Below are 60,948 nucleotides of genomic sequence, written 5' to 3'. Positions count from 1 at the left end.
TTGGCTATTGAAATGACCAATGAGAAACATTATTGTAACATAATTTTTATTAGCCAACACAGCAAAAATTGAATCCAAGGTCAGAATCCCTAACCCAGAAATCCTTCCAACCACATCCAGATGTCCCGGGCCACCAGCCAGCCATGACTCCGTGGGTGTTTTGTGAAGCCTCACACAATTAGAAACAAGAGTCTGCTAGAACAATAACAAGATCAGTGATGAATGTCAAAACTAAAGAGAAATTATTTTTAGGTTTGCTATCTTAAATGATCTGCATTGCTATTCACATCCACTGTCCTCAAGAGAAATGTCAGTGAAGGTAAATCTGAGGACAGAAATATGTGACAGTCTGGGAGTCATTTCTAGTATGCAGGAAACCATAGAAAGGGGATAACTGCCTCTTGTGCAGAGGCAGTCTGAGAGGACGTTTAAATGAGGAGGGCCACATAGAGTTATGATGTGCATTACATATGTAAAGTGTGTTATTTCAGTTCACTGAGAAGCTGGCTCTTGGAGCAGAACTGCCCCTATCCTATTACAGACCCACAAGCTTATTTGTCTCAGTGTGTCCTCTAAGGTCCCTTGTCTGGGGATGGGCTGTGTCTCCTAACTCTGTGAGAAAGAGGGAAAATAGTTAGAAGATGAACCTTCTGCAACAGAGGTTGCCATTGTTTATCACATGATATAAAAGTGCCTATAGGGGTAGAAGAGAAGCCAGAAATCCAGCCGTGGGAAACTCATCATTCAGGAATGCCAGCTGACTGGCACAGCTTCCCCAGTTGGTTTCTGCTGGGTGTTTTGAGTGCCTGATTTGTTGATCTTGTCTGTATCTGGGGCTGGTTTTCCTTTGACTTGGAAGGCTCTGCAGACAGGGCCCTCTGCTCTACCTGGGATTGCCTCTGGCTGCCTCAAAGGGACTACTGCAGTCAGTTTTTGCTCTCTGTGCCCAAGCCCCTGATTTGATTGTTATATCTCTGCTGTTATTAGTTATTTTATGTGTAAGACTCACTCAAAGAGATGCTGCACTACCCAAATCTCTATTCAGAACACAGGCTAACTGCCTCAAAAGAACTACTTCAGTCCATTTCTTCTGACTGTTTTTTTTTATTATTATTGACCCTGTTTCTTTTATGAAAATTTTAAAGATATGTTTACTTTTATTTCATGCATATGAGGTTTTTCCTTAATGTATGTATGCATACCACATGCATGCCTAATGCCTGCAGAGGACTGAAGAGGACATTAGATCTCTTGGAACTGGAGTTTCAGATAGTTTTGAATCACCATATGCATACTGGGAGCCAAACCCTGTGGCCTTTGCAAAGACAGATGGTATTCTTAACAATTGAATCTTCTCCCCAGCTTCTTCTGCTGGATGGTTTGAGCATCTAATTTGGTGGTGTTTTGTTGGCTATTTTGTTACTTATTCTTTTACTTTGCCTTGCTATATATTTAATCAAGTAATTTAAAACTGAAAGTATAACCATCACAAACCATTGTCTAGACCATGCAGAACAAATGTGTAAAACCAAAGGTTACTGGGTGCTAAGATTCTTGCCTGCAAATTGGCTCTAGCATTAGCTAGTTATCTAGAAGTTGAATTCCTCACCTCTAAAATGAGTGTGAGAAGAATCCATTTACTTCACTGGGTTGTTGTTAGGTTAAACGGGTTATGTTTCAAGTCCTCCTGATCACTTCCCTAGAACTCTCTTAAGTGTTCATTATTTTTGTTGGTGCTATTAATCTGCCAGAAGAGTGAAAATTTCCACCCTCATCTTTATGAGAGAGGAGTGTGATCCAGGCCTCTCTCTCTCTCTCTCTCTCTCTCTCTCTCTCTCTCTCTCTCTCTCTCTCTCTCTCTGCAGGTTTGAATCACTGATGCTTTGGAAGAGTATGCAGCTACCTGCCTCTGGCTCTCGGTGCTGGGATTAAAGCTGAGTACCACCATGGCCAGCTGATACTTCCATTTTCTTAGCCTACTACAGCTAGCTTACATTCCTGGAGTTTATATCAATCCCTCCTGAAAAGCTAAGCAAAGCAGAAATAGCCCCTTGGTCATGTTCAATTAGTTGACCCATCTGGTTTGTTTTAGGCAGCCTTACTTTGAAACATGATTCTCCTTGAGCAACTTGATGCAGGTGCTTGATCCACCACCCAATGTTTCTTGCCATCTGCCTGGTTTACATCATGGAAAGGGAAGAAATTAAAACAGATTGTGTCTGTCTCTCCTTCTAGAGCCCACTCCACTAGCTTCTGTACAGAGATGAAAAGGAAGTGGTAAGGAGGCCAGCAGAGGCAGCTCAAGAGCTGTCTCTGTCTTGGGCACTCCAGAAGGTTGATCTGCCTGCAACCTCAAGACACCAATTCTGTCTCTCTGAACTTCATTCCTAATGCTGCAGCATCTGGCTGAGAATGGGCACAGGACTCAAGTTGGCTGAATGTGTTCGATAGATGGGAAAATCCACCTCTTCTCAAAAGGTGGGAAGGGTTTAAACCCCATTGGAAGTGAGTCTACCCCTCTCAAGCCTATTCCTGTCCCACCCGCCTCTTTCTCCATTAGAATAGAATGTGTTAGTAAATGCTCCCTTCAAATACTACAAGAAAGAGAATAAGATGGTGTCTATAAATCAAAACTCTCTAAAAGGTGCATTCAATGGAAAAAGCCATTCTCCTTGCAGCTCTTTCATTCAACTATGTGTGGCCGTTTTCACCTGACTTCACCACTCTTGCACCCTGGCATGAGGACTATGAACAAATTACACAGTCCATGTTGATTAGAACATTGAATGTCTGAGTCTAGGATTAAGTGTTTAAAAGCCATAATGAATTTTTAAAAATAGGGTTTTTTTTTTCAACATCTGTTAAAAGGTCAAACATCCTCCTGCAGGTCCCACAGCCTTTGTTACATCCCACATCTGTTACATTCAGAAGACTCTGAGCAGCAGAGTAGACCTTCAGAGTGACAATGTTTCCCAACTGTTACTTACAGATGAGTCACAGAGAGAGAGAATCTGGGATCTGATGACAACTGAGGAAGGTACTCACTTTGAGAGTTGAGCCAGGATAGACAGACACACACCACTTTTTCTAGTGTATCAGTCACAATGTCTGATGAATTTGGATCCTGACAACTCCAACAGGATCTCCCACAGAGCATCCTGGCTGCCTGAGTGTCTGTCCCAGTATGTACCATAACGCTAGGTCTCTAGTGAAGGTTAAAGTAATATATATTGTCAGCTTGACTCCAGTGACCTGATTCTAGAACATTATATGGGCTGTGGAGACTTCCGGATTCAGTCTTGGGAAATTACTTTCTTTTTTCTCTTTCTTTCTTTCTCTTTATTAATTTCTTTGAGAATTTAAAGCCTGTATTTCCAGCCCCAATCCCAGCTCAGTTATATCTTCCTCTTTAAAACTAAGAAGTTGAGTGAGGTTGTCTAGAAGACCCGTATATATGTTGTACTCTATGAGTCCATGACACAACTCAGAAGGCAGTTCACAGTGGCAAAGCTAGCTAAGGAAGAGGATGGAGAAGAAGTAGAGAGGCCGGGACACATCCTGCTTTGGGGGACCTTGAAGTCTAAGACCTATGGTAATACAGAACCCTAGTGTGGCCAGTGCTTGACTCTTTATATGGAGGTCAGGAATGATGTGATATAAGACCAAAGGCTCCTCTGGGAATCAGGACTTCTCTGGAAACTGAAATTTGAAAAAGCAGCTACTTAGATCTAGTATGGAAGACAGGAAAAGCTACACTACTTGGTAAGATATCCCTTTGGAGATGTGGTAGGGAAGAGGGACCTGTAGTGAATCGTGGACCATTTTTGCAGCCACCCCTCCCTATTCTGTTCTAAGTCCCAAGTAATCCTTTCTCAGCCGTCAGAAAGGCCACTGCCACAGGCTCACTCTTCCTCTGCTTCTCTCCCACAGGTGCCGCCTGACTCCAGTGCATGGACATCCCTAGCAATAACACCATACCCCGTGGCTTTCTCCTTCAAGGTTTTTTTGAGTTTCCACATCTGAAGCCCCTTCTCTTCCTGGTGCTGCTGGCCGTGCACCTGGCCACTCTGAGTGGTAACCTGCTCATCCTGGTGGCTGTGATCTCCGTGCCAAGCAGGCCACCCATGCTGCTCTTCCTTTGCCAGTTGTCAGCCATTGAACTCTGCTACACGCTAGTGGTGGTGCCCCGTTCTCTAGCTGACCTGAGCATGCCTGGCCATGGCAGGGGCAGTCCCATCTCATTCTTGGGCTGTGCTGTCCAAATGCAGATGTTTGTGGCACTGGGTGGGGCTGAGTGCTTTTTGCTGGCAGCCATGGCCTATGACCGCTACGTGGCCATCTGCCACCCCCTGCGATATGCATCTATAGTGACCCCAGGTCTATGTGCACGCCTGGCCCTGGCCTGCTGCCTTGGAGGACTAGCTGTATCCGTGGGGCTAACGGTGGCAGTGTTCCACCTGCCTTTCTGTGGCTCCCGCCTGCTGGTGCATTTCTTCTGCGACATCACCGCACTGCTGCACTTGGCCTGTACACGGAGCTATGTGGATGAACTGCCCTTGCTAGGAGCCTGCCTGGTGCTGCTGTTGCTGCCCTCAATGCTCATTTTGACCTCCTATGGGGCCATTGCCTCTGCCCTGCGCCGCCTGCATGGTGGTGGAGGCAGACGCAAGGCTGCCTCCACCTGCGCCTCACACCTGGCTGTCACCTTCCTGCATTATGGTTGTGCCACCTTCATGTATGTGCGGCCAAAATCCAGTTACTCCCCTCGACTGGATCGCACACTAGCGCTGGTTTATACCAACGTCACACCACTTCTATATCCTCTTATCTACAGCCTGCGCAACCGGGAGATCACTTCTGCCATTCACAGGGTCCTGGGGTTCCGTGGATCAGGGTCTGTGTGAGCCCTGATAACTGGCAGAGACCAAGATAGAGTAGGGAACTCTCATTTGCTGAAGTGTCCCCTAGTGTTTAGTGTTTGCATCTGGAGCAGCTCCTGGGAATTCAAGGGTGAGATTTAGGAAAGAGAACTTGGCAACTGCAAGAGAAGAGAGGCACAAGTGGTGGCTGTGTCCTTCATCCCTTCCTGGAGGAATATCAAGAAGTGGAGAGACCTTGATCTACATTGAGAGCTTCCTTTGATTCCTGCCAAGTTTTCCCCATAATTCCCAGGTCTATGCAAGCCAGTGACTGTTTTGTATGATGCCTGTGGTTTGAAGGACAGATGTGAAGAGCAATAGCACATGGAAAGAGTAGCTTGGAGACCCCTTAATCACGCTAGATTTGTCAAAGCCGAGTGGAGTTGTTACAGACGGTTTCTGGCTACTTGGAATACTAGAAGCTTAGTCGGCATTAGCCAGAAGAGAAGGATGGAGAAGGAACCAAACAAAACTGGTTAGCAAAGGCTGAAGCATACTGAAAAGGATCTCAGCTATGGCTGAAGGATCTGTACTGTGAGCTACTGTGCTCCCTTGGCCTTTGTCTGATAGCTTGGATGCAGTGAGACAGACATAATTGGGCATCAGTTTCCACCTCCCATGTGGGAGGCAAATGGAAACTGGTTCAGGGTTCCTGCACAGAAAATTAGATGTTGCTAGAAGAGTCAGTGATGAAGAAGTAGAACAAACATACATAACCTTGACTGGACATTGAACCAGGCAGAAATAGCTCTGGGGATCATTTTTAACCCAGGTCATTTGGTAAATGGTGGTGCGATTGCTGAAATAGAGAGCCCAGGAACAGAAGCCATGGAGGAAAGGGCCTGTCACTCTGTTTTGATATGTGGCTGGGACAATGAAGACCATGTTAGAGCAGAAAAGACACAAACCCAAGGTTCACAGTGCAGGCTCAAGAGGATGAATCAATTGGGGTTATAGGTGGCTATTGAGGCCATGGATGTGGCAGGTACTAGCCAGGGAACAAAGACAAATGTAAAAGAAGAGGTTGAGCCAGTACTCAGAGGCTCACACATGGAAACAGAGGTAAGGAGTAGCCAGCAGGCTTGAGGGTTGCTCCCTGGGCCGGTTTCTTCCCTCCATCTTTCCAGACTCAGTCGTCTCAGTTGCCATCAGGGCAAAATCTAAGTGATTCATATGATCAGACACAGATAGCATGCATGGGGAGGCTGCCTGATGAAGATTAAGTTCTCTAAAATGGCTTTTGGAGAAGTGGTTGAATCATCTGGAAGTCCACTGTCAAATGCCCATGCCCTATTCATTAACCTGATTCTCCTTAATTTCACTGTGAATGCTCATGGGAGCAGGAGGAGGTAGTAGAAGAAAAAACCATGTTGTTACAGACCCTCTCTTCCATAATATCTTAGGATATTATAGATGGTTTCTAAAAAGACTTGTCAGAATGACTGATTGCTATCTCAGGGTGGTTGTTATGGTAACCCTCATCCAAGGTTTTTGAAGGAAACTAGCATGGGTTCTCAATGACACATTTAGCTTGCACTTCTAAGTCTGTGGAGATATGTATATGGTACAAACACATGTGCACATTGAGGAGGTGGCTTAGCAATAGTACAAGATAAGAGAGGTAACAAGTGGGAGCTGTAGCAATAATCCACAGAAGACATAAGGGTCTGAACTGGAGAGGTGGGGCTATGGAAAGACAGGCAGGGATGAGGTAAAATATGGTGAAGACAACATACACCACTTGGGAAGGTAAAAATAGCTAGGATCAATAAGCAGCTTTAGGTTTACAAATCAAGCACACACTAAGAGAAGAAAGATTAAAGATTTAAATCAGAAATACACAACCATAAAAATACCAGCTATTCAGGTTGATGAGGCAAAAGGTTTAAAAAAAAAATCCAGTGTCTTTGTTAAGTCCTAAGTAAACTCAGAGCCAGCCTGAGCAACTTAGTGAGATCAATGCCCCCTAAAATTTAATAAGGAAAAAGAGGGTTGAAGACATAACTCAGTAGAAGAAAACTTCTCTGGCATGTGTGAAGCTCTGGGCTCAGCCAATAGATGAGAAAACAAAGCTTGTCCAACAAAAAGAAAAGGACGAATAGAGTTCATGGTAGATATATAACATATGTATTTATTTTAAAATAATTTGATATAATGTGTGTATATATATGTATACGTATGTATATGTAAATGTAAAGCAAATTATGAAAATATGGAATTTCAACAAATAAATAGTTAACAATAATTCTTACAATGTTGATTCCTACCTCACAAATAAGAAGTAAAGACTAATATCCAATTCAGAAGGTTAGTTTATGAAAATATTTTTTCTTAAGCTTCAACTCCACTAGCAACTAAAACTTTTTAACAATAAAAGATCACTTGACGACTCTCAAATGTTTTCTTCAGCAATTCTTTCTCAGTGTAGTTTTACCTCCTACATCCTGGTTTCTGGCAATATTTCCCTCCTTTGACACACTAATTTTACTTCTTTTTAAAAAGAAATATTGAAAATACATCTATCTTTCATACAATACATCCCAACTAGCATGTCTCCTCCCTCCACTTCCCTTCTGCTTCGTCTTCAGAAAAGAGCAGACCTCTAAGGAACTACAGAAAAACAGGACAGAACAAGTTATAATTAAGACAAGGGAAAAGCCATTTTGCCATCGAGGCTAGACAAGGCAACCAAATAGGAAGAAAAGAGCAGGCAAACACACACACATACAGACACACACACACAAACACACAGACACACAGGGAGAGACACACACAAAGCTAGCTATAAGCCATAACATACATAGAGGACATGGTGCAGATCCATTCAGGCCCCCTGCCTGCCTCTTTTGTCTCTATGAGACCATATGCACCATGCTAATTGATTCAGTGAACCATGTTTTATATCCTCTCTGATTTTTTTAATTAGATATTTTGTTTAATACATTTCAAATGTTATCCCCTTTCCTAGAAATGTTATCCACTTTCCTAGTTTCCCCTCTGAAAATCCCCTATCCTCTCTCCACTCCCTCTGCTTCCCAACCCACCCACTCCTGTTTCCTAGCCCAAGCATTCCCCTATACTAGGGCACATAAGCTTCACAGGACCAAGGGCCTCTCCTCCCACTGATGACCAACTAGGCCGTACTCTGCTACATATGCAGCTGGTGCCACGAGTCCCTCTGTGTGTATTCTTTGATTGGTGGTTTAGTCGCAGGGAGCTCTGGTTAGTTCATATTGTTGTTCCTCCTAGGGTGCTGCAAACCCCTTCAGATTCTTAGATACTTTCTCTAGCTCCTTCATTGGGGACCTTATGCTCCATCTAATGGATGACTGTGAGCATCCACTTCTGTATTAGTCAGACACTGGCAGAGTCTCTCAGGAAACAGCTATATCAGGCTCCTGTCAGCAAGCTCTTGTTGGCACATGCCATGGTGTCTGGGTTTGGTGGTTGTTTATGGAATGGATCCCCAGGTGGGGCAGTTCCTGGATGGTCATTCATTCAGTCTCAGCTTCAAACTTTGTCTCTATATCTCCTTCCATGGGAATTTTGTTCCCTCTTTTAAGAAGGATGGAAGTATCCACACATTGGCCTTCCTTCTTCTTGAGTTTCATGTGATTTGCAAATTGTATCTTGGGAATTCTGAGCTTCTAGGCTAATATCCACATATCAGTGAGTGCATATCATGTGTGTTCTTTTGTGATTGGGTTACCACACTCAGGATGATATCTTCCAGACATACCCATTTGTCTAAGAATTTCATGAATTCATTATTTTTAATAGCTGAGTAGTACTCCATTGTGTAAATGTACTACATTTTCTGTATCCATTCATCTGTTGAGGGACATCTGGGTTCTTTCCAGCTTCTTGCTATTATAAATAAGGCTGCAATGAACATAGTGGAGCATGTATCCTTATTACAAGTTGGAACATGTTCTGGGTATATGTCCAGGAGAGGAATTGTTGGATCTTTCAGTAGTACTAGGTCCAATTTTCTGGGGAAACACCAGGCTGATTTTCAGAGTTCTTGTACCAGCTTGCAATCCCACCAGCAATGGAGGAGTGTTCCTCTTTCTCCACATCCTCGCCAGCATTTGCTGTCACCTGAGTTTTTGATCTTAGCCATTCTGACTGGTGTGAGGTGGAATATCCAGGTTGTTTTGATTTGCATTTCACTGATGATTAAGGATGTTGAACATTTTTTCAGGTGCTTCTCAGCCATTTGGTATTCTTCAGTTGAGAGTACTTTGTTTAGCTCTGTACCCCATTTTGAATAGGGGTATTTGGTTTTCTGGAGTTCAACTTCTAGAGTTCTTTATATATATATATTATATATTAGCCCCCTATAGGATTTAGGATATGTAAAGATATTTTCCCAATCTGTTGGTTTCCATTTTGTCTTATTGACAGTGTCCTTTGCCTTACAGAAGCTTTGAAGTTTTATAAGGCCTCGTTTGTTGATTCTTGATCTTACAGCACAGGCCATTGGTGTTCTGTTCAGGAATTTTTCTCCTGTACCCATATGTTTATGACTCTTCCCCCACTTTCTCCTTTATAAGTTTGAGTGTCTCTGGTTTTATGTGGCGTTCCTTGATCCACTTAGACTTGAGCTTTGTACAAGGAGTTTTGAAATGTATATAAAGAAAATATCTAATAAAAAAAGTTACAGAAAAAAAATAAAAAGAAAAAAAAAAAGAATGGATCAGTTTGTATTCTTCTACATGCTAATCGCCAGTTGAGTCAGCACCATTTGTTGAAAATGCTGCCTTCTTTCCATTGGATGGTTTTAGCTCCTTTGTCAAAGATCAAGTGACCATAGGTGTGTGGGTTCATTTCTGGGTCTTCAATTCTATTCCATTGACCTACCTGCCTGCCATTGTACCAGTACCATGCAGTTTTATCACAATTGCTATGTGTTATAGCTTGAGGTCAGTGATGGTGATTCCACCAGAGCTTCTTTTATTGTTGAGAATAGTTTTTGCTATCCTAGCTTTTTTGTTATTCTAGATGATTTGCAAATTGCCCTTTTTAACTCTGTGAAGAATTTAGTTGGAATTTTAATGGGGATTGCATTGAATCTGTAGATTGCTTTCGGTAAGAAAGCCATTTTTACTATATTAATTCTGCCAATCCATGAGCATGGGAGATCTTTCCAGCTTCTGAGATCTTCCATTTCTTTCTTCAGAGACTTGAAGTTCTTATCATAGAGATCTTTCACTTCCTTAGCTAGAGTCACACCAAGGTATTTTATATTATTTGTGACTATTTTGAAGGGTGTTGTTTCCCTAATTTCTTTCTCAGCCTGTTTATCCTTTCTATAGAGAGAGGGCACTGATTTGTTTGAGTAAATTTTATATCCAGCTACTTTGCTGAAGTTGTTTATCAGGTTTAGGAGTTCTCTGGTGGAATTTTTGAGGTCACTTATATATACTATCACATCATCTGCAAACAGTGATATTTTGACTTCTTCTTTTCCAATTTGTATTCTATGATCTCCTTTTGTTGTCTAATTGCTCTGGCTAGGAATTCAAGTACGATATTGAATAGGTAGGGAGAGAGTGGGCAGCCTTGTCTAGTCCCTGATTTTAGTGGAAGTGCTTCAAGTTTCTCTCCATTTAGTTTGATGTTGGCTACTGGTTTGCTGTATATTGATTTTATTATGTTTAGGTATGGGCCTTGAATTCCTGATTTTCCAAGTGTTTATCATGAATGGGTGTTGGATTTTGTCAAATGCTTTCTCCGCATCTAATGAGATGATCATGTGGTTTTTGTCTTTGAGTTTATTTCTATAGTGGATTACATTGATGCATTTCTGTATATTGAACCATCCCTGCATCCCTGGAATGAAGACTACTTGATCATAATGGGTGATCATTTTGACGTGTTCTTGGATTCGGTTTGTGAGGATTTTATTGAGTATTTTTGCATCAATATTCATAAGGGAAATTGGTCTGAAATTCTCTTTCTTTCTTTCTTGGATCTTTGTACAGTTTAGGTATTAGAGTACTTTTGGCTTCATAATATGAATTGGGTAGAGTACCTTCTGTTTGTATTTTCTGGAATAGTTTGAGGTAAATTGGAATTAGGTCTTCTTTGAAGGTCTGATAGAACTCTTCACTAAACTCATCTGGTCCTGGGCTTTTTTTGGTTGAGAGACTATTACTTACTGTTTCTATTTCTTTAGGGGATATGGGACTGTTTAGATCATTAATCTGATCCTGATTTAACTTGTAAAGTATTGGTATCTGTCTAGAAAATTGTACATTTCATCCAGGTTTTCCAGTTTTCTTGAGTATAGGATTTTGTAGTAGGATCTGATGATGTTTTGGATTTCCTCAGGTTCTGTTTTTATGTCTCCTTTTTCATTTCTGATTTTGTTAATTAGGATACTATCTCTGGCCACTCTAGTTAGTCTGGCTAAGGGTTTATCTATCTTCTTGGTTTTCTCAAAAAAACAGCTCCTGTTTGGTTGATTCTCTGTATAGTTCTTTTTGTTTCAATTTGGTTGATTTCAGCCCTGAGTTTGATTATTTCCTTCTGTCTACTCTTATTGGGTGAGTTTTCTTCCTTTTGTTCTAGAGCTTTCAGGTGTGCTGTCAAGTTCCTAGTGTATGTTCTCTCCAGCTTCTTTTTAGAGGCACTCAGAGCTATGAGTTTTCCTCTTAGGTTGCTTTCACTGTGTCCCATTAATTTGGATATGTTGTGGCTTCATTTTCATTAAACTCTAAAAAGACTTTAATTTCTTTATTTCTTCCTTGACCAAGTTATCATTGAGTAGAATGTTGTTCAGCCTCCATGTGTATGTGGGCTTTCTATTATTGATGTTGTTATTGAAGATCAGCCTTAGTCCGTGATGATCTGATAGGATGCATGGTGTTATTTCAATATTTTGTATCTGCTGAGGCCTGTTTTGTGACTGATTTGGTCAGTTTTGGAGAAGGTACCATGAGGTGGTGAGAAAATGGTATATCTTTTTGTTTTAGGATAAAATGTTCTATAGGTATCTGTTAAATCCATTTGTTTCATAACTTCTCTTAGTTTTACTGTGTCTCTATTTAGTTTCTGTTTCCATGATCTGTCCATTGATGAGAGTGGGGTGTTGAAGTCTCCCACTATTATTGTGTGAGGTGCAATGTGTGCTTTGAACTTTACTATAGTTTCTTTAATGAATGTGGGTGCCCTTGCATTTGGGGTATATATGTTCAAAATTGAGAGTTCATTTTGGTAGGTTTTTACCTTTGATGTGTATGAAGTGTCCCTCCTCATCTTTTTTGATAACTTTAGGTTGAAAGTTGATTTTACACAATATTAGAATGGCTACTCCAGCTTGTTACTTGAGACCATTTGCTTAGAAAATTGTTTTCCAGCCTTTTACTCTGAGGTAGTGTCTGTCTTTGTCACTGAGGTGGGTTTTCTATATGCAGCAAAATATTGGGTCCTGTTTACATAACCAGTCTGTTAGTCTATCTCATTTTATTAGAGAATTGAGTCCATTGATATTAAGAGATATTAAGGAAAAGTCATTGTTGCTTCCTGTTATTTTAGTTGTTAGAATTGGAATTTTGTTCATGTGGCTATCTTCTTTGGAGTTTTTCCTTTATTATCCTTTGAAGCGCTGGATTTGTTGAAAGATATTGTTTAAATGTGGTTTTATCATGGAATACCTTGGTTTCTCTATCCATGGTAATTGAGAGTTTTGCTGGGTATAGTAATCTGGGCTGGCAATTGTGTTCTCTTAGTGTCTGTATAACATCTGCCCAGGATGTTCTGGCTTTCATAGTCTCTGGAGAGATATCAGGTGTAATTCTGATAGGTCTGTCTTTATATGTTACTTGACCTTTTTCCCTTCATGCTTTTAGTATTTTTTCTTTGTTTTGTGCGTTTGGTGTTTTGATTATTATGTGACTGAAGGGATTTATTTCTGGTCCAATGTATTTGGAGTTCTGTAGACTTCTTGTATGTTCATGGGCATCTCTTTCTTTAGGTTGGGGAAGTTTTCTTCTATAATTTTGTTGAAGATATTTACTGGCCCTTTAAGTTGGAAATCTTCCTTCTCCTCTATACCTATTAACCTTAGGTTTGGTCTTCTCATTGTGTCCTGAATTTCCTGTATGTTTTTGGGTTGGGATCTTTTTGCATTTTGCATTTTCTTTGATTGTTGTGTCAATGTGTTCTATGGTGTCTTCTGCACCTGAGATTCTCTCTTCTATCTCTTGTATTCTGTTGGTGATGCTTGCATTTATGACTCCTGATGTCTTTCCTAGGTTTTCTGTCTCCAGAGTTGTCTCCCTTTGTGATTTCTCTACTGTTTCTACTTCCATTTTTAGATCCTGGGTGGTTTTCTTCAATTATTTCACCTGTTTGTATGTGTTTTCCTGTTCTTCTTTAAGGGATTTTTCTGTTTCCTCTTTAAGGGTTTCTACTTGTTTACCTGTGTTGTCCTCTATTTCCTTAAGGGAGTTATTTATGTCCTTCTTCTAATCCTTTATTATCACCATGAGAATTGACTTTAGATCCATATCTTGCTTTTCTGGCGTGATGCTGTATCCAAGACTTGCTATTGTGGGAGAGTTGGGTTCTGATGATGCCAAGTAACCTTGGTTTCTGTTGCTTCTGCTTTTACATTTGCTTCCTGCCATCTGATTATCTCAAGTGCTCCCTGCCCTCACTATATCTGATTGGAGCCTGTCCTTCTTGTAATCCCAGTTGAGTCAGAACTTCTCAGAGTCCAGCTTTCTTTGTGATCCTGTGATTTGGGGATCCTGTGATGCTGAGATTATGGGTGTGTCAGAGTTCTTGGCACTCAAGCTTCCTCTGAGAACCTGAGATGGTAGTGTGACCAAGCTCCTGGAGTCTTGGGATCCTAAGATCCTGGGAGTGTTAAAGCGCCTGGAGTTGTACGTCCTCTGGAGACTATGGGTCTGCCCTCTGAGTTTGAAACCAAGGTAGAACAGTACCAATTGGAAGGATCCCGAGCCACTGATCAGGCGAGGTTCCAGTGTCTGTGCTCCAGCTGGCCCCAGGGACCTATGGTTCTGTTGAAACAGATGTTGTGTTCTACTCACTAGTTATCCTAAGACCCTGCAAGGGCACCTGGCAGGTAGAGAGTCCACTGGGGACCATGGGACTGTCCACCAAATTCAGGCCTAAGGTGGCCTGCTGCTGGTGCAGACTGGAAGGCTACTATCTGATTTCTACAATCTTTTCATGCCTTCTTCCACTAGATTTTCCAATCTCCTAGGTGAAGGACAATGTGATAGCCTCCAATTCAGAGTCTCTCTCTGAATAAAGTCCAAATGTAGATCTCTACACTCACACCCAACTGCTGCTAGAGGAATCCTCTATAAGACTGGACAAGGCACCAATCTATGAGACTAGCAGAATATCATTAGGAATCATTTCATTGACTTTTTTCCAGTTGAGTTTGGTTCTACCCTAGGTCTTCACATTTCAAAATATTTCTTTACACAAAGACTGAAATGAAGTAATCCATTTTAAGGAAAGCAGAATAGATAAAGCAGATGTTTACCTCTTACATGTAACTTGAAGAACGAGAAATATTACAGATGTTTGCCATTATGATAAAATGATTCAGTGTTTGTGATAGACTTAGAAGAGTGTTTGCTGTTATTATCAAAGAATTACTGACAAACAGAAAAAGGAATCAACTCCTCACAAAATGTTGCACAAGTGTACTCCATGAGCAGATGACCCGCAAAATCATTCTCATTATGGAATAACAAACTGACTTTGTGGAAGTTTAAAACTTTGTTTAGAGACTAATAAAGACATTACCTATATCTTTTCTATTCTTCTAGAGAATAAGAATACAGTTTAGACTTCTAGCCATGAGATCTGTCACCCTCCGTGACTAAGGAAAGCTGCTGAGACCAGGCATATTTCAGTGGTGTCCCTGAATGGAGACCTAGAGAGGCCATTACGTGAAGCCCAGATGGCCTCGGAGACTGCATGATGTTAGAAATGCCAGAGTCATGGTATACCTGCTGAGGAATGCTGCTAGCAACTCGAAAGAAAGAAATGTGTTACAGTCAACAAAGCTGAAAGGAGCTAGAGATTTGAAGAACATTTTGACATCAGACATGGAGACTCTGAGTTTGCAGTTTGCCCAGCTGATTTTTGATCTTGCTTTCGTCCAGTATTTTCTCATTATGCACTCTTGGAATGGTAAGGTATATCCTGTGCTATGATATGTGGGACATATGTGATCTGCATTGTTATTTAATTTTATAGGAGATTACAGTAAAGAGATTGCATAAATCTCAGAAGATACTTTTAACTTCGGACTGTTAAACATTGTTGAGACTGTGATAGACTAAGGAACGTTTTGACATCAGACTAAATGCATTTTGCATTGTGTTATGGCTACAAGCCTATAGGGACCAGGGAGTGGAATGTGGTGGTATACATAGGTTTGGCCCCATAGTCTCAATTGTTTGAATGCTTGGCCTATAGGGAGTGGCACGATTAGGAGGTATGGCCTTGTTGGAGTAGGTGTGACCTTATTGGAGGAAGTGTGTCACTGTGGGATGGGCTCTGAAGTTTCTTATGCTAAAGCTCTACCCAGTGTGAAATTCAGTCTCCTTTGCTGCCTACAGATCAAGTTGTAGAACTCTCAGCTCCTTCTCCAGCACCACGTCTGTTGCAGGCTGCCATGCTTCTCGCCATGATGAAAATGGACTAAACTTCTGAAGCTGTAAGCCAGCTCAATTAAATGTTTTTCTTTATAAGACTTCCCATTGTCATAGTATCACTTCCCTGGAATAAAACCCTAAAACAGAAGAGAATGACAAAAAGGGAGAGATGGAGAGAATGACATCAAAAATTCTCTGGAATGTTTGGATGCCAGTATTTTTTTTATTATTATTATTTTAATTTTTTTATTAGATATTTTTTCTATTTACATTTCAAATGTTATCCCTCCAAAAATGCCCTATCCCCTCCCTACTCCCCCTGCTTACCAACCCACCCACTTCTGCTTCCTGGCCCTGGCATTCCCTTATACTCGGGCATATAACCTTCACAGGACCAAGGGCCTCTCCTCCCATTGATGACCGAGTAGGCCATCCTCTGCTACATATGCAGCTAGAGCCATGAGTTCCACCATGTGTTTTCTTTGGTTGGTGGTTTAGTCCTAGGGAGCTCTGGAGGTACTGGTTATTTCATATTGTTGTTCCTCCTATGGGGCTGCAAACTGCTTCAGCTCCTTGGGTACTTTCTCTGGCTCCTTCATTGGGGACCCTGTGCTCAGTCCAATGGACAGCTGTGAGCATCCACTTCTATATTTGTCAGGCAGTGACAGAGCCTCTCAGGAGACAGTTATATCAGGTTCCTGTCAGCAAGCTCTTGTTGCGTGCCAGTATTTTTTTTTTATCCCCAGATCATCAAGAAAAGCTAAAATATTGTTCCTTCCTAATACTTGTGAGCTAATAAAATAGGTTTTGTTGACTTTAATTCTTTGAAAATTATCCATTCATCTATCATTAATATAATTTCCCATGTACAACACTTTACTAGGCCATGTGTGAGACTTATTAGTAGCAAGTTAGGTTGAAGTAGCACGTTAATTTATTATTGATGTTGCTATCTCTGAATTATTTATATATTTAAGACAATTTTTATTTATTGAAAAAAAATATATTTTTTGATCTTCCCCAGATTCTTCCCAACTCCCTACTTACTAACTTTTATAGTTTCTCTCTATCCCTCCCTTCTCTCTATCCCTCCCTTCCCCTTTCTCTCCCTCTCTCCCCCCCCCCCCTCTCTCTTTCTCTCTCTCTCTCTAAAAAGAAAAAAAAGACACAAATAGAAAAATCAAAGATTTGCACAAGTTCAAAGCAGACAAAATCACCAAATCCCAGCACTGAGAAGGGGAAGTGGATACAAAGTACCCTCTTACCCATGAAGATTTTTACAATTGATACCTGCTGGGTCTCCAATAAGGTATCATTGGCTATGTCAACCACACTCCAGGATAGGCCCCACACCACATGGGGGAGTGGTTGGCCAACACAAAAGGAACTCAATGGGGTTTGTTTGTTTGCTTGTTTGTTTATTTGTGGGCTTTTTGTTTCATTTGCTTTTGTTTCTTGATGAGTCTCTTAAACAGCAAGCTAATAACTGTTTTCCTATGGGCTATTTTTATTCTTTATTGTCTATCAAATTTCCCATAATAATTATGCATACTTAATTATGCATGCACCAACACAAATACACATGTGAGTGTGTACACATGCATGCACAGTCTTCACCAACAATCCTGTAATAAGTAGAAAAAAAAACCTGGTTCCAGCTCTAACAGGAAGGGTATAGGAGTCCAGAAGCAGATGAAAAGTTGTTTTCACGTGGTATGAGTATTTGTATCAGCTAGCAATTCAAAGGATATATTACTGTCATTAATAAAGACAAAGATATGAGATATGTCATAAAGCAAAGATATGCTTTATGACAGATGACTATCAAAAATAAAGTCCCTTGATATGACTGTCTATATGTTGCTTTCAATGTGTCCTAATATATTAAAGAACATAAATGGGCACAAACTTAAGAATATGCAGCCTATGGCTGGAGAGATAGCTCAGCCATTAAAGGCTAGGCTCACGACCAAAAATATAAGAATATGCAGCCTAGAAAATACTAGAATTTTTTATCTACCCAAATATGCAACCTATAACTGTTTATGGTGTCCCATGCTAAGAACTGTATAACTGTGGATTCAACAGTAATCAAAATATTAATGTATCCCTAGCACCTTTACAGATAATTACAGAAATAAAATTTGAGCTTATATGGAATTTGAAATCTACTATTTGGCAAATAAAAAAGCCATTGGAAACTGCACATATATTACAGTGGGTGAAAAATACAAGATTCTGTAGGAACAGTTAGGCTTTGAGTAGTACAAGCCATGGATTATGATAACTTAAGACCTAAAAACAAAGAGGAGAGCCAGAAACAAGCAGATGAGAAATGAGAGTCCAGGTAGAGGGAACAGCATGTATAAGTTCCAGGGCCAAATATACCATGGTGTCTTAGTCAGGGTTTGTATTCCTACACAAAACATCATGACCAAGAAGCAAGTTTGGGGAGGAAAGGGTTTATTCGGCTTACACTTCCACATTGCTGTTCATCACCAAAAGAAGTCAGAACAAGAACTCACACAGGGCAGACACTTGGAAACAGGAGATAATGCTGAGGCCATGGAGGGGTGCTGCTTACTGGATTGCTTTCCCTGGCTTGCTCAGCTTGATTTCTTTTAGAACCCAGGACTACCAGCCCATGGATGGCACCACCCACAATGGGCCCTCCCTCCCTTGATCACTAAAAATGCCTTACGGCTGGATCTCATGGAGAAATTTCCTCAAGGGAGGCTCCTTTCTCTGTAATAACTACAGCTTGTGTCAAGTTGACACACAAAAACAGCCAGTACAGATGGGAAACTCTAGAAATTAGTCAACATAACTTTTTCTTGTTGACAGTGATTGGACAAAGGGATGCTATGTAGGTTGTGTTAAGAGACTATACTAAAGAGACTCATTTCACTAATATATAAATAACCCTTTGAATAAAAAAGTGATTGATAGTCTTGAAGAAAAATGGGCAAAAGACAGATTATTCATAGAAAAGGAAATGCAAATAGATTTTTAGACCTATAAAACATGTCAGTAACATTCAGAAGAGAATTTCAAAGGAAAATTACACATCATATTTGAAGCTGTGAAACATATAATACTTTAAGATAACTAGTATAAGTCAAGAAATATGAAATACCATTCTCATGCATGTTGATGAGAGTATGTATTTACACAGCTTCCAAGAGTGCTACTGGGAAAGAATAATTAATAATATTACGTATACTTTGTTTCAACAATTTTATTTCAGTGGTTGGTTATACTTTAAATATTTATTTGCCTTGGGACAAAAAACATTTATGCTAGAATATATTTGTATCAGTATAATTTGATTTAATAGGAAACTGGAAGTATATATCTACTTTGTATTTCAGGAGGCACTGTGACTTAAACCCATGGCCTCCGGTATACTAGCCCAGTGCTTTCTTCCACTAAGCTACATCCCCAAATGGAAATTTATTTTTTCTTGAAAAGGCATGGACTATAATGTAAGGAATTCATATATGTATACATGTATATACACACATGAAATTTTGATACATGTTTATACAGTGATTAAACCAGAGCAATATCTATGTCCATCAGTTCATATCTTACCACTTCTTTGTAGTAAGCCATCAAACATTTTCTACCTATTTTGAAATATGTACTATATTATTATTGGCACTGTTCAACTCAATATGCCAAATAGAATATAAGGACTCTATCAATGCATGCTTTACCAATACATTCTGGCTCATCCTTGTTTTGTAAGCTCATGCAACAGACAAATAGAATGCAGCAATTTTATCTTAAGAAGCATGAAACGAGGCCTTATGCAAGGTGCATGACAGCACTCCAGAGTAGTAGTCATCCTTAACTCCATTCTTTCCTTAATGCCCCTGACTGAAGCTCTGGACTGCTCATCCTATCCAGCTTCCCTGGCTGCCTTCCAGTTGTTCCCTGGCTGTGTCAACATGACTACTGAGTCCTGGAAGAGCCCTTCACTACCCAAGCGACACTGTGTCACTTCTCCCTCCTCTCTCACATGATCAGCAATCCGTTGATACCCATCTTTCTTTATCAGAAATCATCTTGACTTTTCTGTTTTACTTTGAAATTGTTCTCCACAACACAATACAAACAAAATGGAACTCAGTGAAATGTGTTCTGCATTATCTCCATTTTATTTCCAGTTCCTTAAGAGTGTCTGGCCTTGAGTACCTTTCTGGTAAGTTGCTAAAGGAAGAAATGAACCAATATGTGTTAATAGGACTCTATTGTTTATAAATAAAATGCATTGTGTATGTTCATGTAAATGCCTATTCATGTTTTTTGTGCTTTATATGTGTACATGCACACATTTTGCCGAAGTAAAAGCCTAGGACTGAGGTCCAAGTGAGGTAAAGACACTTACTTCCAAGCCTGATAACCTCAGTTGGATCCCAGAGACCCACAGTTGAAAAAAAAAAACCAACTCCCTAAGGTACTCCTCTGGTCTCCTCATGACTAACGTGGCACATAAAAACATGTGGATGGACACAGAAAAACAGAAAGACAGACAGACAGACAGGCATAAATGTAATAAAACTCTGGGACTGGGTAATAGCTGTATGCAGTTATACTTTTGTTGAATAGCCTCCATATGTGTGTTTGTCCCTGTGTGCATGTGTGTGTTGTGCTTGTTCAATAAATCCTTTTGAAAGTGAAAATACAGGAAATGTGATATATAAAGCAGGTATTTTAAAAGAGCAGTCATAAATGGAGGAGAAAATCCAAGAAATTGTGGTGTCATGGAAACTAAAAGAATTTTGAGAAGTTAACAGCCATTCCAAATAGCACTGTTATTTGTAGGAAGCTGTGATTCTGAAGCTACAGAAGGCTTTAGAGCCCCACCACCACCACCACCAAAGCACCAAATTTGCCTGTGCAAACCTCAGCATCCCATACACAGATGCCACTATGCAGGTAACAAAGCTCACATCCAGAAAAGCTGTCCTTCCACAGATGAAGCAATGAATCTAGTCCCAGCTAATGCTGATAAAACTGGAAGAGCCAGCTCAATCCCTGTTTAATCAGCTGCCAGGGTAAGATGCGGCATTGTCTTTCATTGCCAATGCTGAACTATTTAACAGTTTAACATGTGTACCTGAGATTTGTCTTAACCAGAGACTGAAGGTGATAGACACAGAAACAGCAGCCCAAGTCATGTAGGGCTAAGGGATGAACAACCTGGATGAGTCAGGAAGAAGCAAGTGAAACAGGGCCTGGAGGCTCAGCCATGGTGTTCGTGTGGAGAAATGCAGAGAGAAGCAGGAAGCTTGAACAAGTGCACTCTGGGTAGTTTTTATCACTTTAATAGGCTCTAGGCTATACACAGCTGCTAAGCACTTCAGTCAGGGGTTGTTTAGGACAGAAGAAATGCTGGCTTGATATGTGAACATTAAAGAAAGGAAGCCCGTGATTGATGGGACTCTGGGTTGAGTGGTTTGTATGTTAACATGAAACTCACAGGACAACAGTTCTCTCTCTCTCTCTCTCTCTCTCTCTCTCTCTCTCTCTCTCTCTCTCTCTCTCTCTCTCTCTCTCTCTCTCTGGAAAATATTGCATTCTCCAGATCAGCAAAACCTCCAAGAGGAAGGAACATCAGTAGTACAGAAAATTCAGGCTCTCCATACAGTGGTTTAGACAATGTGTGTAATATCAAACACTTCTTTGGTTTTTCAACAGGACAATGTCTGCTGCCAGGTGTCTATGTAACAAAGCCCATCCTAGAGGCACACATGCTGAAGTGAGTCCTCTCTCTACCCCAGCCTCCTACTTCCCAGCTATCCTTTCCTTGTTTGGAGAACATCTCCATTTGCACTTACATCTCCAGTGGCTCAGCCCTGTATCTTTTCTCCACTGTGAGCCCCTGTCTCCTTTTACAACCAAGATCTCTGGGATTGACTTGTTTTACGTGTGTGTGTGTGTGTGTGTGTGTGTGTGTGTGTGTGTGTGTGTATACAGGAACTCTAGCCACTGTATATATGTACTGGTCAGAGGACAACTTTGGGGAATCAGGGTTTTTTTTTCCTACCATGTGGACCTCAGGGATCAAACTCAGGTTGTCAAGCTCAGCAGAAAACATCATTTGACCATTGGGCCATCTCACCAGCTCCAGGACTGACTTTTAATTTGTATAAACCAACACTCTCCATTGTCTCTGTGTTTTACATAGCCAATATACAAACATTCTTCCTGTTCTCTAACTCCTCAAATAAGACTCTGATATCCAGAACTGCTGAGGTCCATTTCCTGACTTTTGGCACTCAAGTCACTGTTATTCATAGAACTCAAACTGAGCTGAACTTGATCTTCTGGTCTGAAACAGCAGTGTCACCTACACACACTAGAATTGCCAAATACTTTGAAAGATAATGGTACCTGTGTTCACAGAAGACCCTGATTTAGTTGATCTTCGTGTAATTTAAGCATTGCTTTTTTTTTTTTTTTTTTTTCTGTAACTTCGAACTGAATCCAAGCTTGGGAACCTCTGTAGCAGCTGCTCCTGCCCACCATTGTGAATGAAGATGCCTCCTCCCAGCTTAAATGGAAGCCCTCTGCTCAGATTCCAGACCCATCTTCTCCAGCTCTGCAGAGAGTTCTCTCCCATACTATGAACCAGGTACACGAAGTTTCCTCTGAGAAAACAAAAGGCTCCAATTATTCTGGTTGCATGGGTCTTTTCCCTTGAAATGCTAATTCCTTGCTGAGGGGACTTGGTTGCAGTATCAGAAGCCTTTTCATTCCCAGACCGCGAATGTGTCTGTCTGGGCTACAAGGGGAATAGGATACACAGATTAAAAGAAAAGGCAGCACCAGGGAACTGGATTGCAGCCATCCAAAAGGAAAAATGAAAGGGGACGTAAACACAGAAAAGACTTATTAAATCCCCAATGAAGTCTGTCTACAGAAAGCATTTTCCACATGTAAGCTCTGACCTACTTACAGAAGCAATATTTTCATAGACCTTTTGGAGGCAACATTTCTCCAAGATATTAACAAGAATTTAGACAGGAACTCAGTCTACTAATAAAACCCTAATTAGGCTCTCTCCACCATCTGAGCAAGATGCCCAAAGGAAAGAAGGCCAAGGGGAAGATGGTAGCCCCGGCCCCCCGCCATTGTCAAGAAACAGAAGGCCAAAAAGGTGGTCAATCCTTTGAGAAAAGGCCCAAAAACTTCGGCACTGGGCAGGACATCCAGCCCAAAAGAGATTTAACGCGCTTCGTCCAATGGCCCCGCTACATCAGGCTGCAGCGGCAAAGAGCCATCCTCTATAAGCGGTTCAAAGTACCTCCTGCCATTAACCAGTTCACCCAGGCCCTGGACAAGCAAACAGCTACTCAGCTGCTTAATCTTGCCCACAAGTACAGGCCAGAGATGACGCAAGAGAAGAAGCAAAGGCTACTGGCTCGTGCTGAAAAGAAAGCGGCTGGCAAAGGCGATGTCCCAACTAAGAGACCACCTGTCCTCCGAGCAGGAGTCAATACAGTCACCACTTTGGTGGAGAACAAGAAGGCTCAGCTGGTGGTGATTGCCCATGATGTAGATCCCACTGAGCTGGTGGTTTTCCTGCCTGCCCTGTGTCAAAAGATGGGAATGCCCTACTGCATCATCAAGGGAAAGGCCAGGCTGGGGCACCTGGTCCACAGGAAGACATGCACCACTGTTGCCTTCACATGGGTTAATTCGGAAGACAAGGGTGCTCTGGCTATGCTGGTGGAAGCTATTAGGACCAATTATAGTGACAGATATAAAGAGATCCCTTGCCACTGGGGTGGCAACGTCCTGGGTCCTAAGTCTGTGGCTCGCATTGTCAAGCTGGAAAAGGCAAAGGTTAAAGAACTTGCCACTAAATTGGGTTAAATGTACACTAAGCTTTCTGTACATAAATATAATTATAAATTTAAAAAAAAAAACCTACTTAGAACTTCAGAAATTGCCACCCCACATGTGGAGATGAAAATTTCTACGATCCAGACAAAAGGCAAATGCATTTTCCCACTGCATAATAAGAGATGGGAGGAAGTTTCTAACCATAGTCTTCCTTCAGAATCAGGGGCTCACTCACCTGTTCTGAGGATCTGGGTTCCCTGGAGTGTCTACACCCTCCTCTGCCTGATTGGTGATCTTGATGCCTCGGCTAGCAGGTTCCCGTTGTCTCTGGTTCCCAGGTGCTCCCTAAAGGAGATTCAGTTTTCTAGTTAAAGAATCCACAAGGAGAATGGAACCCACCCTGTATTGTTACCATTAAATACAAATGACAAAAGCAATATCATTTGTCTGAATATTGCTAGAATTCAGTGCCACTGGAGTAGAGAAATCAGGGCAGCATCCTGTTGCAGGAGCTGGAAGTCAGACTCTTTGACCCTGAGTTCTGACTATGACCTTGACCAAGTTTCAGTCACCATGTTTGGCCCTTGTGTCTTCACTGAATAAGCTGACATTGATATTAGCATTTGGTGGCGACTTGGTAATTTGTGATAATACATGAGTTTAAAGAGACTACGAGATAAAATAAGAGTTTTCTTTAGAACTTTTCCATGCAAAGCAAATCATCACCCCATACCTTAGGTCCTGTTTCAGGGCATGACATGGTGAGGTTAGGGGACGTAGTATGTATGCAATAGAGCATAGGGAGTTTCTCGGGGAGAGTAGGGCTTGAATAGGCCTCTCTCCAAATTTTGTGTTCACTGTGTTTATGTCGTTGTCCCTGATTCCACAGTGGTTTGTTTCTCTTTGGCTGAGATACTGTCTGACTTTCTTTGTTGTTATATAAGGAAGTTATAATGTAGGAACACAAGCAAAATACCTGAAATGATAGAACTGTCACGGAGCAGTGAGGTGGAGAACACAGTGTGGATGCTTTTTTTTTTTTTTCTTTTTCAAATTAACCTATTCTATGCATGTACGCACAAAACCCATTTACAAGGAATATGAAATGCCTTCGGTGTCTATAGAACTAGATAGATTTGGACACAGACAGTGGCAGCAGTAACCATTCATATCTCACCACAGGACTACTTTAGTAAAGACCCCATAATTGCACTGTGAAGGACAAACCAGGCATGAGGCAAGGGGCGAGACACTAGACTTGGCTTCTCAGGAGCTTTCATCCCCTTCCCTACAGAAAATGCTGCTTTTTTTTTTATTGGTACTTTTTCAGTTTTCAGACACAGCAATGGGTTGCATCGTGACATTTTTCACAAATAATTGTCATTTTATTGTGTTCTAAGTCACCTCCTCACTCCAAATGCCCGCCTCTGTACTTTCTTCCTGTCCCTGGTTGGTTCCTTTTCTTTCTCTAGATTACTCTCCCCTTCTGCTTTCATGTCATATGTATCCCATGACCCCACCTTCTCCTTCCCTTCACGTGAAATCACTTCTCTGATGATCCTATCCCATCTATCTTTGTGACCTACACGCACGCACGTGCACACACACACACACATATAAATATGTATACACACATATATCAATGTAAATGTAGATTCTGTAGGTGAGAAGAAATGTGGGATTTCTCTTCTGAGCATAGACTACTCCTCCTTTTTCCTATCAATTTTCTAAATCCAAGACTCACGTGGGTATCTCACTGAGGAAGCCTCCTTTACAGCAGAGTAGTCACTCTGGTCTGGCAAGGGATAGCAAGAGATCAAAAGCACTTAGATTATTCTAGGCTTAATTGTTAGGTGCTCAGTGAGGTTGATCTCCTTCTCTGGATCCACTTCCACAGAAAGATAAATTACCTGTCATCACAACTCCCTTCCATTGCACTAGGATGCATGTTTCACATTAAGGATGATGCACATCTGAGAAGATCTCATTACATGGACCTATTTCAGCTTTTTTTTTTTTTTCCGCTGCCCAATGTCACTGTTCAGTTTTACTATGATCTAAGTCTATAGATGCACTAAAGTAGTCTTATCGCTGGTAAACAATGTTATGCCTGCATGGTTACCTGATACTAAAGCTGCAGGGTAAAATTTACTCCCATTAAAATTAAATTTTAATTTTAAAATTACTTTTAATTTTGTATAACAGAATGTTGGCCTATATATATGGTTAAGTACCATTTGTGGAAAGTGTCAACAGAGATCAGAAGAAGGTGTTGGATACCCTGAAACAGGTGCAAAAGGTGACAGGAATTAGCTACCAAATGGGTGCTTAGAACCAAAGGAAGGGCAAGAGCAAGAGCAGCAAGGACTTGGATCCCTGAGCCATCTCTCAAGCCACAACTCCCAAATTCTTAATAATACTTTGTGCATGTATCTAGAAAACTGTTATCAAACAGTAACAACATAATTATATAACTTATTGAATTTTCCTATAAGAATTAAATGATTAAAAATTGGGTTTCTGACTAAACCTTGTCCTTAAATTATTTTTCTGGATGGTCAAAAATGTAACAAAAGAAAATGAATATGTGTTTTTAAAATAAAAATAAATACTCCAATGCTAGACAAAATGTGTACAACCAGTACTTGTTTTCAATGCCAAGATCTCTATGAAAAGAAACACATATGTATATCACGAAAATATACATTGAAAAATATCATGCTACTTGTGGGAATATGTTATACTCATATTGTTTTTCTTAGAATCAGGTAAATTTTAACAACCTAAGAATCTAAAAATTGTTTTTCAAGAGTGTTTTAAGTAGAGATCTTTCCTCTAAATAAGTAGAATAAACATCCCTTTTATAACCACAAGGTTTCAAAATCATCCCACTGATCTTAATGATCCAAGCGTTGGTAGAGTTAGATTCAGTGTATGTTGGATGTTGGCAGTGTTAATAAAGGCTATGACTTTGCTCGCTAAATCTCTAAAATAAATGATCCAATCTGATTGGAGCTAGAAGTAAGGAGTCTCCACTACTCTACTGTGGCAACATTTGATATTGGACCAGACTTGTGTTGCCCAATTCAACCACAGTTTTCTTGTTGATGCAATTTTGTTGTCTTATTGCTTCTACAAAGAGTTTCCAAACCCAGTCAGAGTGGCTAAGATCAAAAATTCAGGTGACAGCAGATGCTGGCGAGGATGTAGAGAAAGAGGAACACTCCTCCATTGTTGGTGGGATTGCAAGCTTGTACAACCACTCTGGAAATCAGTCGGGCGGTTCCTCAGAAAATTGGACATAGTACTACCAGAGGATCCAGCAATACCTCTCCTGGGTATATATCCAGATGTCCCAACCGGTAAGAAGGACACATGCTCCACTATGTTCATAGCAGCCTTATTTATAATAGCCAGAAGCTGGAAAGAACCCAGATGTCCCTCAACAGAGGAATGGATACAAAAAATGTGGTACATTTACACAATGGAGTACTACTCAGCTATTAAAAAGAATGAATTTACGAAATTCCTAGGCAAATGGATGGACCTGGAGGGTATCATCCTGAGTGACGTAACCCAATCACAAAAGAACTCAAATGAAATGTACTCACTGATAAGTGGATATTAGCCCAGAAACTTAGTATAGCGAGATATAAGGTACAAGATGCAAAACACATGAAACTGAAGAAGAACAAAGACCAAAGTGTGGACACTTTGCTCCTTCTTAGAATTGGAAACAATCACCCATGGAAGGAGTTACAGAGACAAAGTTTGGAGCTGTGATGAAAGGATGGACCATCTAGAGACTGCCATATCCAGGGATCCATCCCATAATTAGCCTCCAAACGATGACACCATGGCATACACTAGGAAGCCTTTGTTGCAAGGACCGTGATATAGCTGTCCCTTGTGAGACTAGGCCGGGGCCTAGCAAACACAGAAGTGGATGCTCACAGTCAACTATTGGATGGATCACAGGGCCCCCAATGGAGGAGCTAGAGAAAGTACCCAAGGAGCTAAAGGGATCTGCAACCCTATAGGTGGAACAACATTATGAACTAACCAGTACCCCAGAGCTCTTAACTCTAGCTGCATATGAATCAAAAGATGGCCTAGTCGGCCATCAATGGAAAGAGAGGCCCATTGGTCAGGCAAACTTTATATGCCCCAGTACAGGGGAACGCCAGGGCCAAAAAATGGGAATGGGTGGGGAGGGGAGGGGGGGGAGGTTGTGGGCGACTTTTGGGATAGCATTGGAAATGTAATTGAGGAAAATACGTAATAAAAAAAAATAAAAAAAGAGTTTCCAAACCCAGTTCTGTGACTAATCACTCTGAGGCCTACATAACTTTACTTGTTTGTCTTCCACTCTGCCTTTAGTGTCTATGTCCACTTGACCAGAAAACATTTCCACAACTGAGATCTATGATGTCATTTGAGATATATCCCCAATGACAAGATGTCTCAAAAGAGATACCAAAGTATTCTAGAGCCTAATATAAGTGACTATGGCCCAAGAATCAGAGTTTGGTTTCCTCAAATTCCAGATCACACCATGGCAACAGTTTCATGATGATGTTATAGTAACAAAACAAAGTCATAATAAATATAAAGAGCAGGTAGCAGGTTATAACTAATTGGGGGAAATTCTGCTGTAGGCTCCAGATGCTATCTGATGACATTCCTAGCCTTCTGTTTGGAGGAAGCTAGTATCTACTCAATTAATAACACTCCAAAATGTTTTACCTGATAGTCACAGAGATGAGCAAGTCTCATCACTATGAGACTAAAGATAGCCAAAGATAAACTGGAATTAGGATGTGGACCTGCTACATTGCAACCTCTGCAGTTATTAAAGTCCTAATAAGCCAACCAGCGTGTAGAAACTTCAAGGTGAGATGTGGCTTCTTTCTAGTATGTTTTGTTCACATTCTATTCCTCAGTGGGACAATGTTTACGGATATCTTTGAGATGCAGAGGTACATACATGTAAGCATGCTTTCTCTTCCTCAGCAAAGCAGGCAAACAGTTCCTAACCAGATCAGAACTAAAGAGTGCTCTAGCAAAGAAGCTGGCTGACTTTTATGGGAATTTTTGGCCAGACCTGAAGGAAGATGAAGAAAGTATATAAGTCAGAACCATGAAGCATGTTGTTCCTTTCCTTGGCAATCGGGCAGAGTAGTGGCTCAGACAGAGAGATGACTCTTCATCAGAACAGAGAAAATGAGAAAAAACAATAACGCTTGTTGCTTCCACAAAGAGCTTTCAAACCCAGTTTCCCTCTTGAATACTCACTCTTAACCTCCACCTTAATTTCCTTACTTGGTCTCTAGTCTGGCTTCAGTGTCTATGTCCACTTAACCAGAACAGATTTTCTCAACAGGGATCCATGCAGTCTTTGTGGTGTATCCCTATAGCCCACACTGGCTCCACTCAACCTTCACATACAGAAACCCTGTCTACAGCCACAGTTGTAATCCAGACCACGAGCTGAGGATATCTAGGACAGTATACACATAAGATAAAGCCCGAGGAACAGCACCAATCAATGGAACTTCTAAAAAGTGGTTTCCAGAATCTGTTCTGCAATACTAACTGTGGCATAAAACACTTTGGTTTTGTTGCAGAGAATCGTTGGAACAGTTTGTATTTGAAAAAGAGGGGAAAAAAGAGAAAGGCTTGACTTTACAAGACTTAACAAGATACAAGAAAATGTGTGTGGAAATAAAAATTAATTTGTTTGTAGCATTTGGCTTGGGCAGTACCATTTTTGTAGCGTGTTAAAAAATACTTAACATTCCTGGAGAGTTTAACAGACAGTATACTCAGTGTTATGAGCTATGCATGAATTATCTCATTTCATTTTCACAGAAACCTCCTGAGACAGGCATGATCAGTCACCCCTTTTACTTTGGAAGAAACTAAGGCCACAGATACATTGGCTTGCCTGTATAAATTCACAGTGAAGCCAAGAGATCAACTTGGGTATACAGATTGCAAAATCCTTCCTGTTAGACATCAGCCATGCTCTCCCTAATTCATGCTGTATGGACAGTGGCTCAGGAAATGTCATGGTGGGGATAGGATTCCAGACCCAGACCACAAAATCTCTTATCTTTGAGTTCTGCAAATAAAGAGACTTATTTACTACACAAACTGAATTCACAGTAGAAAATAACTATTCTTTCTTACCCTCATGTTCTCAGATCTGAACCATGGGAATAACGTTTCTCCCTCATTTAGACTAAATCTAACATACATCACATAAAGTCTTGGTTCTTATAAAATAAGAAGAGTTTCAGTCATCTTATGCTCCCCAAAGTACTCATTTCATTAGCAAAACTATCTACTTCCAAAGAAAGTCAAAGTCCTGTGCCTCCTTCCAGGGTGAAGCTGTTTCTTGCCCTCTGTGGTGATTTGAATCAAAATGGCCCCCTGAGGCTCATAGCATGTGCCACTATTAAGACATGTGGCCTAGTTGAAGGAAATGTGTCATTGGTGGTAGACTTAAAGGTTTTAAATGTTCAAGCCAGAAGCAGTGAATCTCTCCTCCTATTGCCTGTTGATTTTCATTTTTGAACTCTTAGCTACCTCTCCAGCACCATGTCTCCCTGCATGCTGCCATGATGATAATAGACTAAACCTCTGAACTGTAAGCCAGACCCAATTAAATGTTTTCCTTTATAAGAGTTTCTGTAGCCATGATGTCTCCTCACAGCAATAGAAACTCTGACTAAGACACCCTCTGTCTCATAAACTTAAGATGAGGGAAGTCAACTGTTCTTCTGTCTTCTCCCAACTGTTCTTTACCACATTCCTCCATGCTTAGCTACTTAGATGGCTTCAGCTACCTCTTGATTGGGAGAAAAGCATGTCTTCATTGATATATAACTTTATAATCTGTAAACAGTAAGGCTGGTTGCTTGCATCTTCATGGTATCCTTAAAGGTTCTAATGGACCCTTTGCAGCTCCAATGATTCAGGCAGAATTCTATTCCATCATTTCTGCTGCAATCACCCATTCCCTTTGGTTGACCACTTACGATTTTCCCTTCTAGACACAAGCATCTCAGGATCTATCTACATTATTGGGATCATGTTTTCTATAAAGCATCTCTTATGTGAGGGTCAAAATGAGACCACACCAGCTTACTTCCACAAAGCCAATCTCTGGTCCACAAGAGCCTTAAGCATCTCTATTATGGTTTCAGGAGAGATGCTATGCAGCCCTCTCTAACTCTCTGCTCTGCCCTCTCAAGATGCTCTAGCCAGTCTTCTTACCAGTTCTTGGGCTCCCCAAGCCTCAAAGTGTACAAAAGAATGGCAACTGGTTCAAAAGAAGGCACACCTTTAAGTGAAAGGGAAATGTGCCCACCCCTATTTTATGGAGATAAGGGAGAAGATATACCAAAATACACCAGGTCTCCACAGAGTTCTTTCCAGTGCCTACCTCTACCTCTTCCTTTCTCTCCTGGGATATGACAATTTCAATTGGGACAAGAGTCATCAATTAATCTCTGAAGACATTGCTTAGTTAAGCAAATACTCTACTTTGGAAGTTGTGGTGTGAACATTGATCTGGTTGCTATCACACAAAGTCAAAACTGGGAAAGAATCAAATTTAATGTTTCATTATACAAGTGGCCAAGTCTTTGGATAAACAGGAGGGAACCATTAAGAGTGAGGAACTCTTGATACCCAGAAGCAGACAGTTAAGTGTCTGTCAAGGTACACAATGAATATGAGGTCTGAGACACAGTGGCTTGTGGGGACCTTGTGAATTGTGTCCCTAAAACACCTTCACCCAGAACCAAGAAAGTGAAGAGGATCAGCTGAGAGGAAGGCTCCTAAAACCAAGTCAGCAAGAGGCATTCCTTCATTACAGAATTCAGAGTAGTCAGCACAATCATTGATTGTGAGAAATGGCTTCTCATTTGTAATATATACTAAGAGGCGCAACGATTAAGAGTTTCCAAAAACAGAAACAATGAATTAATGAAGGGCAAGAGCAATAACAAGGCAGGAGTCGAAAAAGTAGGCAAGGTACAAAAAACAAAGCTGATTAATCCAAGCTAGAGATTTTGGGGATGGATATAAGAAAAATTAGAAACTGTGTTTGTTTTCCTTTACTACCATAACTAATTAACACTAATTTGATTACTTTAAATGGCACATATCTTTTTCCAAAATATGAAATCACTTTTACTGGGCTAAGGCCAAGCTATTATCAGGACTGGATGCTTTGAAGGAGAATTCGATTCTGTTTTCTTCTTCAGGGGCCACTTGAATTCCCTAGTTGGATTCCCATCCCTACTACTGGATGCAGGTTGCATCTTTGGGATGAGCTAGAAACTTAGGACAATGGAAATTACCAGAACTCTATGAGAGTCACCCTAGGTAATGCTCCTGGCAATGGGGGATATGGAGCTTAAACTGGCCATCCCCTGTAACCAGGCAAGACTTCCAGTGGAGGAACTGAGACAGCAACCCAGTCACAAAACTTTCAACCTATAATTTGTCCTGCTTACAAGAAGTGCGAGGGCAAATGTGGTGCAGAAATTGAGGGGGTGGCCAACCAATGATTGCTCCAGCTTAAGGGTAGGAAAGGGGTCCACTGATGACACTACATAGAGGATCTGGAACCGGAGGCTGGATAACCCAGAGACCCACAATGGAACCAAACATGAGTGGGAAAAAAATTCAATGAAATGAATGATTCATTTGAAATCATTATTACTAATGACACTCTGCTATACTCATAGACTGGCGTCTAGCCCAATTGTCATCAGAAAGGTTTAACCCAGAAACTGATGCAGGAACTCACAGCCAAACATTAGGTGGAACTTGGAGAATCACACAAAAGAGGGGCAGGAAGGATTGTAGGAGCCAGAGAGGTAAAGAAGACCCCAAGAAATGCCACAGAATCAGGTAACCTCAGCCCATAGGGGCCCACAGAGCCTGAGCCATTGACCAGGGTGCTTGCATAGGACTGACCTAGGCCCTCTGCACATATGTTACAGTTGTGAACCTTGGTCTTCTTGTGGTCTAACAGTAGAAGCAGGATCTCTCTCTCTCTCTCTCTCTCTCTCTCTCTCTCTCTCTCTCTCTCTCTCTCTCTCTCTCTCTCTCTCTTTCTGACTTTGTTGCCTGCCTTTGGAACCCTTTACTCCTTACTGGGTTTCCTTGTGTAGCTTTAATACAGTAGGAGGAACCTAGTTTTGCTGCAACTCAATATGCCATGACTGATTGATATCCATCAAGGCCAGCCATTTTCTGAAAGAAAGAAAAAAATGAAAAAGGAATGAATTGGGGAGAGGAGAGGTGGGGGCTAGGAACTGGGAGGAGAGGAGGAAGGGGGAACTGCAGTCAGGATATAAAATTAAAAGAAAAACCTTAATCATATCTGAAAAATCTCTTTTGCCATACATGAAAATGACTCCATATATTATAAGTATTATAATGTGGACATACAGGTGGTAGTCATTGCTTAGCTCATTACAACCAAAACTAAGAAAAATGCTTAGGCCTAGGCCCAGCTCAGCCATAGCTAGAGGCAAAGTAAGCTTGCTTATCCTAACGCCAGAAAGTGAGTTATATCTACGAGTCAAGAAACATCTGATCAAAACACTTTTTCCTGCTTCTTTACATATCTTTATGATTTCATTTGCTTACTTGAAGCAAGAAAATGATACATACCACAAATAGGTACTTCTGTGAGCTTCATCCACAGAATTTCAGAGTCCAGAGCATAAAGAGGCTGCTACTATAACCCCTTCCTTTCAGAATGGAAAGAATGCAAGAAGCAGGGTGGTCAAGAAGAAAAGGCGGATTCAGAAATTTTTCAGTTTTCATCTCATCTGGCTCTCTACCAGCTGTCTCACTCTAGCCAAGTCTATGCCTCTTCATAGACTTGTAAATTTGACAGAATGAGATTTCCTCCCTAGGAAATGCTCATCATATCCAATCTTGTCTTTAGGATCAAGCTGACACTAAGTTGCTGGAAGTAAGAAGTGCCTTTCAAAATGATTCAGATGGTTCTTTCAGCAAAATTCTTCACATGCCATAAACTAAGTGATTAATCTGATTGTTTGAAGCTGCTTAGTGCTGCAATCTGACCTGTCCTGGATGAATTCCTTCATTCCCTCTGCCCACATCTTTCTACAGCCCTAGGCAATTGCATACATGAATTAAGGGACTGGAGCAACACCTGACAAGCCATGTCAAAGGCTGAAATATAGCTAAACACTGACTTAGCAGCAGAAAGTATGTGAAGCAAAGAGGTGAATGAAACTTAAGAGCTCATGAAGACAAGTCCAATAGATTTCCCTTTATAGACCAGGAGAAGGGTAACCACATGGAATTGAACATGGAGACTGAGTCTGTTCACTGGGGACAGATACAGTGGGTGGAATATAGGAGGGCAGAGACTGATTCTATATGAAAAATGGACACCTAAAGGAACACTGGAGTTATGATTATGGAATGAACACATTTTTGTCTTTGTGCATTTCACGTTTCTAAGATCCTGGTCACTTATATGAAGCAGCCTTAGGATAAATTAGGAGTACTCAGAACCAAAGATCAAATAAGAAGAATCCTTAAACTGGGGTGGGGGTGAGGGTGGGTTTTCCTTCTCTTGTAGAGGTAGGGTAGAAATAAAGAAAAGATAGACGTGGAAGACAGCTCAATAGGTAAAGTATTTGCCATGCCAAAATGAAGGCCTCACTTTGAGATCTAGAATCCATGTGAAAAAGACTTTAAAAAGTTGTGCACATCTGTAATCCCTCAGTGTTGTGGAGGTGGAACCAAACATATTTCTGGAGCTTATTAGCCAGCCAGCCTATCCAAATCAGTAGGTTCCAGGACAAGTAAGACCTGTTGGGGTGAGTTTCCTGCACATTGTGTGATGGCACATCTCTGTATTTTCAGTTTTTAATTCTGTGCCTGCAAAGAGCTGAGTGCTGGCAGGATTTTGGTATCTATGGCCCATCACCAGCTTTCTATTTGTAAATTATTGTCCATTCACCTGAAGGTCAGATAGCCCTCTGTGCCTGAAAGCAATCTAAGGGACTTATCAGGTATTGTCATGCTGATGGTCGGTTGTGATATAGATCTGACAGCCATTAGGTGGTGTGGGAAGTAAAAGAGTGAAACTTCCTAGAAGAGAAAATTACACAGGGAGACGAAAGCTGAAACAGGAGAATCAAGGGGGACATGAAACAGAACAGACACTGACCAGAGAGTAACAGGGAAGAGCTACTAGCCACATGGCTGAGACACAGGCCGGGAAGTTGGGTTAAATTACAAGTAAGTGGGAAACTGACCTAGAAAAATGCCTTTGTTTTAAACTATATTAGATGTCTCTGTGAAGAGATGAGCAATTAAGAGCACTGGCTACTCCTCCAGAGAACCTAGGATTGATTGCCAGTGCCAATATGGAATATACAACCACATGTAACTCCAGGTCCAAGGGATCAAATGCCCCCTCTGGTCTCTAAGAGTGTTCTGTACATATGGTGCACATAAATATAGGCAGGCAGATTACTATGAGTAAATAAAATAAAAAATAAAAATGTATTTAAAAAGAAGAGAAGTGAATGGCATCTGAGGACACTGCCTAAGATTGATCTCTGGTCTTTACAAGTATGTACACATATCTTACACACACACAAAGATATGTGTGTATATATATATACACACACACACATATATATATATATGCTTATATACATACAATAATTATTAATCAAATAGAAGAAATAGAAGCAAGCGACATAGTCAAGACTATGTGTTCCGATTGTAATTCTAAGGGGCTGTCATGAGGACAAGAAATGGTAAAGTAAGAAAAGCTGCAAAATAGAAGTGCTTTACTGATCATTTTGAAGTCTGGCAGAGGCTATGGCTTAGGAAGTTTCAGATGCTTCAAAAGTGTTGAGGGACAAAAGAGAAAAAGTAGTAGACAAGTTCCCAAAAAGTCTACCTAATGCCTTTCCCAAGTTCCCTTTAAAAAGTGATGTGTTCGCGCACACACATACACACACACACATCCAGAAGGTTATGCTAAAGGCAACTGGAAGTTTAACCAAAGACGTCTCAGAAGAATTAGCTTGGAAGTCCTACCAGATAAGGCTTGCATAGTAGATTTTCCAAGTTAGCACTCCAGGATTCAATGTGCCAGCGTGTCATGAATGTGTGTGTTAGCATGATGGAATTATAGCATCAGAAAATAAAAGGTGATACCATGTAACAAAGGGAATACCACTGAGCCATAATAAAACCAAACCAAGGCAACTAATAGTTCATACATCCTTTGACCACAGAGATCAGCACAGTGCCACAGCCCGATCCACATTATCTCAATCACAGCAGAAAGCTACCACATCAATGCATGAAGATGAATGTGATTGCCTGGCTGTGGAAACAAATGGCAGGACCAGCATAAAATAATGATGTTGTATTCCTTTCCAAACTCTAATAAGCCAATGCTATGAATTTTTATCCTAAATTTAGAAATCATGGTGGAAAAGGAGAAAAATAAATACATCACTCTAATACAGGATTGAACTTCAAATTGGTTGAATGTGTACATAGAAGGATTAAAGAAAAAACTGTACCCTCCCTCGTGGAGACAGGGGAAAGGGGAGACACAGGAAGTAGAACAGTCAGAGGGTGGACAGGGAGGGGTATAAAATCTGGAGTGTGAAAAAAAGATTAAATAAAATCAAAAAAGAGAGAGAGAAATGCAGTTTATTCTTTAGGAAGAAAACGGATTCTCCCCTCCTCCCATTGGTATCCCGGTCGCATACTATCCACCAGGATAGTGATTCAGGAAGTTAAGATCAATACAGAAAACAAAGGTGTATGTGCATGCAACCTTGATAGAGAGTATTTTATTTTTAACATTTTGTCACATGAGCCAGCTGATCTGAAGGACAGATTTCTATGGGCTCCATATTTATAGTTATATTAAGAAAAAGCTTCCTTTCCAAAATGAGCTGTATATTCAATGTTAATATGCAACAGTAAATTACATAAAGTTTCGACCAAACAATGTGTAAAACATGGAGTGCTAATGGAATCCCAAGCCAAGTTTTTCATGTACCCATTGTGACCATTGAAGTATTTTCTCCAAAGTCATATAGTTCTGATTTCCTTCCTGTTGCTGTGATAAAATACTCTGACCAAAGGCAACTTTAGAAAGAAATGAGTGATTTCTTCTTAGATGTCCAGATCACGGTCCCTTGCTAAAAGAAATCCTTGTAGCTGACTTTTGCTACTTTGTGGGTTCCTTTTTCACTCTTCCACCTGTTCCACATTTATTAACTCCTACACACTAGACAGGAGAGAACAAAAGGATAAAGGGGAAAAGAACACAAAGTTATCATTAGACAACTTCCTGTGAATTAGGGACATCAAGTTCTTTGGGGCAAGTTTGATCTTTGCCTTCAGGGTATCTCATTTATTTTTCATTTCTTCACACACAGACTACTTATCAAACAGCAACCAACAACATCCAACCATCAAAGAGCCACCAAAAGCATCTCCACCTCTCAGGACTCTAGCACTTCTATATCTTCTGAAATATTCTCAGCATTCCAAGTCTCACACACTCACAAAAACTATCTGCAGCTGGAAAAATCATGCCCTTGCTAGAGCATGAGGCAAATCTAGACACCTTTTGTAAAGCAGCCTAATATCCCCACACCTGGTATTAAAACAAAAATACATTCCTATAACAATTTTCTGTGTGTTCATGTCTCTGTGCATTTCTCTCTCTCTCTCTGTCTCTGTCTCTGTCTTTCTCTCTCTCTCTCTCTCTCTCTCTCTCTCTCTCTCTCTCTCTCTCTGTGTGTGTGTGAGTGTGTTTGTGTGCGTGTGTGTGTGTGTGTGTGTGTGTGTGTGTGTATGTTTTAAAGAAACCAAAATTATACAGTTCTCACTACAAGTCAAGACTAGGGTTCAAGCAGGAACCTGAAGTAAAAACCATAGAGGAATGCTGATTTCTTTCTCACTTTTTGCCTCAGGCAGACTCTTTGTTCAGCCAGCTTCCTTATACACCAGACCTATCTGCCCAGAGAGTGATACTATATCAATTATCAGTTAAAGCAATCCCTCATGGACATACACATTGACCAACCTGACAAAGACAATTATTCTATTGAGACTCTTTTTTATGGTTAATTGTACATTGTATCAAGTTGATAATTAATGCTAACTGAGACAGAAGACCAATGTGTGGAATACCATTTCAAATCTCTCTACATAGAGACAAGAAAAGCAATATTTAAACTTTCTCCCTGGAGAATTAGATGTGATGAGTTGTGTCTAAGGATTTTGAAGCTGTTGTGATCTACTTCAGCATTGCTCAAGTGCCATGCCTATCTGAGGTTCCTCTTGAACTTTATTGGAGAAGGGTGGAGTAATGTAGCTTAGATATGAAGGGATGTCCCAGAATGTTCATATGTTCAAAGCTTAGTCCACAGGTAGTGGCAATATTTTAGAAAGTTCTTGAGTGAATTGAAGATGAGATTCAGCTGGAAGAGGTGCGTAATTAGGTGTGGGCTTTTAGGGGTATCTTTTTCTGTTTCCACCCCTTCCTATCTATTATGAGATAACCATCCTCTGCCATAGAGTCATGCAGCCAAGATATTCTGCCCCTCAAAGTGACTGGAGACAGAAACCTCAATATCCATGAGAGGGAAAACTAAATAATATATAGATGTCCCAACCAGTATGAAGGACACATGCTCCACTATGTTCATAGCAGCCTCAATTATAATAGCCAGAAGCTGGAAAGAACCCAGATGCCCCTCAACAGAGGAATGGATACAGAAAATGTGGTACATTTACACAATGGAGTACTACTCAGCTATTAAAAAAGAATGAATTTATGAAATTCCTAGGCAAATGGATGGACCTGGAGGGCATCATCCTGAACGAGGTAACCCAATCACAAAGGAACTCACACAATATGTACTCACTGATAAGTGGATTCTAGCCCAAAACTTAGTATACCCAAGATATAAGATACAATTTGCCAAATGCATGAAACTCTAGAAGAATGAAGACCAAAGTGTGGACACTGTGCCCCTTCTTAGAATTGGGAACAAAACACCCATGGAAGGAGTTACAGAGACAAAGTTTGGAGCTGCGACAAAAGGATGGACCATCTAGAGACTGCCTTATCTAGGGATCCACCCCATAATCAGCTTCCAAACGCTGACACCACTGCATACACTAGCAAGATTTTGCTGAAAGGACCCAGATATAGCTGTCTCTTGTGAGACTATGCCGGGGCCTAGCAAACACAGAAGTGGATGCTCACAGTCAGCTATTGGACGGATCACAGGACCCCCAATGGAGGAGCTAGAGAAAGTATCCAAGGAGCTGAAGAGATCTGCAACCCTGTAGGTGCAACAACATTATGAACTAACCAGTACCCCAGAGCTCTTGACTCTAGCTGCATATGTATCAAAAGATGGCCTAGTCGGCCATCACTGGAAAGAGAGGCCCATCGGACACACAAACTTTATATGCCCCAGTACAGGGAAACGCCAGGGCCAAAAAAATGAGAATGGGTGGGTAGGGAAGTGGGGGGTTGGTTATGGGGGACTTTTGGGATAGCATTGGAAATGTCATTGAGGAAAATACGTAATAAATAAAAAAAAGAAAAGAAAAGTAATCTTTTTTAGAAAACACATTAGTAAGAACTTAACTGAAAAGATTAGTAGCCAAGAACTTGGTTTAACAGTTTAATGGGAGTGAGATAAATTATTGATGGCTTGCTATTACTGTAGTTCCTGAAACTCTGTGACAATGAGATATTAGAGACAGGAGGGGAGGGGTAGGGAAGTGGGAGTCATGGGAGAATTCCAAATGAATGAAGAGAACGATCCAGGCAAGCAGCCAGGATGGAGCTGCAGGAAATGCATTATGTCCAAGGCCTTGGAGTCTAAATTGTACATAAAATGTTGTTTCTTGCCATTAATCTCCTGGTATGGATCAAGCTCAAAAGAGAGACTCACATGTAACCTGTTATGCCTACAGAAACCCAACACGGAATGACTTTAGTGTCATAGTACAGAATCTAGAATCTTGAATGAAAATGAACTATTATAATGCATATACTAAAACAGATAGATTTCCAGATCTGCAGGAAATCAACCCCTTTATTTCATATCAGGAAAATCAGATATCATGTATCTTGCCAAATATAAAGAGGCTTTTCTGCTAAAGCCAGAGAGTATGGACATTTTATTTGCTCTAGTGATATAGTCCACTACTTCTTAGCAGGGAATACAAACAGCTTTATCTTTGCTAGTATAAATAACCTGAAATTCATGGTTATATCTATTGTGATGAGAACAATTTTATTTATATCTTCCTTTACTCTGTAGCAGCCATCCATGTTACCCAAAGGCAGTTTACTGTTGCTGAATGTTAAGAGAGAAAATGGATTATTTTCTAATGTCGCTATTTCAATTAGTCAGGTCTATATCAGTTTTTAAGTGTGTGTGTGTGTGTGTGTGTGTGTGTGTGTGTGTGTGTGTGTGTGTGTGGTGTAATACGTATAGGGCTATATGGGTTTATATATGCTGTCTGTACACATACGTGGGGCTGTATGGTCCCAGTAGGCTCTACTGCCATCGACCTTATTCCCTTGAGATGAGATTTTTTAACTAGAATGGTGTTCAGAAAGCTCCAGCAATCCTCCTGCCTCTATTCTACTATAGTACTGGGGTTACAGGCTTTGTATGGCATGCTCATATTTTTTTTTGTGGGTTATATGGATCTGAACTAAAGTCCATATGATTGCGTAGAAAGCACCTTTACCTGTTGATCTATTTCTACAGTTCCAAGAATGTTAATTTTAATTTGTACTCAGAATTTAAATACATGTTTATTGTGGAAATTTTTTAAACAGTGATAAGCAAAAGGAGATGTGCCACAGACCCTCTGGGCCCCTTTGTCTGCGTGGAACGGGTCTCTAGTCGCAGGTGGGCAAAGCGTCGGATGGAATGACAGACAGATGCACAAAGGAGAGGTTGTGTAGAATCTGAATGTAATTTGTCAAATCGAGCATCAAACTTTTTATACAGAAGAAAATAGGAAACTTGGGTGACACACCAGCAAGGTACAAAGAGATTACTGGATTCTTACACAAAACAGAGGAATACATACACAGAAAGTCTAACAGGAACCACCTGGTATAGAATTCACTGTTAACAGCTGGGATCAAAAAGAGCTCCACGTAAAGTTCACTTAATCTTAGAAGCCAGGGTCAAGGGCTTCGTGCCCTTGCCATAGTTCCTATTTTAGTCTATTGTATAGTCCACCTTCCCCCTAGGCCATTGTAAATATGTGTGTATGGGTGTAACTCAGCTATCTATAGTTCTAAGTATCTACTCTGGTTTCTCCTTAGATCTGAAACTTTCTTCTTCCTAGATGATGGTAAATTTCTGTGTAGGGCAGTGACTTAGCTTTTATTCAAAGTGATAGTGTAATACCAGAGGCAATTCTGAATGTCACTGAATAGGCAGCATTCTTACTGAATTCCAAGCCCATGGTCAGCTCAAGGATTTTCTAGGACGTTGGAACACTGGTGAAGGCTTAGCTATGTCAGAATTCAATCTTAAAAGGCACTTATAATAAGATAATACTAAAAGAGAGCACGTGGATCCATACACCAGACTAATGCGGAAATAGGGTTTAAGTATATGAGTTAAAGAGAACACCAGACTCCAGGAGGTGAGTTTCCGTGAAACTCTCTGCCTCGTGAGTGGCTTCCAGGCCTCTCGGCCTGTCAAGCTGTCTCGACCGGAGTGTGTGGCAGAGATGGAAATTATTCTTTTAGAAATATTATACTCTTAGAAGGCAACAATAACCCACAAATACTTTCTGGACTTCTTTCCAATTCTTTTTTTGATGTATCATTCTTTTGTTTAACAAAATGCTTTTTTTATAACCTCATACATGGGCACAATGTAGCTTGACCTATTCACCCACCTCTGGCTTCTCCCTAAATTCTTCCCAGATTCCACCCGTGCCCCACCCCTTCCTAACTTTATGTCCTCTGCTTTTTTGGTAACTCATCAAGCAAAAAAGCATTTAAATTGTATGATAATCGAATGTAATCTGAAAAATGGTACCCAGCAGCTCTTCTCTTTCGGTTTTGGTATGAACTATAGCTGCCCATATCAAGTCTACTTCTGGAAGGTCCACTTCTCAGACATTCTTTTCTCATACACTTTGGGTTCCTTCCAACTGTTTTTCACCTCTGTTCTCCCTCTCAGTGGAAATTCCTATCAGAATTTTCCTCCATAGACCTTAAAGTTGAGAAGCCTTCTAGAATCTGATAATTAGGCAAGTGGTAGAGAGAACAGAGGTGAACTTCAGATTGTCCAAGAGGGGAGAGCGTGAAGTCAAATGACTGTCCCCTAGTCTATTGTCATTATAGGGATAAATCATAAATAAAGATCAGGACATCTTTATCTGCCTAGCAATGGTCAAATAATATTAAAATTGTTCAGTCATACAAAATATTACCTTCTCAACTGATAAATAATACATTTATTTCCATTTAATCATATTTGTAATTTTTGATAATAAAAATTTTATCATGGGCTTGTTATTCTTTCACAGGACCTGAGTTTGATTATCAGTACCTATGTTAGGTATCTCATGACTACTTATATTTCTAGTTCCAGGGCGGTATAATGCTCTCCTCTGGACTCTAAATTGCAGGCATATGTGCATTTGCATAAGCACATATGCCTGCACAGACACATATGTGCATATAATATAAATTTTATATTTATATTTAGAAATTGTGGAAATGACAAAATCTAGAAGAGCAAACTTCTATGATGTGTAAATACACAAAGGAAACAACAATACAATAGATAGAAAAGACAGGAACTCACCAAGAATGCTTTGGGGAATAAATGAGTCTGAACATGAGATTTCTCAATAGCTTGACGCCATGGAAATAACTGCTCAACTATGTGATGTGCACAGACAATTCTCTTGTCACCCCCATGAGTTATTGGATATAAAAGAAAAGGAAATTGTATCTTTTTCCTCTAGGACAGAGTCTAGCTTCTACAATTTAATTTCTTTTTCCCTTCCTTTTTCCAATTACTATAACCCTTTTCAAAACCTTTTTAAATTAATTTTTTTAAGTTATCAAAAAAGTACTAAATGTCATTGTGGCATTTTCAATATGTGTGCCACTATATTCTGTTCTGATTATCAGTCACCCAAGCCTCCTGCCCCAAAATAGGCATTCCTTAAGCTTTTATGACACATATATTTGATTACCCTCTCTCTCTTTCTTTCCCCCATTAAGATCCTTTCCTCTATTCTCATGATTCTTTTTCTAGTTTTATGACCTACTCAGAGACACTTATAAGTAAATATATACACATGTACATATGAATACACAGAAATACATAGACTGAAACGTGTAGTACTTGTGTTTCTCAGTTTGGCTTACTTAGATTAACAAAGTGTTTTCCGGTTTCATTTATTTTTCTGCAAATGCCATGATTTCATCTTTCTTTATGGCTGACTAAAATTCTATCATTTATATGTACCTCTTTAACCTTTCAATTGCTGAGGGACATCTAGGTTGGTTCTGTATCTTAGCTATTGTATGTAGAACATCCATAAACAGAGGAGCAAGCATTGCTGTCGTCTTTTAAGTTGTATTCCTTCAAGTATACTACCAAAGGTAGAAGAGAGCTGGTTGCCCTGATAAGCTTTATTTTCAGGCTTTTGAGAAAACTCCACACCGATTTCCATCCTGGCTACATGAAGCTTTTACCTCCAGTAGCAGTGTTTAAGGGCTCTTCTTTGTCCAAAAGATTTGTCAGAATTTATTTTTTGTTTTTGTTTGTTTCATTTGTTTTTATAATAGCATTCAGACTGGGGCAAAACAGAATGTCAAAGTAGTTTTAATTTTCATGACTTTGATGACTAAGGATGTTGACCACTTTTGCAGTATCTGTTGCCATTTGAATTTCTCTTTGGAAAACTACTAATTCTGTTAATTAGCTCATTTATTGGTTGGAAAATTTATTTCATTGATTCTTAATTTTTGTAGCTAGCTGCATACCCTATAGAGTTGCATATCCTATATGTAACAGACTTAGTTACCTGTTAGACAGACCTGATAAACGGTGAGCAAAGGTTTCCAAACACTCTCTCAGTTCTTCCCCCTGCAGATTGTTTCCCGTGCTATACAGAAGATTTTCATTTCTTTCCATCCCATTTGTCAGCTCTTTGGGTCATTTCCTGTACTGTCCATGTCTTTTTTGGAAAGTCCCTGCCTGTGCCTATGTCTTGAAGGGTTTTACTATGTATCTATCTAGCAATTTCAGATACTATGTTAAATTTCAGTAGCTTTCAATCCCTGTAAATCAGGCCACAGAGACAAATATCCCTGTCTCCTGACCATAGGAAAAGTGCCCAGCAATGCAGCAGCCGTGGAAGGTAGTGAAAAATTCAAAAGTCAGAGAAGGTCTCTTTAGCCTAGGAACTGGAACAATTAAAAGTTCATGTAGATCTTGGTCCGGGACCCGCCGAACTTAGGAAATTAGTCTGAACAGGTGAGAGGGTGCGCCAGAGAACCTGACAGCTTCTGGAACAGGCAGAAGCACAGAGGCGCTGAGGCAGCACCCTGTGTGGGCCGGGGACAGCCGGCCACCTTCCGGACCAGAGGACAGGTGCCCGCCCGGCTGGGGAGGCGACCTAAGCCACAGCAGCAGCGGTCACCATCTTGGTCCGGGACCCGCCGAACTTAGGGAATTAGTCTGAACAGGTGAGAGGGTGCCCCAGAGAACCTGACAGCTTCTGGAACAGGCGGAAGCACAGAGGCGCTGAGGCAGCACCCTTTGTGGGCCGGGGACAGCCAGCCACCGTCCGGACCGGAGGACAGGTGCCCGTCCGGCTGGGGAGGCGGCCTAAGCCACAGCAGCAGCGGTCGCCATCTTGGTCCCGGGACTCCAAGGAACTTAGGAATTTAGTCTGCTTAGGTGAGAGTCTGTACCACCTGGGAACTGCCAAAGCAACACAGTGTCTGAGAAAGGTCCTGTTTTGGGCCTTCTTCTTCGGCCAGGAGGAGGTCCAAATACAAGATATCTGCGCACCTTCCCTGTAAGAGAGCTTGCCAGCAGAGAGTGCTCTGAGCACTGAAACTCAGAGGAGAGAATCTGTCTCCCAGGTCTGCTGATAGACGGTAACAGAATCACCAGAAGAACAATCTCTAAACAGAGTCAACTATAACTACTAACTCCAGAGATTACCAGATGGCGAAAGGTAAACGGAGGAATCTTACTAACAGGAACCAAGACCACTCACCATCACCAGAACCCAGCACACCCACTTCGCCCAGTCCAGGGAACCCCAACACACCTGAGAACCTAGACCTAGATTTAAAAGCATATCTCATGATGATGGTAGAGGACATCAAGAAGGACTTTAATAAATCACTTAAAGAAATACAGGAGAACACTGCTAAAGAGTTACAAGTCCTTAAAGAAAAACAGGAAAACACAATCAAACAGGTAGAAGTCCTTACAGAAAAAGAGGAAAAAACATACAAACAGGTGATGGAAATGAACAAAACCATACTAGACCTAAAAAGGGAAGTAGACACAATAAAGAAAACTCAAAGCGAGGCAACACTAGAGATAGAAACCCTAGGAAAGAAATCTGGAACCATAGATTTGAGCATCAGCAACAGAATACAAGAGATGGAAGAGAGAATCTCAGGTGCAGAAGATTCCATAGAGAACATCGGCACAACAATCAAAGAAAATGGAAAATGCAAAAAGATCCTAACTCAAAATATCCAGGAAATCCAGGACACAATAAGAAGACCAAACGTACGGATAATAGGAGTGGATGAGAATGAAGATTTTCAACTCAAAGGTCCAGCAAACATCTTCAACAAAATTATTGAAGAAAACTTCCCAAATCTAAAGAATGAGATGCATATGAACATACAAGAAGCCTACAGAACTCCAAATAGACTGGACCAGAAAAGAAATTCCTCCCGACACATAATAATCAGAACATCAAATGCACTAAATAAAGATAGAATACTAAAAGCAGTAAGGGAAAAAGGTCAAGTAACATATAAAGGCAAGCCTATCAGAATTACACCAGATTTTTCACCAGAGACTATGAAAGCCAGAAGAGCCTGGACAGATGTTATACAGACACTAAGAGAACACAAACTGCAGCCCAGGCTACTATACCCAGCCAAACTCTCAATTATCATAGAGGGAGAAACCAAAGTATTCCACGACAAAACCAAATTCACGCATTATCTCTCCACGAATCCAGCCCTTCAAAGGATAATAACAGAAAAAAACCAATACAAGAACGGGAACAACGCCCTAGAAAAAACAAGAAGGTAATCCCTCAACAAACCTAAAAGAAGACAGCCACAAGAACAGAATGCCACCTTTAACAACTAAAATAACAGGAAGCAACAATTACTTTTCCTTAATATCTCTTAACATCAATGGTCTCAACTCGCCAATAAAAAGACATAGACTAACAAACTGGCTACACAAACAAGACCCAACATTTTGCTGCTTACAGGAAACTCATCTCAGAGAAAAAGATAGACACTACCTCAGAATGAAAGGCTGGAAAACAATTTTCCAAGCAAATGGTATGAAGAAACAAGCAGGAGTAGCCATCCTAATATCTGATAAGATTGACTTCCAACCCAAAGTCATCAAAAAAGACAAGGAGGGGCACTTCATTCTCATCAAAGGTAAAATCCTCCAAGAGGAACTCTCAATTCTGAATATCTATGCTCCAAATAGAAGAGCAGCCACATTCACTAAAGAAACTTTAGTAAAGCTCAAAGCACACATTGCGCCTCACACAATAATAGTGGGAGACTTCAACACACCACTTTCACCAATGGACAGATCATGGAAACAGAAACTAAACAGGGACACACTGAAACTAACAGAAGTGATGAAACAAATGGATCTGACAGATATCTACAGAACATTTTACCCTAAAACAAAAGGATATACCTTCTTCTCAGCACCTCATGGTACCTTCTCCAAAATTGACCACATAATAGGTCACAAATCAGGCCTCAACAGATTCAAAAATATTGAAATTGTCCCATGTATCCTATCAGATCACCATGCACTAAGGCTGATCTTCAATAACAAAATAAATAACAGAAAGCCAACATTCACATGGAAACTGAACAACACTCTTCTCAATGATACCTTGGTCAAGGAAGGAATAAAGAAAGAAATTAAAGACTTTTTAGAGTTTAATGAAAATGAAGCCACAACGTACCCAAACCTTTGGGACACAATGAAAGCATTTCTAAGAGGGAAACTCATAGCTATGAGTGCCTTCAAGAAAAAACGGGAGAGAGCACATACTAGCAGCTTGACAACACATCTAAAAGCTCTAGAAAAAAAGGAAGCAAATTCACCCAAGAGGAGTAGACGGCAGGAAATAATCAAACTCAGGGGTGAAATCAACCAAGTGGAAACAAGAAGAACTATTCAAAGAATTAACCAAACGAGGAGTTGGTTCTTTGAGAAAATCAACAAGATAGATAAACCCTTAGCTAGACTCACTAAAGGGCACAGGGACAAAATCCTAATTAACAAAATCAGAAATGAAAAGGGAGACATAACAACAGATCCTGAAGAAATCCAAAACACCATCAGATCCTTCTACAAAAGGCTATACTCAACAAAACTGGAAAACCTGGACGAAATGGACAAATTTCTGGACAGATACCAGGTACCAAAGTTGAATCAGGATCAAGTTGACCTTCTAAACAGTCCCATATCCCCTAAAGAAATAGAAGCAGTTATTAATAGTCTCCCAGCCAAAAAAAAGCCCAGGACCAGACGGGTTTAGTGCAGAGTTCTATCAGACCTTCAAAGAAGATCTAACTCCAGTTCTGCACAAACTTTTTCACAAGATAGAAGTAGAAGGTATTCTACCCAACTCATTTTATGAAGCCACTATTACTCTGATACCTAAACCACAGAAAGATCCAACAAAGATAGAGAACTTCAGACCAATTTCTCTTATGAACATCGATGCAAAAATCCTTAATAAAATTCTCGCTAACCGAATCCAAGAACACATTAAAGCAATCATCCATCCTGACCAAGTAGGTTTTATTCCAGGGATGCAGGGATGGTTTAATATACGAAAATCCATCAATGGAATCCATTATATAAACAAACTCAAAGACAAAAACCACATGATCATCTCGTTAGATGCAGAAAAAGCATTTGACAAGATCCAACACCCATTCATGATAAAAGTTCTGGAAAGATCAGGAATTCAAGGCCAATACCTAAACATGATAAAAGCAATCTACAGCAAACCAGTAGCCAACATCAAAGTAAATGGAGAGAAGCTGGAAGCAATCCCACTAAAATCAGGGACTAGACAAGGCTGCCCACTTTCTCCCTACCTTTTCAACATAGTACTTGAAGTATTAGCCAGAGCAATTCGACAACAAAAGGAGATCAAGGGGATACAAATTGGAAAAGAGGAAGTCAAAATATCACTTTTTGCAGATGATATGATAGTATATATAAGTGACCCTAAAAATTCCAACAGAGAACTCCTAAACCTGATAAACAGCTTCGGTGAAGTAGCTGGATATAAAATTAACTCAAACAAGTCAATGGCCTTTCTCTACACAAAGAATAAACAGGCTGAGAAAGAAATTAGGGAAACAACACCCTTCTCAATAGCCACAAATAATATAAAATATCTCGGCGTGACTCTAACGAAGGAAGTGAAAGATCTGTATGATAAAAACTTCAAGTCCCTGAAGAAAGAAATTAAAGAAGATCTCAGAAGATGGAAAGATCTCCCATGCTCATGGATTGGCAGGACCAACATTGTAAAAATGGCTATCTTGCCAAAAGCAATCTACAGATTCAATGCAATCCCCATTAAAATTCCAACTCAATTCTTCAACGAATTAGAAGGAGCAATTTGCAAATTCATCTGGAATAACAAAAAACCGAGGATAGCAAAAACTCTTCTCAAGGATAAAAGAACCTCTGGTGGAATCACCATGCCTGACCTAAAGCTTTACTACAGAGCAATTGTGATAAAAACTGCATGGTACTGGTATAGAGACAGACAAGTGGACCAATGGAATAGAATTGAAGACCCAGAAATGAACCCACACACCTATGGTCACTTGATCTTCGACAAGGGAGCCAAAACCATCCAGTGGAAGAAAGACAGCATTTTCAACAATTGGTGCTGGCACAACTGGTTGTTATCATGTAGAAGAATGCGAATCGATCCATACTTATCTCCTTGTACTAAGGTCAAATCTAAGTGGATCAAGGAACTTCACATAAAACCAGAGACACTGAAACTTATAGAGGAGAAAGTGGGGAAAAGCCTTGAAGATATGGGCACAGGGGAAAAATTCCTGAACAGAACAGCAATGGCTTGTGCTGTAAGATCGAGAATTGACAAATGGGACCTAATGAAACTCCAAAGTTTCTGCAAGGCAAAAGACACTGTCTATAAGACAAAAAGACCACCAACAGACTGGGAAAGGATCTTTACCTATCCTAAATCAGATAGGGGACTAATATCCAACATATATAAAGAACTCAAGAAGGTGGACCTCAGAAAATCAAATAACCCCCTTAAAAAATGGGGCTCAGAACTGAACAAAGAATTCTCACCTGAGGAATACCGAATGGCAGAGAAGCACCTGAAAAAATGTTCAACATCCTTAATCATCAGGGAAATGCAAATCAAAACAACCCTGAGATTCCACCTCACACCAGTGAGAATGGCTAAGATCAAAAATTCAGGTGACAGCAGATGCTGGCGAGGATGTGGAGAAAGAGGAACACTCCTCCATTGTTGGTGGGATTGCAGGCTTGTACAACCACTCTGGAAATCAGTCTGGCGGTTCCTCAGAAAATTGGACATAGTACTACCGGAGGATCCAGCAATACCTCTCCTGGGCATATATCCAGAAGAAGCCCCAACTGGTAAGAAGGACACATGCTCCACTATGTTCATAGCAGCCTTATTTATAATAGCCAGAAACTGGAAAGAACCCAGATGCCCCTCAACAGAGGAATGGATACAGAAAATGTGGTACATCTACACAATGGAGTACTACTCAGCTATTAAAAAGAATGAATTTATGAAATTCCTAGCCAAATGGATGGACCTGGAGAGCATCATCCTGAGTGAGGTAACACAATCACAAAGGAAATCACACAATATGTACTCACTGATAAGTGGATACTAGCCCAAAACCTAGGATACCCACGATATAAGATACAATTTCCTAAACACATGAAACTCAAGAAAAATGAAGACTGAAGTGTGGACACTATGCCCCTCCTTAGAAGTGGGAACCAAACACCCATGGAAGGAGTTACAGAAACAAAGTTTGGAGCTGAGATGAAAGGATGGACCATGTAGAGACTGCCATATCCAGGGATCCACCCCATAATCAGCATCCAAACGCTGACACCATTGCATATACTAGCAAGATTTTATCGAAAGGACCCAGATGTAGCTGTCTCTTGTGAGACTATGCCGGGGCCTAGCAAACACAGAAGTGGATGCTCACAGTCAGCTAATGGATGGATCACAGGGCTCCCAATGGAGGAGCTAGAGAAAGTATCCAAGGAGCTAAAGGGATCTTCAACCCTATAGGTGGAACAACATTATGAACTAACCAGTACCCCTGAGCTCTTGACTCTAGCTGCATATGTATCAAAAGATGGCCTAGTCGGCCATCACTGGAAAGAGAGGCCCATTGGACACGCAGACTTTGTGTGCCCCGGTACAGGGGAACGCCAGGGCCAAAGGGGGGGAGTGGGTGGGTAGGGGAGTGGGGGTGGGTGGGTAAGGGGGACTTTTGGTATAGCATTGGAAATGTAAATGAGCTAAATACCTAATAAAAAATGGGAAAAAAAAAAATAAAAGTTCATGTAAAATACTTTCAGCATGTTCATTCCACCGGGAACTTAGAAGACAGAAGTGGGATTGTAGAGAAGTAGCTAGGGGAAGAATAGATACTATTTTAAAGTAAATAATTGCCCTCTAGAGATCTATAAACTCTGAAAAGTTATCACCTCAGACTGACAAGGAAAACCTCCACACCCAAGAAGAGAAAACACTGTGTTCCAAGGACTTGCAAAGGACTGTGCCACCTGCCCAACCAAAGTGAGTCTTGCACATGAAGTTAGTACTCTGCCTCAGTGGTTCCCGACAGGGAAGATTTAGAGGTGATGGTAGTTCTTACTAGTTGCAGCTATAGAGGCATTTTTAATTCCTCCAGTGACTTATTGATAAAACTCATTGATTTCTGGCCACTAAGGACTCCTTCTAGGTCAGATACCCAACAATGTACTATTAACAAGATGTTCTGTGCAGGCAGGCATTTACAGAATGGAACAGTATAAAACAAAAGTTACTGCCTAGTTTTGAAGCATCTGTCCAATGTTGGAGTGAGAAGGGATGGAGGAGATATAGGGTTGGTAGAAGACCCAAGGGCAGATGTAGAGCCCTCCCTCTCTAAAATGCAAAATGGTGAACCATCTCAGCATTCAGGAGAATAATTCCTATACAATGGAGGAAAGTTTAATTCTTTATCTGATAGGACAATTGTTACTATAATGGAATTTTTACCCTGGATTTTATCAAGATTGGACTTTGGATGAAAATTTGTATTATGGAAGATTGTAAGCTTTGGCTTAACCCAACAGTTTTGTTATATCTAATCGTATAGCCACATCATTTCCTTGGTTCCTGGTTTTAAAACTCACCGCCGTAAACAGTTGTATGCTGTCTGAATACTTCAATAGGAAGCCCTGTGTCATTAATATTGCCTGACATTATAATTTCATTAGGTATGCATAGAAGGCAGGAAGAAAAAATCCTTTATTTATACTTTTGTTGCTTAGACTATAATTTCTATGTCTTAACTTATGATAAACCTTTAGGACTACAAGATATTTTAATGCTCACTAAACCTAACACTTTGACTCTGCAGATGAATGGCGCATACTTCACATACAGCAGCTAACCAGATGATGTGTAAGTGGAATTTAATGCATGCTGCAAGCAAGTCTTACCATACCGTAACCTCAAACATATCTTTAAAGAAACAAAAATATTAGCTGTTTCTTTACTTCTGCCTTATATACTGTCTAAAGTATTTGTGTTCCTATATAAAACACATCTACTGCTTGCTGATATAGGCAGTCTGTCTTCAGTTAGTGCGATGCTACTGAAGCTTCCTGTGTAAGAGAGGAGTTTAACAACTCACTCTCTCTAGCTCCCCTGCCAGGGTGAATTTGTAGAGCATGAGTCCTCTTTTGATGGCACCTGGAGCTCATGTTCCTCCCACTGACAAGGATCTACCAAGCCCCAACCAACTGTTTATGACATTGAGAAAAGTGGAATGAAACTCTTCTCTAATTGTCCAAAAGAGTTTACTACAAGGTCATCCAACAAAGAAAAAAAAGTTGAATTTAGGTCTGAAACAGATATCAGGGTGTTACAGGAATAAGAAGATGAGGAGTTTCTGCTGTGTGCAATGGGCACTGTGTGTGGATGGACTAATATAATTTCTGAAATGTATTGCAGCAGGAATTCTGTAATTAGGCTTAGGCACTATGGTTTATTGTGGATTGTCTTGAGGCCACATTCTGTTAACTTTCTGGCCTTAAAAGCACTTGTTCCTATCATCACTTGTCTTCATATTGGTGGACAGAATTGGCCTCAATACTGTAGACTTTCTGAGTATAAGGATCGAATCCTTTAAGATTTTACTGATATGTAGCAGAAGATGGCCTAATCGGCCATCATTGAGAAGAGAGGCCCCTTGGTCTTACAAACTTTATATGCCCCAGTACAGGGGAATGCCAGGGCCAAGAAGTAGGAGTGGGTGGGGAGGGGAGCAGGGTGGGGGGAGGGTATTAGGGGACTTTCAGGATAGCATCTAAAATGTAAATGAAGAAAATATCTAATAAAAATTGAAAAAAAAATATTTTACTGAGTACTTTGCTGAAACAAATTGATATTCATTAGTTCTTCTGATATATATTCAAAAACTCCAAGGAAATGTGTCATCATCCACACATTTCAGATGAAGAATCTGAAGCTATGCAGGTCAAGTGATTCATTCATGAAGCAGGTAGACTGCAACTCAGACTTTCTAACTGTTCATTCAAAGCTCTGCCTATTGTCCAAAACATATATCTATTGGTATCTCAGGATACATTCCTAAGTCTGCCATCTAACATGCCCAGGAGTCTCCTTCCATGAGTCATGTCTGGCCAAAGACATTTCTGCCTGTCAGGCAGGCTGCCTTTATCTTGGTCCCTAGATGGATCTAAGACAGAGACAGATGATCTCTCCCTGGCCCTCGGATTCCCTGTACATAAGATGGTTGACTCCTGACTCCATGGTTCCTTTCATCTCTACACTTTTGACCACATTTGGGGGGGAATCTGAATCACTCATACCAATCTGAAAGTGAAAATTCTGTCTGTAAGCAATAAGCAGCCTAGGATTGGTAACAAGTCCAAGTTGAGACACTCCCTCTGCTGACTCAGAGAGCAATCTCTGTGGAGTGTCACAGGCCCCCTGGACAGTGCTTAGAATCCCAACAAGCATCTCTCTTCCTAGGAATCCCAACAGCATCTCCCTAGGTTCTGACTCTATTCCTTAACTTCTACCACTGAGAATCTAAAGCCACCCTTCATGGTTTCCATAGAGATACCTTCTAGCCAGAGGTAGGTTCTTGTTGAGAATGGAAATAAGATAAAAGAGGATAATGGGGTCGCTGGTCAAGAACATTATATATGTAAGTAAAACTGGAAAATAATGAAGAATACACTCTGGATCAGCCAGGGTGGGGAAGCCAGGGACCTATTCTATCTAGCACTCTATTCTCCCACATCCACAGTTAGGTAGGGCTCCAGCACCTGTTAGTAGACAGGGAGATCAGGATGGAATTATGTTCTTCAGAACTCTTATATTTGAAGCTGTGTCTCTGTTCTGGATGCCATGATGTCGATACACTGAATGTCCTCTGTTTTGTTACAGCGGTTTACATACACTGAAGTCATTGATCTCCACAGAATATTCCAAGGTCCAATTTTTAAATTTTCTTATTTTATTCTGTGAAACCACTGATGGTTTAAAATGCACACTTTATATCAAAAGAAAATATCCAGGTGAGTTGAAAAAATGGATTGAGCTTTCTTCAAAACCCCTTTTCCTTCCCCCACAGTCACCCATATTTCTACTCAAACGTTTCCATCCCTAGTACTCATCTGCTCTACTTCTATATCACCTGTGCCCTACCATCTCACCTCCTTTAATGCATCCTCCATGAATACCCACTTTCTATCGTCCTGGCATCTACAGGTAGTTAAATACATGGAACTAAAGATTCAAAACTAAAATACACAAAAGAGAGGTGACATGGAGGGGGGCTGTGTGACCTCACTCAATATATTTTTTAACTTCATCCATTTATCTGAAAGTTTACAATTTTAGTTTTCTTAGGAGCTAAATATAATTTCACTGTGTACATGTACCACATTGTCATTATCCATTCATTTGTTAATGGATATCTAGGCTGATTCTATTTCCTAAACATTATAAATTAAGCAACAATAAGCATAGTGTTTTGTCCCAACTCAAGCAAATAATCCCTCCATCAATGCTCATGAAGGGAATCCTAATTAAATTCAGGAGGGCACATACACACAGTAAGATGCATGAAAGTAGGAGGCAGAGGGACTTGGAAAGAAAAAAGAAAAAAAAAAGGTGTTGGTAGGTATGAAGAAAGGCCAGAAAAGAGAGTAAGGAGGGAGATTTTATATATGTGAATGAAATTGAAAAAGAGGAAAAGAATAAATAATGTATAGATCTGGCAAGATAAATACTTGAGAGAAAGAAATACACCTAAAGATTGGAATTTCAAAACTATATGATGACACTGACTTATACAAGGAACAGTTTATCACCATAAAGGACAATGACACAGAACAAACTCTGCTGAGAAAGGAGAATTCACAATAGTGGAAAGGTGAAGACTGTTCCAAACCCTTCATGCTCAGTATGAATATGAGTGCCACTGTTCACCAAGAACTCTCAGCAACTACTTTTTCATTGCTAATTTAAAGATCCTTAAAACTACACTATATAGGTTGCATGTCATTGAGATATAAGGAATATTCACCAAAATTAAATTTTAATTGACTAAGATCTAACCTTGTGTTTGTCCATAGTACTTAGCACAGCTATACTTATTTTTAACTTTTTAAATTAACCTCTCTATTCCTAAATTTTAAGATCAAAGAAAGAAAGACCCATATCTCCGTCTTTGTGCTCACAGACAAGTATAAAATGCCCTGCACTCATCCTGGAACCATCAGCTCCTTACTGGATGTTCATCTCAGGGATATAAGCCTCCTCGAATCAGATGCATGGATTGAAGAATATGTGAGAGGATTCTGTGCAAGCCCATGTCCTAGACGTTCAAGAAGCATGAATAACAAGAGAATTGAGATGTTGGAAATGATGCTAACAATCATGAAGGCATCCTTATTCTTCCCATATGTTTGATAGGAAGACGTGACCAGTGCTATACCACATTATACAACCTGCCTTTCTGTCGTGTCTACTTTCAATACTACCTTCCCCATGCCCAGCCTTCCTCCCCACCCCATAATTTTACCTTACTGTTGCTTTACATCAGTGATACTTTTTTTTCTTTTCCTCCACCCCTATTATGGATCATATTTCCTTCTACAGTGATTAATTACTTATAACTGTTATGGCATAAGATGCTAGATATAAATTAATGGACAAATCAAGGATGTTAACATTCAGAAACTTATACTTTAGTATTAGAAGCCAAATCTCCCTTCCTCCTTTAGTTATCTGCTTGTTTGTTTGAGAAAGATTCAATAACCACTACTGGCTTCAAACCCCCTTTTGGAGCTCAGACCATTCTTGATCTCTGATCCACTTGCCTCTAGCTCTCACATGATAAGATTACAGGGAAATGCCACCATGCCTATCTGTAGGTTCTTCCCCATCGAACCCCCCTCCACTTTTTATTCTTTTTTTTTTTTTCAGGAGAGTAAATTCAGTGTCTTCATTATTTCCTCCCCTAACCACCAAGGTTAAAGAAACAGACTATGTCCCAGCTCTAGTTCCAGTCTTAACCTAGGACTTAGTGCAAAAAGTAAAATGATATTTTAACTTGCCTGTCCTTGATTCTATTTCCTGTACTTCTGGCTAACTGACCCAATTGCACCATGAGAGAAAACATGACCTGGGTAAGTGAGTTTATCCTTATGGGTTTAACAAGTGACAAAAACATCCAAGCTGGACTCTTTGTCCTCTTTGGGGTCACCTACCTGCTGACTCTGCTGGGCAATGGACTCATCGTCCTACTGATTGCACTCGACCCACGACTCCACCTGCCCATGTATTTCTTCCTCTGTCACCTGTCAGTGGTGGACATCTGCTACACCTCCAGTGGGGTTCCCCAGATGCTGGCACACTTCCTCATGGAGAAAAAGACCATCTCTTTTGCCCTGTGTGGGACCCAGCTCCTTTTTGCTCTGACTCTTGGGGGAACTGAGTTTCTGTTGCTGGCTGCCATGGCCTATGACCGCTCTGTGGCTGTCTGTAATCCATTACGGTACACAGTGGTGATGAACCCAAGGCTCTGCATGGGTCTAGCAGGTGTCTCTTGGTTTGTGGGTGTAGTTAATTCTGCTGTGGAGACAGCAGTCACCATGTGCCTTCCTACCTGTGGGCACAATGTGCTCAACCATGTGGCCTGTGAGACACTGACACTGGTCAGACTGGCCTGTGTGGACATCACCCTCAACCAAGTGGTGATACTAGCTTCTAGTGTGGTGGTGCTGATGATACCCTGCTCTCTGGTCTCTCTGTCCTATGCCCACATTGTGGCTGCTATCATGAAGATCCATTCTACCCAGGGACGCCGCAAAGCCTTTGAGACCTGTGCCTCCCACCTGACTGTGGTCTCCATGTCTTATGGGATGGCCCTCTTCACCTACCTGCAGCCCGCCTCCACAGCCTCTGCTGAGCAGGACAAGGTGGTAGTGATCTTCTATGCTTTGGTCACCCCCATGATGAATCCTCTCATCTACAGTCTGAGGAACAAGGATGTGAAGGCTGCTTTCAGGCGAGTTCTGATGAAGAACATTGAGTCAAAGAATTAGAAGAAATTTTTCAAAAGGAGAGGTGTCCTGCAGAAGATTGTGAAAACATTTAATTGGTGAGTCATGTATACAGCCCATACACCAATGCCTGTCACTAAAGTTACTTTCCCAATTCTAGTCAGTATTGAAGTATGTGCCACTCATATAACCTGCCTTTAAGTGTTCCCGAGTATGTGTGTAAACGAATAGTTATCAGGACCTAAATCTACATGATACTCCTTTGAGATAATAGGGAGCAGAATTTTACCTCTAGTCTTTATTGTGGCCTCTGCTTTAGTTAAAACAAACAAACAAACAAACAAACAAAACCAGCGACATTGAGATGTAAATGCCATGTACAAAGTTAAATGAAATGTGTATATTTTCTTAATTTAAAGGAAGAGAAAAAAACAATATAACAATGTGTATGATCCAGAAAGAAAGGTTAGTTCAGATATCAGAGTAATGCACACTACTTTGTCAACACTCTACTTCTGAGATAGCAAGATGGATTAGTGAGTTAAGGTAATTTCATGATAATGATCTGTGTTTGGTATCCAATACCCCCATGATGAAAGAAAAGATCTGACTCAGAAGTTATCCTCTGACATATACACATTTACCATGGCACACTTGTACCAGCCCTAATATGCATTCAGAGCACACACCTGAACACAGGGCTATATACTACATATAATCAGAGGTTAGCCAAGGTATTAAACAAGACAAGAATTCTGTTTCTCCACCAGAAGCAATTTAACAAATACCAAAATGAGTGAGTTCCAATCAGAGATAGTAAAACGAAACAGCGATGATCTGTTATTAACAAACATTTTACAACAACTTTTAAAAACCATTAATTATTTAAAAATTAAATAATTAAAAATAACATATCTCTCATTTGTGTTTTCAACAAAACAAAGAAATACTTCAGCATAATTTTAGGACAGTTCAAACTTTTACTCCATGCATTGGGAACAGTTTGAGTAAAGGAACAAGATAGAGCCAAACAGATATTAAGTTTCTAGTGAAACTTTTGTTTCAGTGACATTCAGCTTTCCCACAAGGTCATACAACCTCACATCTTTCCACCTTTAGACCATTCTTATACCCACAAAAAAAAAAAAAAAAAACAAACCACAATTGCAACAAGGCAGCCAAGCTTTCTACCAGTTCCTAAAAATCCACTGCAGTGCTTTTCATCTATGAACCTGTCAACTTTGAGTCTTTTCAATAAACACGCCAGTAAAGGTGGTTCCCAACTAATTGGATCTGAATTTTTCACTTAGTGTGTTTTCTGTGCTCTATCACTGTGGTAATTTGGGTTGTTTTACTTCTTTCAGGCTAAATCAGAAACAAACTCACAGCTGGAAAAGACAACTCAGCTGCTACAGGCTAAAGCTCACAAGAAAAATGACAAACATAAACACAAGTAATGTCAGCCATCAGATTCTTGTCATGGGTCAAGAAAAGACAGTCTATTTAGCAAATGCTGCTGGCAGAATTGGATGCACATGAAGAAAACTGAGACTAGATTCTTATCACTCACCCCTTGCAGCACCAATCCAATGAAACAAAAACTTTAATGTAAGATTCAAAATTTTGAAACTTTTCTAAGAAACAGAGAGAGCATTTCATGACAGAATTTGACTTGTTGACTCAACCTCCACTATACTAGACATCCCATGCTGTTCTCTTCAGTCTGATCCCTGCGTTATCTTGTGGTAGTCAGAATCCTCAACCAGCCCACAGGCTGAACACCATAAACCAAAACCTTTCCTCACCTTACCCATAAGTTCAACTTATCTTCTGCTGCTCCCCATGAAGTACTGGGACCCATCTCTCCTGCCCTATGAGTGACATCACAGTTAATGTCATGTGAAAATAAGATCATATGGTTCAAATACAGCTCTAGTCCTATTCTAATCTTTAATGTAATGTGTAATGCTGGTTCTACCACTTCTACTCTCTAAGCCACACCCAATCCATTTTTTTTTTTTTTTATGGAAAAGAGGTTGAAATGGTTTCCCAAGTTTCTACCAGTTTTTTTTAAACATCTCTACAATTCTCATATTGTCCTCATCAATAAAATTAGTTTTGGTGACTACACTGGGCACTCAAGAGTCACTTCTGTGACTGAAGCTTACTGAAAAAAAAATAAATTATGATATCGAGAAAGCTATGGTGTTGTGGATGGGCCTGGTGCTGTTGTTGTGAACTGATCCCCTAATGAATGAAGGAATCGCTGGGCAAGTAGGAGGGACTTCTGGGTTGGACAGAGGAAGAGGGGAAGCAGGAGAGAGTTAAGTCTTTTTGGACATGAGGACAAGATGTAATTATAAGTGTCTCCCTGTTTCAATGGCGGACACATTAGGATTCACCACCAGAGGGTTTAGATTTAATAAGGCTTACAACTTAGGATTTTAGTTGTTGCGCCCAGCGATTGAGTTACTGCTGTTTCTAAACTAAGTTTGTGTTGTGTTTTCCTTCACTTGGAGGTTCGTCTGGGTTCAAGAGAATAAAGTATGGTAGCAAAGCATGGATTTGCCTGAGGTGCACCACAAAGGATTTTGAAGCATTGGGGTGGTGTGGTAGCGAACTTCCAGTGGGAACCTAGCAAGCTAGGTGGAGATGTTACTAGAGCTCCTAGCCAGAGAGTCTCCACGAGATAAGAACAGGCCAGTCAGACCACCAGAGCTGAGAGTAGCAGGGCACTAGCACAGGAACATGCCAGTTAGTTTTCATAACATTTCCCGCAACACCATGGCCCCAGAAACTCAGCAGCTGATGTATGGAACCTGTTTCTAGTCTTAACCATTACTACAGAGGAAGAAGAGGGACCCAAAATAAGATCAACTACTCTGTCCTACATCACTCACACCTACTATAATCCTATTTTCTAACCCTACATGCATGAATAATGTGGGTTGGAGAGTATCTGTGCTATATATATTTGCATATATAAGAATAAATTTATAAATACATGATGAGTCCCATTAGTGTTTCTCATTATATGTTTAGGACTAACCCCTTTTGATTGGACAATCTATTAAACCGCCCATTACTGAAAGAGACAGGTTTTTTTTCTCCTCTTAGCAGCCATTAATTGGCTATGGCTCTTCACCTAGAGGTTGTGAGATTGCCCACATCAAAATTGACATGTCAGCTGAGGTTCTTATTATATGGTTGTCAAAAAAGAGGCCTGAAAATTGACAACACCAGTTGGCATACCAACATGTTTTAACTACACCTATTCCTCCTTTGATACATTCTTTTTTTTTCAATAAAAGGTATTCATGAACAATATAATGAATGTTATAATACATTCTAATTATTCTCACCCTTCTCTTATCTTCTTCCCACCCTGTTCAAACTCCTTTTTTCCCAAAACATCTTTCTCACATTCACGTCTTCAAAGGGTTTTTTGGGGGGAGCCATTGAGTGACAGGGGGCAACCTGTGTAGTCATAAGCTTAGAACTATCCACTGAGGCCTGATGGGCTTACCATTGATTACTGAAGACCATGACTACCTCTCACCCAGATTCTATCAGTAACCAGTAATTCAGTGGGTGGGGAAAGGGAAGCACTGATTCCTCCCTCATCAATGAATAGTTATTGTCAGGCAAAATTTTGTTCAGGCCCAGGCCAAGGTACAGTACAGCAAAATACAGCTGTTGTGAGTTAATGCTTGCAATTGTTATGTTGTGCCCTGAAGTTGTACACTTCTTTTAGCCCTTCAGAAGTCAGTCTGTCTCACAAAGATAATTTACTAGTGCTGGGTATGAAAACAGTAGGCTAATTTCTTAATATTACTGTATCATTACATGGGGATAGACCATATCAACAGATATTTTTTATATCATTTGGATACATATTTGATAATATCTGCCTTTGTCTTGGTTCTAGATGTTAATATGTATTGATAATCAAAGGAATACAAAAAAAATAAATTATGATCACATTACCCAGTAATAGCCTGTGGATTCCTCCTAGAAAACACTACTTTTCAACATTTGAGCATTCTAAAGTCATCCAATTGTTTGGACACATTTTCGACTATTTTCGTGGAGTTACATGTCATCCGTCATCACAATTTATCAAAAATTAGACAAGGTGCATTGTTATGAGCAAGAAAGCATTTAATTATATCCAGTCATACTTATTCTGGAAAATGGTACCTAATAGTTCCCATTTATCTTTGGTAGAGTCCCATCAATTCCTGCAAGGGATGTATTTTGAAGTCCAAATTC

General features: G+C 40.5%; 2 protein-coding genes, 1 long non-coding RNA gene and 1 pseudogene across 3 annotated transcripts; 3 read left to right on the top strand and 1 right to left on the bottom strand.

Annotated features, from left to right (window-relative positions):
- Nucleotides 1–3,950: 3,950 nt before the first annotated feature.
- On the top strand, nucleotides 3,951–4,904 carry Olfr455 (olfactory receptor 455). The gene has a single exon (NM_001081301.2). The coding sequence runs from the start codon at nucleotides 3,951–3,953 to the stop codon at nucleotides 4,902–4,904; it is 954 nt and encodes a 317-aa protein (NP_001074770.2).
- Nucleotides 4,905–21,503: 16,599 nt separating this feature from the next.
- Gm34752 lies at nucleotides 21,504–33,341 on the bottom strand. Its single transcript, XR_377576.3, has 3 exons — nucleotides 33,122–33,341; nucleotides 23,661–23,770; nucleotides 21,504–22,227 (listed from the first exon to the last, which is right to left on the bottom strand). It is a non-coding gene; the product is annotated as a predicted gene, 34752 (long non-coding RNA).
- Gm4877 (predicted gene 4877) lies at nucleotides 22,639–23,497 on the top strand (annotated as a pseudogene).
- A 22,415-nt stretch (nucleotides 33,342–55,756) lies between the features above and the next one.
- Nucleotides 55,757–56,808, top strand: Olfr456 (olfactory receptor 456). The gene has a single exon (NM_001011528.2). The coding sequence runs from the start codon at nucleotides 55,780–55,782 to the stop codon at nucleotides 56,716–56,718; it is 939 nt and encodes a 312-aa protein (NP_001011528.2). The 5' UTR covers nucleotides 55,757–55,779; the 3' UTR covers nucleotides 56,719–56,808.
- Nucleotides 56,809–60,948: the final 4,140 nt, after the last annotated feature.

The sequence above is a fragment of the Mus musculus genome, chromosome 6 (genome assembly GCF_000001635.26).
Source record: "Mus musculus strain C57BL/6J chromosome 6, GRCm38.p6 C57BL/6J".
NCBI lineage: Eukaryota > Metazoa > Chordata > Mammalia > Rodentia > Muridae > Mus > Mus musculus.
Note: the sequence above shows the minus strand (reverse complement) of the source record. Positions and strands in the feature narration are given on the sequence as shown.

Excerpts from the sequence above, each read along its gene's own strand:
- Olfr455 (NM_001081301.2), top strand. The coding sequence starts at position 3,951 with ATGGACATCCCTAGCAATAACACCATACCCCGTGGCTTTCTCCTTCAA.
- Olfr456 (NM_001011528.2), top strand. The coding sequence starts at position 55,780 with ATGAGAGAAAACATGACCTGGGTAAGTGAGTTTATCCTTATGGGTTTA.